The sequence below is a fragment of the Bidens hawaiensis genome, unplaced genomic scaffold (assembly GCF_021521415.1).
Source record: "Bidens hawaiensis isolate Kalapana, Puna unplaced genomic scaffold, B.hawaiensis_p1.1 tig00002236_1, whole genome shotgun sequence".
Taxonomy (NCBI): Eukaryota; Viridiplantae; Streptophyta; class Magnoliopsida; order Asterales; family Asteraceae; genus Bidens; species Bidens hawaiensis.
Window position 1 is genome coordinate 1,943,248 of NW_027491119.1, and position 71,573 is coordinate 2,014,820.

The 71,573-nt window shown below is 36.8% G+C and overlaps 6 protein-coding genes across 6 annotated transcripts; 5 read left to right on the forward strand and 1 right to left on the reverse strand.

The window, feature by feature from the left end:
- The first annotated feature begins 18,604 nt into the window (after window positions 1-18,604).
- Window positions 18,605-19,664, forward strand: LOC143612179 (GATA transcription factor 4-like). Its single transcript, XM_077086223.1, has 2 exons — window positions 18,605-18,892; window positions 19,081-19,664. The coding sequence occupies exons 1-2, from the start codon at window positions 18,632-18,634 to the stop codon at window positions 19,621-19,623; spliced, it is 804 nt and encodes a 267-aa protein (XP_076942338.1). The 5' UTR covers window positions 18,605-18,631; the 3' UTR covers window positions 19,624-19,664.
- Window positions 19,665-26,557: 6,893 nt separating this feature from the next.
- Window positions 26,558-39,460, forward strand: LOC143612873 (uncharacterized). Its single transcript, XM_077086747.1, has 48 exons — window positions 26,558-26,681; window positions 28,280-28,577; window positions 28,664-28,892; window positions 28,972-29,311; window positions 29,402-29,515; window positions 29,601-29,729; window positions 29,814-30,005; window positions 30,099-30,293; window positions 30,396-30,533; window positions 30,656-30,772; window positions 30,841-31,094; window positions 31,177-31,280; window positions 31,362-31,456; window positions 31,553-31,789; window positions 31,843-32,052; window positions 32,140-32,221; window positions 32,308-32,375; window positions 32,542-32,687; window positions 32,786-32,894; window positions 32,983-33,129; window positions 33,219-33,266; window positions 33,359-33,487; window positions 33,566-33,802; window positions 33,882-34,013; window positions 34,092-34,171; window positions 34,247-34,352; window positions 34,441-34,536; window positions 34,616-34,774; window positions 34,850-35,023; window positions 35,099-35,313; window positions 35,415-35,547; window positions 35,626-35,751; window positions 35,842-35,886; window positions 35,958-36,035; window positions 36,131-36,247; window positions 36,347-36,473; window positions 36,552-36,652; window positions 36,735-37,073; window positions 37,152-37,271; window positions 37,376-37,423; window positions 37,511-37,657; window positions 37,737-37,798; window positions 37,881-38,034; window positions 38,111-38,302; window positions 38,375-38,479; window positions 38,567-38,701; window positions 38,783-39,121; window positions 39,201-39,460. The coding sequence occupies exons 1-48, from the start codon at window positions 26,583-26,585 to the stop codon at window positions 39,348-39,350; spliced, it is 7,197 nt and encodes a 2,398-aa protein (XP_076942862.1). The 5' UTR covers window positions 26,558-26,582; the 3' UTR covers window positions 39,351-39,460.
- Window positions 39,461-42,607: 3,147 nt separating this feature from the next.
- On the forward strand, window positions 42,608-45,127 carry LOC143612188 (F-box protein At5g07670-like). Its single transcript, XM_077086229.1, has 2 exons — window positions 42,608-43,709; window positions 44,512-45,127. The coding sequence occupies exons 1-2, from the start codon at window positions 42,628-42,630 to the stop codon at window positions 44,774-44,776; spliced, it is 1,347 nt and encodes a 448-aa protein (XP_076942344.1). The 5' UTR covers window positions 42,608-42,627; the 3' UTR covers window positions 44,777-45,127.
- A 7,365-nt stretch (window positions 45,128-52,492) lies between these two features.
- On the forward strand, window positions 52,493-55,487 carry LOC143612196 (transcription factor UNE10-like). The gene is made up of 6 exons (XM_077086238.1): window positions 52,493-52,585; window positions 53,161-53,749; window positions 54,383-54,472; window positions 54,566-54,631; window positions 54,749-55,105; window positions 55,397-55,487. Exons 1-6 carry the CDS (start codon window positions 52,524-52,526, stop codon window positions 55,481-55,483), a joined length of 1,251 nt encoding a protein of 416 aa, XP_076942353.1. The 5' UTR covers window positions 52,493-52,523; the 3' UTR covers window positions 55,484-55,487.
- Window positions 55,488-59,270: 3,783 nt separating this feature from the next.
- Window positions 59,271-60,141, forward strand: LOC143612205 (cyclin-U2-1-like). Its single transcript, XM_077086247.1, has 2 exons — window positions 59,271-59,662; window positions 59,872-60,141. Exons 1-2 carry the CDS (start codon window positions 59,283-59,285, stop codon window positions 60,134-60,136), a joined length of 645 nt encoding a protein of 214 aa, XP_076942362.1. The 5' UTR covers window positions 59,271-59,282; the 3' UTR covers window positions 60,137-60,141.
- A 6,934-nt stretch (window positions 60,142-67,075) lies between these two features.
- Window positions 67,076-67,586, reverse strand: LOC143611055 (uncharacterized). Its single transcript, XM_077085370.1, has 2 exons — window positions 67,467-67,586; window positions 67,076-67,369 (listed from the first exon to the last, which is right to left on the reverse strand). Exons 1-2 carry the CDS (start codon window positions 67,584-67,586, stop codon window positions 67,076-67,078), a joined length of 414 nt encoding a protein of 137 aa, XP_076941485.1.
- Between the last annotated feature and the right edge of the window lie 3,987 nt (window positions 67,587-71,573).

Below are 71,573 nucleotides of genomic sequence, written 5' to 3' on the forward strand. Positions count from 1 at the left end.
TCATTGGTATCGGTAGTGATAAATTTTGGTTGTTCATACCGACATACGAAATTGAAAAATAATTATCTGTATTGACGGTTTGGATCTTCATCGAACAAAATAGTGATGGATCTTGACATCCAATAGGACCACCAAGAACCCTAATAAAAACATGGAGCCATGTTACTAGTAGGTACGTGCTCCATTTTCTTTTGATCGTACTAAAAGACATATAGTTATTAGAATCAACATGTTTTTCTAATGCATTTGAAAAATATCCATGTCGGTCAAAACACATATCCATAAAAACTGTTGAGGGTTTACTTAATTAGTTAACGTTATACTATATGTAAAACATGAATTTTCGAATATTTACTTCGCACGAAGAAAACTTGTACGTTCGACATTCATTTCAACTAAAGAACGAGTGATAATGGAGTCTGTATGTGTGGACGGGAAGAATCCGTGCTTTTCTTCACACTTTTTTTAACAGCTCCTAATCTATTCATAATTTCGCCTAACCTGCCTACCGCATGATTTGAGCCTTTGATCTCCAAAGGAGGAAACACATAGCTATTACACACCCAAATACCATTTAGACGAATTCCCGTTCCGGTGAGTGTTCAAAACAAAAAAGTAATTAATTACCAAATGATAAATAAATCGAGTTTATTTCAAACATATTATTGGTTTATTTTATAATATATTTACTTGTATTTAGAAGATAAATAAAATGAGTTTGTAATAATAATGCTCTTTCACATAAAGGTTGTATGAGAGGAATTTATCTGTTTAGTGGATTACAAAATTATTTACCAAGTTCTTCTGAAATTGTAATTGAAGATACATTTGAGTTTTATAGATTTTAGCTTATGTCAGACTTATGAGCTTGCTCAAAATTAGTCCTACATTTTTGTTGGATTTCATATTTTGTTGTTCTTTCGATGTTCACCAGCTTTTAAGCTCAACCATTGGTGAGCCCAGTAAGGTGATAGGATGGGCCCGCACAAGCCCAATCTAGGTAACTCATTACTCATTTACTTTGTAGTTATATATATATATATTAAAAACCAAAATGCCAACCACTCACAATTAATACTTACTATTAATCATATGAACTTTGTTAATAATATTTTTTAAACTCTTAATACTTAAAATGTTAAAAACTTAAAACAAATAAATTACACACATTAACCGATATCGACCGAGTTTCGGTTGTGTCTCCGTCGCAACACGTGAGTTAACTGTTTATCAAGCATACACTCACATATGTATATCTTTTTGGATGTCCTCTTCACTTTTTGAATTTCGTTTTCGTTTACTATACCAGTAACGTAAGAACCATAACGATACCGTAATAAATCAAACCGATGACGTGACAAACCGATCAACCTGATACTGACTGAGTTCACATTACGTCCTCACCGCTGAAGGGACAAGCAACTAATTTAATGATAAACCAACCTTGCTAAAATGGTGTATAATAAATTAATGATAGTCATGTATTATTATTATTATTATTATTATTATCACATGACACTCATCTATTAACCCTAAGATAAGAATATGATTCTGTTAGTGGGATTGGATGGAATATATAAAGGTGTTGATTATTTTGCATGTGACGATGAATTTGGTGGTGGTGAAGAATACATAACTAAAGGTGAATTGTTTGTATAAAGGAGGTTAAGTGAGTAGATCATCATCATCATCATCATAATCATCCACATTCACATCCTCCCTTGCTTGACCCTCTCCACCGGAAAATCCCACCACCCAAATTAATACCTAAGCGTAACGATCTTTTTGCAGACACCGTGATGATGTGCTCCCTATATCTGTACATAGGTGATGGCAGAACCGATGAAAATGGTTTAAGGTAAGCATATATTATAATAGTATTTTAATGCACCCTTTCTTAAATATTGTTTTAACGTATTTAAATAAGATGATTTAGAAGGTTTTATGCATTAAAAATACTATTTTAATAATTATGTTTACTTTAAATGCATCCTCATCTGTTCTGTCATCCCTAGATTCATGATTATGGATTCCTGAAGATGGTTTGCTGCTCTAAAATTTGGTTGAGGTTTGTGTTCATCCTTTAAATTGTTATTGTCTTACTTTAATTGGTATCTATATTATATGGATGTGTTTATGTAAATGATATAAATGATGTGTTTTCAGCTTGCACTTTGTGTTGCCAAATTTATCTTCAATTCTGTTGTTGGATCACTTTGGAATGGAGTTATGATTCATATCATGTAGGCCTTTTCAGAAAAAAAAAATATAAAAAAAATAAAAAAAAAAATAATAAAAAAAATAAATAATAATAATAATAATAATAATAAGTGGTCACTCTGGTAAAAGGAAGCCTAAATTTGGATTGTTCTGTTTACAGTATACATGTATATACCATGGTTATTATTAATTAATGGATTTTTTTTAGAGATGGTTTTAAGTGTATGAAAAGCGTTACAGAACTAAATGTCGAACTTTCTGTCAAAGAGCGAAACATGCTTTTAGCTGGATGCAATACGAATTTAGTATGTGTCCTTTTGCATAACTGTTACTGATTGAAATCCAGTTTAGACTTTTGTCCCGTTAAGATGATCGGCTCTGCTATTGAATAGATCTACATTTTCTCAACACACTTATACATTTTAATCTGTTATGTGTTTGATGTTATTTAAATATATATAAATGTATTTGAGTTTTATATGTGCGTTGTTAAACTAGCATAATTAAAGCCAAGTAACATGAGAAGAATGTAATCATGTATACATATAAAGTCATTATTTTCATTAATCAATATATACAAATATACAATAAATAATGTACTTAAGAGAGAAACTTAACCAATATACATACATCTATAACACCCGCCAGGATAACATGATAAACTATACGATATACACACACATATACATCTATTGAGTTATTGTAGAAAGGATACGAAGGCACTAGATGCGACACATGGCGCATGGGAGATCATGTGTAATCTCATCCATGTCATGATTACACATGAAGTTCAATAATCAAGCAACATATATGAAGAAACACTAAGTGAACCCTGGACAGATTATAGATAATCTGGGGGTTAAGTAATGTTTCCCACGGATGAGATCTAGCTGAGAAGGTTGTTCTTCAGGAGACCTGCAAAACAGACACCGTAAGCTCGTCACTGAGAAGGGGGGGGTTCCTCCTTGTGACCACCCTCCGGCGTGAGAATCAGACTAGATTGCTCTGAATATAAGAGTATATTAAGAGATTGCTAGATAAGATTGAGATATTAGATGATGTCCTCACCATTCCAAGGTGTTGGAGTATTTATAGCCGAAGGTAGGTTTCCAAGCAGGTACAGCCGGCTGAATAGTATTCCTGTTCTACCAACAGTGGACGTACGCACAGGCCATGCTGGTTGGTGGATAGGTTACGGCCAACAGTAATAGGGTCGGCTGTATACTGTTCCTTTACTGCCGGCTACGCACTGTTCCACCAACTGTAGGCTGCGCACGTCCCCTCGTAAGGGTTGGTGAGTAGGCAGCGGCTAATAGTGACAAACAGTACTAGAGGGTGCTCCTCCTCGTATTGTTGTCGGTGAGCTGTCACCCTGTGATTAGTTCATGGGCTGCTCTGGTCAAACTGTCTGTTCCGCCCATACCTTAGTAGGTATAGTACGAAAGACCTTCCAGAAGCATACGGACTGGCTCATTTAGGCGGGAATGTTCCCGCCTTGCTCATTCCTTCATGTGACAACTGAAGTAACGAATGCCTTGTGCGTGTAGCCTTGCTGTTAGTGCGGGTAGCCTTCCCTGATGGCTTGTATCCGCAGCTGCGGGAACAGGCGGGGTACTTCACCATTGGGAGGCTTTCCCTGCGGGTACAGCTGGCGTACTGCGCGTAAGGTTCTTTGAGCATGGTGGGTCCTGCTGGAGCAGTTGGTCATCGCGCAGACGTCCCTGTTCAAGGTGAGTCTTGCGGATCCAACTGGGCTCTGCTGGGACCTACCTCTTCAAGTCCCCCCAGTCCAATGTTCTTCTCATGAATTATTAATAAGTGAGGTGAACTTTTGGACTTAGCAAGGGGTTTTGAAAAGGGTTTAGTTTTTCGGTTTTCCGTGGTGATTCATCCCACGGTTTTCCTGATGTCACGCAGAAATTCCCGACTTTTCTGCTTGATCTTTGGGTGTGAAGCGGGTAGGTTTGTAACCTCCTCGCGCGTCGGGAGCGTTGAGTCCCAATTGTGTGGATTCTCCATGAGGTTTTGGTGGTTTTCGACATAGTGATCATTTATGTTAAAACCACCAATTCCAACTTGGAGTTTCAAACAATATAGTTCTCGACGTTCCCGTCGTGCGGGAATGTTATTCACGTTTCCGCAAGCGTGGCCCAGAAGATCCTTCTTGGTTTGAATTCCCTGCAGAGTGCTAAGTACGTGAAGGGTTTTGCCTTGACACTGTACCCGCACTCGTCTTACGGTTACTTTACTTCCAAGGTATTCCTGGCGTCAATTCCCTGCGGGTGCTAAATATGTGAAGGGTTCTGCCTTGACACTGTACCCGCATCCCTCTGATGGTTACTTGCTTGCCAAGTTATTCTTGGCTTCAATTCCCTGCGGGTGCTAGGTATGTGAAGGGTTTTGCCTTAACACTGTACCCGCATCCGTCTTACGGTTACTTGGTTGCCAAGGTAAGGGGTATTTTCCCGCTCACTTTTGAATCTTTTGAATTTTGAATTTTTGAAATTCGAAGAGTTGGTGGAAAGATAGGAACAGTCCAAACATCTGAAACGTCGTGCGACGGTTTCTTCTGACTGTGTCAGGACGTGCAGGAAGTTATGGCGACGTGACAGTACATGGTCATTCCAGACGCTTTTTCAGGCGCGTGGGCGCGATTTTTCGGGCGCGTGGCCGCGAAATTAATGGTGCGTCCTGTCAACAGCTGTTGCCAGCTTGCTTTTTGCCACGTGTCATAGTTTCATTGCACCTTCGTTTTCTCTCTCTTCCGCATTAATTTCATCGCATTAATTGCGATTAGTATATAAAGGGGGAGAGGGTTATTTGTAATCCACACTTTCACTCTTCTTCATCTTCTTTGCGATTTCCGGCGAATACTTATCCTTTTCAGGCAAGCATTCTCCCGAAATCGTTTTCTTCCTTTACCAGATGTCTCGTGATATCGATTCTACAGCTGACGACAGGAGTACTGCTGGTGAGTGCCAGTGTGCTCTTCCTGGCGATCTGTACCGGTATGTTGTCAGGAAGTTCATGCTCGAGTCTCTCGAGCCTGAGTTTCCTGAACCCCATCAGACCGTGTACGATGCCCCCCGAGGTAAGATCGGGGTTTATGCAGCATTCTTTGTCTATGGGAATCTTAGGTTCCCATTGACAAAGTTTGTTTACCGTGTCCTCGAGAGGCATGGTGTTCATTTGACCGAGTTGCACCCCATGGCGATCGCCAAGATTCGCCATTTTGAGTGGGTGTGCCGGATACTGGGCGTTGAGCCCTATGTTGACCGCCTGATGACCTTCTACACTTGGAGGTGCATCCAGGGGTGGTACACGTTGACGACCCGGATTAAGGGTTTAAAAATCTGTGCGACCGAGCGCAGTCTTCGCGCGTGGAAGAGGGAGTTTTTCTTCATATCCGCCCGCGCCATCCCCATTGCTATGAAATTCAAGAATGGGCAGGCACTTCCCAGCCTTCACGCCTCCAGCTACCAGGAGGCGGAATGGTTTGCCAAGATATCTCAGGTCCAATCTCCGGTTTACCGGTTTGCGGAGTCCGGGATGGTGATGCTGGGGATGAGCCGGGTGTGGAAGGAGGCTGATGCGCGCAAGATTCCGATCGTCCTCGAATACGGTTCGAACTCTGTTCCTTACGGTATGCCTTTCTCCCTTTTGTTGATTTTGAATTTCTTCTAACTTTTTTCCTGTTTATTTCAGAGGGGAACGACCTGCAGTCGCTCCTGAACCCGCGGGAGGCTGACGGTCCCGCACGGATGGGTACTCGCGCTCTTGATGAGAACGAGTTGCCCATCCTCGAACAAACGGCGGATCGGTTCGTGGAGGTCTATCCGCTAGGCCATGAGATCCTCAGTGCCCGTCGGCCAGGTAAGGCGCTCTTCGCCCCTCGACCTCTCAATGCTGAAACCTCTGCTGGAATTCCTCTAATCGTATGTTCTGATGAGGAATCCGCAGATGGTCCTCCGTTGGTGCGGAAGAAGAAGGCTGCCGGCGGGAAGGGAAAGGAGAAGGTGGCCTCCACTGCCGATCCGGTGGCTCTGTCTGACTCGGAGACTGAGAGCGAAGAGGTGGCGGGGAATCCCGGTGGTGGTAAGACCACAGCTCCGGAGGTTGCGACTGTCACCTCCGGAGAGCCAAAGAAGACGTCGGTGACCGGCGCAAAGAGGCCGGCTCCATCGGGTCCGTCCCCACCTCTCCGTCCCTTTAGGCTCAAGAAAACCCGTAAGTACAACTTTTAGCTTTTATCTTCATAGCTTTCTGTTTTAACACTTTTCTTCTTTACGCAGGCGTGGATGTTGGCGCATTCCAGGGTGAAGCGCCTAGTAGTACCTCTCCGCCAATGACGGTAGGCTTGGTCAGCCTACCTGAGGCGTCGACCCAGGCGCCTGCGCCTGCTTCCGCTGGATCAGTTGCTCACTCCTTTGAGCCGACTGTTCCAGCTGAGATGACGTCACCGCCGGCTGTGAGTGCGATTTTTACAGCATCCTTCACAGAGCCGGCGGTTACGATTGCTGCGGATTCTGCGGCAGCGACCGCGGTGGCGACCACGGCGGCTGCAACCATGCCCCCACCATCGGCAACGACGGCCGGTCCATCAGGTACGCGTGGGGCTTCTCGCATCTCTCCGCCACCTTCCCATCTGCCTGACCTCTTGGATGGATTTCCATTGGGTTCAGGTGATGGGTTCGGCGGCTATCGGCCTGTAATTGACCCTACAGGTGCGTAGGGTTCTTTTGGCCCATTTTTCTACATATTTTTTATCATCTTTTCCTAACTGCTTTTTGTTTTTTGCAGTGTCGGATTCCAATGAAGTGTATGTTCCACGATGGAACATCCGCCGAGGAACAACCCTTCGTACCCCTGTGGAGTGCGTGGAATGGGCTCGCCACGCTGCTCCCCATGGTGCGTTGGGGGAAGCCATGGCTAGCTACCAGGAGGGTAGGCTAACCAACGAGCTTCTGGTTCTCCAGGCCCGGATGCAGCCGCGCGTCGAGCTGCTTTGTCGTGAAAACGATAAGTTGAAAGCAGCTCGCGCCAAGGAAGTATCTCAAGCGCGGGCTCTTCGGGAGGAGAACCAACAGCTGTCCGCAGCTGCTGCGGAGAAGGAGAAGGCCTTCAAGGCCCTCGAGGTTGAGGTTCAAGCGCGACTCGAGGCCCGCTCCAAGGCTGCCCAAGCTGTTAATGAACAACTTCGGCTGGCTAAGGAGACTGCGAGGAACGCAACCGAGAGGGCCACCAAGGCTGAAGCCGTTGCTGAGCCTTTACGCGTGGAGAATGAGGAGCTCAAGGCCAAATTAGAGGCTCTCCAACGTGCTCATGATGCCTTGGCGATGGAAGATGCCAAGAAGCTCCAGGAGATCTTGGACCAGAGGGGCGTGCTTGACCATACCGAGCGGAAGCTTAAGGGCGTCGAAGAGGCTGCCGCAAAGGAAGTGCTACTTGCCAACCTTAACAAAAGCGAAGCCGAACGCGCCTGCACCCAAGCTCAAGCCGCCCTTCAAGAAGCTCTGGTTGCCAAGGAATGGCTTCTTCGAGAAGCGTTGTCTCAGGTAAGTCTATCTTCATGTCTTCACGCTTTTCTTTGTAAATAGGGTGTTGACACTTGTATATTTTCTTATGTAGGTTGTGCATCGGGTCTTCTCAGAGACATCTTACGACGATGCTATGAGCGCAGCCCTCAACGCTTCTCACGAGGATGGGGAACGGGTCGGCTTCCTGCTTGGTCTAGGGTTTGTTGAGAAAGGCGTCCCGCCATCCAACTTCCCTTTGTACAATGTAGATACTGAAGCCATATATGACCAAGCAGTAAATCAATACGCCGCCTTCCCGCATCCGGTGGTGGAGAAGGTGAATGAAATTGCTGCTGCTGATGATGGGCTACCTATCCTTAAGGCTTTCCTTGAACAGCCACGCTCTACTGACGGCGCTGGTCCAAGTGGAAGTGGCCCTGAAGCCTGATCCTGAAGATCCCTTCCCGCCGCTAGGATAGATATAGTTTGTATATATTTACATTCTTGTAGGCGGGTAGTTACCCGGCCATTCTTGTAACGAATATTTTTGAAATGTAAATCTCTGTGCGGCTAAGACCGCTTGTTTCATTGGATTCCTTGCTTTATAAACGTTATATGACTTACATACTTTAGTTTAAATTAGCAATTTTCCAAGTGTTTAGAATAAGTTAACCTTTGAACGTGGTAGATAGGTGTGAAGTTTTGCTTCCTCTTTCGTGATTGTGCGGGTATGACCGTCACTTGCACTTAGTAGGATGGCTAAACTTTACCCATATCTGACCTGCGTGTAGGTTTTCCTCATCTTTGAGGATAAGTTAACCTTTGAACGTGGTAGATAATAGGTGTGAAGTTTTGCTTCCTCTTTCGTGATTGTGCGGGTATGACCGTCACTTGCACTAAGTAGGATGGCTAAACTTTACCCATATCTGACCTGCGTGTAGGTTTTCCTCATCTTTGAGGATAAGTTAACCTTTGAACGTGGTAGATAATAGGTGTGAAGTTTTGCTTCCTCTTTCGTGATTGTGCGGGTATGACCGTCACTTGCACTTAGTAGGATGGCTAAACTTTACCCATATCTGACCTGCGTGTAGGTTTTCCTTATCCTTTTTTTTTTTTTTTTTTTTTTTTTTTAGGATAACCTTTGAACGTGGTAGATGATAGGTTGAAGTTTTGCTTCCTTGTTCGTGATTGTGCGGGTAAGACCGTCACTTGCACTTACAAGGATGGCTAAACTTTACTTACATCTGACCTGCGTGTAGGTTTCCCTTATTTTTAACGTTGTGTTTATGCGGGTTTTTCCGCCTTCCACACGTAACGACTTACTTCTTCCCCCATTTATGCGGTGAATACCAGCACCAGTGGGAAGTTCATAAGTATAAAGGTAAACACATTATGAAAGGAGAATCATTTCCATTAGAAGTGGCTCTAGGCCTTTTCTTTACAAGTTTTGGAATTGATCTACATATAACATTTGCGTAATTGAGCTCCATTCCATGTTCTTGGGATGGGAGTGCCATCGAGCCTTTCGAGCCGGTATGCGCCCTTTCCCAGGACTTCTTTGATAATGTATGGCCCTTCCCAGACCGGGGCCAGCTTTCCCGGGCGCTCTTGGTTTGAAGCCTCGTTGTTACGCAGTATGTAGTCTCCTATATTGAAGTTGCAGAGTTTTACCCGCGTGTTGTAGTATTTTTGCATTTGTCGTTTGTAGTTCTCTTCACGCACTGCGGCTAAGTCTCTGCGTTCCTCGGTTAGCATAAGATCCAACCGTCTTTCCGCATCATTGTCTTCTGGCTGAATCAAGACCCTTGGTGAGGGTAGACCAATTTCGACCGGGACCATGGCTTCAGTGCCATAAGTGAGGCTGAACGGGGTTTCTCCCGTACTGGCCTTCTTCAGCGTTCTGTTTGCCCAAAGGACGTGCGGAAGCTCGTCCACCCAGCCGGATCTGTGTTCCAATAGTCTCTTCTTGATGCCTTCGACGATGCTCTTATTTGCTCTTTCCACCTCACCATTACCTTGCGGGTGTGCCACTGAGGTAAAGGTGTGGGTGATTTGAAGTTCTTTTAGCCACTGTTGTAGCTTCTTGTCAGCAAAGTTGGTGCCGTTATCGCTCACCAAATTCTGTGGAAGTCCAAAACGACAAATAATAAATTCCCAAATAAATTTTTTGATATGTTTCGCTGTTGTTTGGGCTAAAGGTTTTGCTTCTATCCACTTGGTGAAGTAGTCGATGGCTACCACTAGGAACTGAACATTTCCTGCTGCTGTAGGAAATGGGCCTGTCACATCGATGGCCCACTTCTGGAATGGCCATGAAGAAGTGACTGGAACAAGTTCATTCTTCGGGCGGTGCGTATTGGGTGCGTAAAGCTGGCAAGACCTGCATTTTCTGATGTATGCCAGTGCATCCGTATGCATCCCCGGCCAAAAGTATCCCGCGTTGTTTAGCTTGGCTACAACAGCGCGGGGACCTGCGTGTACTCCACAGATGCCCTCGTGTACTTCCCTTAGGAGGTAGTCAGCATCTTGGTTGTCCACGCATCTTAAGAGTGGGCCAAGAAAGTTACGTCTGTAAAGGATGTCATTGACGAGTTGATAATTCAGTGCCTTACAGCGTAGTTTTCTTGCCTTTGTTTTGGACTCCGGTAGTGTACCTGTCGCAAGGTATTTTATTATTGGTGTCATCCACGTTTCTGTGCCGGTTTGGATGACACAAATTTCCTTGTGCGGGACCGAAGGTGTCTCGAGGAGTTCAATGCGGATATCCTTTCCTAGGTGGGTAAAGGCTAATGAAGCAAGCTTGCTTAACGCATCCGCAGATTTGTTTTCACTTCGCTTGACGTGTATGACTTTGCAGTCATTGAAATCGCGCATAAGGGATTTTGCTTGTGCGAGGTACAGGGCCATTGTGTCGTTCACGGCCGTGTACGTCCCGTTGATTTGATTGGCTACTAACATGGAATCCACGTGGGCTTCCAAGTTTTTCACTCCCATCTTACGCGCAATTCTCAGCCCAGCCAGGAATGCCTCATACTCGGCTTCGTTATTCGTACTTGGAAAATCCAATCGAATAGCGTAGGTGTATTCTTGGCCCGCTGGGTTGGTTAGCTTTAGCCCTGCGCCTGAACCCTCGTTATTGGCTGCCCCATCAGTGTAGAGTCGCCAGACATCATTGATGTCTTGTGCTGGAGAGGGTTGAGCCTCTTCCTGGCACTCTTTTTCCCGCGATGCAGGCACTTCTGCAATAAAGTCGGCCAGAACCTGGCCCTTTATGGCTGGTCTTGGCTTATACTTTATCGCGTATTCTCCCAACTCAATTGCCCATTTGGCTAGGCGTCCCGATAACTCGGGTTTGCCTAGAACGTTTGCAAGTTTGAAGTTGGAGAGTATGGTGATTGGGTGACCCTGGAAATATCGTCTTAACCTGCGTGAGGCGTGTAAAAGTGCTAAGACTAATTTTTCGAGGGTAGAGTACCGGGTTTCTACGTCTGTTAGGATACGGCTGACATAATAGATTGGCATCTGGATGCCTTTTCGCTCTACTAGCAGGATTGCCCCGGTTGCTCTATCAGTTGCGGAAAGGTATAGGATTAACTCCTCTCCCGCTTCTGGTGCTGTGAGTGTTGGGAGTTCGATCAAGCGTGACCGAATCTCCTGAAAAGCTGCTTCCGCTTCTGGTGTCCAGCGGAAGTGCGTTTTTTTCAAACAGTTTCTCAACGTTGACACGAAGGGGAACGACTTATCCGCGTGGTTTGCCAAAAAGCGATTAAGTGCCACTAGTCGTCCGTTCAGTGTCTGAGCCTGTTTGATGGTAGTAGGTGATTCCATTTTGATAATGGCTTCGACCTTTTCAGGGTTCGCTCTGAAGCCATCTTTAGTGACGATGACCCCCAAGAACTTCCCTTCTTCCGCTCCAAAGGCACACTTGCTCGGGTTGAGCTTCATGTTTATCTTCCTGAGCGTGTTGAAAGTTTCTTCGATGTCTTTCAACATCGCTTTTGGGTCAGGGCTTTTGATGACCAAGTCATCCATGTAAACTTCCAAGTTCCTCCCAATTTGGGAATGAAACTCTTTGTCCATCAGGCGTTGGTATGTGGACCCGGCATTCTTAAGTCCGAATGGCATCATTTGATAACAAAATGTGCTATCGGGCGTCCGAAAAGCGGTTTTGTCCTGATCATCAACGGCCATATGGATTTGATGGTACCCCTTATACGCGTCCAGGAAGCATTTAAGGCGGAATGGTGCCAACGAATCCACCTTAAGATCAATTTCAGGTAACGGATAACAATCTTTGGGGCATGCTTTGTTCAAATCTTTGAAATCTATGCACATGCGCCATTTTTTGTCATTCTTCGGTACCATTACGGGATTTGCAACCCAAGTTTGATATCTACTAACGCGTAAGATGCATGCGTCAAGAAGTTCCTTGACTTGGGTTCTACACGCGTTAGTTTGTTCTGGCCCCATTACTCTGCGCTTTTGTACGATCGGTGTGACAGCCGGATCGCATTTGAGCTTATGCTCTGCCTTACTCCGGGGTACACCAGTCATGTCAGCTGGTGTCCACGCGAAGATGTCGGCGTTCCTTTGTAATAAGCGCTTAAGTAAGGTGCGAGTGGGATCAACAATTGTTGGGCCAATGGTAACGGCCTGGTCAGGGTACTTGCCATTGAAGGCCCATCTTTCTGGTTCGGTGATGGTTGGTTTAGCCATCTTTGGTTTGGGTTTAGATGAGACAGATGCGATGCATACCTGGGGAATGCCGGTGATCATCGCTACACCCTCAGCTGTTGGCCATCCCATCATGCCGTGGACTGAGGATACCACGGCGTTGAATCTTGCCATCCCGTCTCTCCCGAAGAGAATGTCGTACGTGTGGTGTGGCTTCCTCATCACGACAAAGTCTACATCCTCTGTGCGGGAGTGTTTTCCATCTGTAAGAGTGACGGGGAAAGATAGGATACCCAGGGAGGTGCTTGTGCTGCCATCAAACCCTTCCATCGAGGCGCAGATCGTCTCCAGGCGCTCCTTGTCTTCGTCATCTAGCTTGTCGAAGAACTGCCTGTACATCACCGTTGACGAGGCGCCGTTGTCAGCAAGAGTGCGAGAAGTGATGTAGTGCCCCAGCTGGCTTTTTATGACGATTGGGCCTTCTTTGCTAGGTCCTCCTGGCACTCGCGGGAAGCGCACCTCAGCTTCCTTCCATGCGCATGGTTCTGGCGTTCGCCTTTTTCTTCCTCTGATGTTGCCATGAACCATGTTGATGCTGATGTCGACGGGCTTTCGTCCGTTGCCCCGGTACCGGTTGTCGTTCCGTCCTCCCTTCTTGATTGATGCCACCAGGTGTGCCAATCTTCCATCCTTGACGAATGCTTCAACAATGTCTTTCAAGGATGTACACTCTTCCGTACCATGACCTTTTGTCCCGTGGAAGTCACAGGATTTGCTCTGATCCGCATTAGGTCGGTGCCGGATCGCTGGAGCTTTTGGCCACGGTAGCTTTTCAGTGGCAAATATCTCCGTGACGCTTTTGGTGAGTGGCGTCCACCGGTACTTTTGGCTTGAAGGGTGTGTGTGACTTCTTCCGCCAACAAGAGGGCGAGAGCTGGATGAGGTGTCAAAGTTTACCCTTGACTGCCAGATACCTAGCTTCCTTTTTTTGTTCTGCCGGGCGATCCGGACATTGTTCTCTCTTGTCCTCTGCGTGTAGAGGTGTGTACTCTGGGGAAGATCCCTTCCCAGTTGCTTTTCCGTCTCGGCAAAGCGCTTTGCCGCCGTCATGATGACATCCCATGTTGATGGCATGCCATCCTTACCCGTCAATGTGCGGATAAGTTCTGGGTATTCGGCGCCTTGGATGAAAGCGGCGCGAACCAGATCTTCACTTATGTTGCCGAGACTTAGCTTTTTGGAGTTGAAGCGGGTGATGAAGTCTAGTAAAGATTCATCCTCCTCTCTCACGCAGTTGAGGATCGTCCACTGTTCTTCAGTGTACTTCCTCTGTTGGCTGAAGTGCTGGCTGAACTTGTTCTAATAATGGGGTGCGTTAACGTACAATAATTGCTTAACTTGCATTAGGTACGTGAAATGCGTTCAATGTTAAAAAGCCAAAAACGTTCAAGCCAAATTCCCAACCCTAAAATGCTCAAGGTTAAAACCCGTCACTCAAAGTCAAAAATTGATCGATTGAAGCTTTAAATTGATGATAATTGAAAAGATTAGTTGATCAATTATATTCAACAATTTCAATTTCAATTCTTATCAAAAAAACTAAACAAACCTGTGAACAAAAGGGAGCGACGTTCTGCGTTTTTCCGACGAGTTCGTTGTCTACGCCGATGATGATGACGAAGAGTGTTGATGGCGCCGGCAAGCAGTAGAGGTGGAGATGGATTGAGCGAAGATCGTTTCCCGCTGACGGTTCACACAGAGGATCGTTGAGCAGAGGAGGTGATTTAGGGTTTCTTAAAATGAAGGATGAAGAAAATCTCGTACCTATGTACAATAAATGATTAATTTATCGGATCCTTTATCTACTAATAATTATGAAACAAGTATTTTGTACTGGATTTTTTAGTGAATTTTTGTGTTACACTTTGAAAAAAAAAAAAACAAATCAAAACAGTGAGAGTTTGTGTTAGGACAAAACGGCCCTGTAATCATAAAAATTAAGAGTGTCACTTGTCATCTATGCAATTGTGTTACAAATTTTGGAAAATAATTAATATTTATTAGTATGTGTTACTAATAAATAAATAAATAAATTAGTAACGTGTCCAAAAAGTAAAGACGAATGCGATATCGATACTCTAAAGTGTGTAGTTGAGAGCTTGAACATTTGAGAGCCACCTTAGTATTTTTGGTAGTTGGACCAGGTCTTGAGACAGATGTCAGTATGAATGGTGAGTCGTCCCGACAAGTGTCGACACCATGGGAGTTTCATAACAAGTGTCAAGTGTGTGTGAGATCTACCGCCATGTGTCGTGTGCATATGATGAGTCAGCGGTTAGGTGTCAACTCATGGTGATGTGTGCTCCACAAGCTGCCATGTGTCATGCTGACTCATCTCGTGTATTGCTATATATATAGAAAGGTGGTGATCAGATTTAGATGCAACCATAACCACAACATATTCATGCAAAGCACATATGGCATGCTAATGTCAACACACCAAACTCAGTAGTCGCAACCAAAGCTCTAACTAGTTCGTGATCTCGACTCACGTTACAAATATGGTTCGGGTGCTAGGGTAATCCCGGCAGTACATACTGCTTCGGCTGTTGTACCCTGGGAAACAGACAGGCTCGTGGAGGTGGCCTGAAATCTATTTTAAGGGACCTCTGTTTAACATAAATCCTCAGCCACAACCGGGAACCACAGTTTGTTCAGTTTTGCAGCTAGAAAGGTGTACACGTTTTCGGGTGATCAAGACGGGTTCACCAAGGGAAGAGGTGTACAAGAAGACATGACTCGGAGGTGATGCTCGGATCTCGGTGAACACGAGCTAGACGATGTGAGCTTGGTTCCAGTGCGGTTTCAACACAATGATCAACTCGGCTCCGGTCGAGTTTCAACTCGTCAAAGAATTCGGCGTCGAGCACAAGTTAAGGACTTCGGTATGAATCAAGACATGCATATATGTTATATTTGTTGTTATTCTCGTTTAAATTTGTATACGGTATATGTACTACAATTTCCCACTTTTGTATAAAGAGATTATTTATTTATTTTATTGATATTGTTTAATAAAATCGTGACCCATGTCCTACAAATTGTTAATTAACATATGCAATTGTTAATTAACATAATAAAATGATAAATAATATTTTGTGTAGCATTTGTTTTAAGTAGTAAGTATTTAGAATTATTAGTTTGTTGATTAGCAAACAAACTGGAGCAGTCATTACCAATTTTTGGTTTAAAACCATCCACATAACATAATACAAGTACACTGAACCAAACATGGTCCATGACACAGGAACCAGTACTAAATACACAAAGGTACCCTTTGACTTTTGGAGTCAATAATGCTAGTCTGCAAATTGAAATTGTAACGAATTCTATATGTTTTGTGCAGTAGATGCTAAATGATCACCTTTTCTTGTAAATTATAGATTTGAACATAATCCGTATTTAAGCACAACGTTTACGCTAGAACTCATCTACATTATCTATATATGTTAGACACAGCCAGGCAGATTAATCAAGTACTATATCTACATACCTAACAATTAATATGTTGGATGATGGATTTCGGGTTAACGGGTTAACATGTTGAGATACTTGAAGTTACATAAGCCTACATAAGCCTTTACACTTTATAAGCCAATTGTCTTTTCCCGATCACAACCGCTTAGAGTTTATACATAAAATATAAGAAATAAATAAGCCTAATTAACATTTCTTAATATCAAATTTTGAGTCTTGTAAAATAAAAATATTACAATGTTTGCTACTAGACATACAGGTTATGAAACAAATGAGTGTGGGTTCACCAATTACTAGGTATGCACAAAGGAATTTGGAGTTATGGTAACGAGGAACATGAAGTCATTGAATTTGGAGTCAACCAATGCATGTGTGCCCATAAGTTTGAACAAATCTGTTTAATGGTCCATATAAATAACTTATGGGTAAAGACATGAGGTGACTTTAATTTCATGTAATAATCTTACTAAGTTAGATGTATTGTATTTGCATTTCACTAGTCAAACTAAAACAAATTATTTTAAATAATGTTTTAGGCAGAGATGCACAAAACCGGTTCTTTTTACAAACCGAACCTTTTTATAAACCGAACCAGTTTAGTTTTTGCATATTCAAAACCGGTTCGGTTTAGAGACCGGCTTAAGCATAGAAGTAATCAAACTGATCCAGACCCGTTTGGGTGGGTTAAAACTGGTTTAAGACAGAAAAAATGGTTTGATTGTGAAATACCCAAACCGCTATACGAACAACCGAACAATTCATATTATCATATAATTTTAGCTTTTATACACATATTTCATGTATTTTATATCTTATATTGCATCTCATGCACTTATACCTCATTTCATTTAATTATATCTTTATTACCTGGAAAGTATAACTTCATTTCGTGTATATCTAAGTAAAAGTTTTAGCTTTAACCAAAGTTAACCGAATCAAAACCCTAAGAATTAATTGAATTAATTGAACTGATCAATTTAATTGCGACTAATAACCAAACCGAACCGTGCAAACGCTAACTGTGCTACTCACATCATTGTAACTAGTGAAGAGAGAATTAATATATTGGGATTAGTGATAATTAAAAAAATATAATATGTAAGAAATAAAAGCTGTAATTAACGAGTGAGCACATGAGGGTGCACGTGACTTGTTTGTATGCTCATTGGGATCATCACTTCCTATCTTTCACTCATCACGTGATTCACTAGTGTCGGTCACGTGATTCAACTTTTGTTTATTATCTTAAAACGAAAACGATGTCACTCACGTCCTAGGTTTGCTTACATGTTCACATAATCAAATTCAACACCGTCCTCGTGTATTAAAAATTGAACACGTTAATGATATCATATGTGATGGTCTTTGTAATATTTTTAATTATATTTGTTCATAATAAACACTTAGGTTAAACATTTGAGTGTAATTTAGACATTTAGTTTTTGATCGGTTTCGAACGTTTTGGCCAATAAAGAGACTCTTGTCAAGAGTTTTGGTTTGGTTATACAATACACTCATGTTCATCACAGCGCAATAAACGTGACGAAAGTGTGTCAAGGGTCAACTACATCCGTATATAATATATATATATATATATATACATCGTTATATATCTAATAATAAAGTTCAAATAGATTTCTGGCGCCCCACAAATATGTTTATAGCTGATTGCTTTGATTCAAACAAGTTTTGTTCTAAACATGTAGTGTAAATGATTTTCTATAATTCTATTTCCTTTAAAACAATATATATTTGCCTACAAACGTTTATATTAAACATTTTCTTTCGTAGATCTTATGGTTGCTTTTCTAAAACATTAATGTTTACTTAAACAGAATCATATCCATATTACACATTAGACGGTTTTGTTGGCATGGCGTTAGACATTACAATTCATGGGTGTTCGTTTTCCATAGGAAGGACTATGTTCTTAGTATAAGATTTGCATGAGTTTAGTACAGTGCCAAACTCAGCTAACGTGTATTACACTATTAATCTTGATTGTTTTGGAACGTATTTATATAGCATTTCAAACTAGGCAACCAGGTGACCGGTGGGTGCGACACGGGCGGTCAAGGGTGGTAGATGCGACGAAAATGTGTGGCCAATGATTCTATTTACTTTGGTTGAATTCATTCATTACCTTAAATTAAGAACCTAAGTCTTCAATTCCAACTCCAAAATATATATAGCATTACCCAATGGAATTCAAATCTTAATTTTATTAAATTTTACTAATAAAACACATCAGTATATGTTAATATAAAAAAGTATGTTAATATACATAAGAATATGATCCTAGATTTTAGATAATCCAATATACCTAAAGTTACATAAAAGAAACATTAAACACAATTATGTTCTCTTTAGTACTAAAAGTGAAACCAAATGGTTTGAACTTTAAAGTAAAAGATAATAAAAAAAAGAAAGATACCTCATTTCACTAAAAGAAATAAAAGTTGCAATATTATGGAAGCTAGAAAGAAGATGATCCCTCACATTGCATGGTCACTCTACCCATGTTCCACTGCTCCCTTGTCCCCAACTTCTTCCCAATACCTACTTACTATATCAACACACCCAACCTATCTTTCACTTCATCCTCTTCCTCCTTCTCATCCTCTTCCGTCGTCGTTAGCCGTCACCAAAGGTGATTGTTTGGTGACGCCATCACGTACGGAGAGATGGATATTTATGGAATGTCGTTTCCTGGTCAGGATTTCTCTGATGTGGATGAGCTGCTTGACTTTTCTAATGACCAAAATGACCTCATATGCACCTCAGCCACTGATATGGCTTATCAGCATCACAACATTACCTCATCGTCCACGCATTACCAGTATGGAGGTAGTAGTAGTAGTAGTGGTAATACTACTAATGATAACTGTATCATTACCAACTACCACAACCACATGACAGACTTCACCGATGGTCTGTGCGTTCCTGTAAGTACTTTGTACTTGATTTTACTGATACTCATACTTTACCTGACACTTTATTTTTGCATTTTAAGTTGGAAACATATAATAAAGTATAACAAGTTATGCTGCTATATCTTTTTGGAGAATAAAACTAAGTTTTTTGAAAATTACATTTATAGATCTTGAGTCATAATATTACTGTTGCATTGCAGAGTAATGACGTGGCAGAGCTGGAATGGCTATCAAACTTTGTTCACAATTCGTTCAGCGATTTTCCACCGAATAACATTATCGGAACGATAAACTACCGTCCGGAGACTACATCGTTTCACAGCCGATCCAGAACTAAGAGAACCCGAATGCCTACAAACAACACTAGTTGGACGACAGCTGCGTCAATGACGTCATACACATCGCCGACGTCTTCATCCTCTAATACAAAGTCAGAGGTTGAAGTAGTTAGGCGATGCACCCACTGCGCGTCTGAGAAGACGCCACAGTGGAGAACCGGCCCATTAGGGCCGAAAACGTTGTGTAACGCATGTGGCGTTAGGTACAAGTCAGGAAGACTTGTCCCGGAGTATAGACCTGCAGCGAGTCCAACGTTTGTGCTGACTCAGCACTCGAACTCTCACCGCAAAGTAATGGAGCTACGCCGGCAAAAAGAGGTCATGATTGGACAACAACAACAGCCACCGGCGTCAGAATACCAAATGTACGGCCACCATAATCGTAACAACTATGAAGTGTGTTGATATCAACAGTTAGAAAATAGTTTTGAGACATTTGGGGTTCATTTCTGTAGGTGATGACTTCTGAAGGATGATCATCTATTTTTGTTGATTAATATTAAATAAATTAATGTGACATGATTTTTTTTCCTAATTTTTTATTTTTAATTTTGGTTACTTAAATGTTCAACTACTAGAAGTGATGACGCCCACGTGATAGGGCCGGTAAGCACGTGCATCCGTATGTGTGATAGTAACACCCACCTTTCTTACCGGTTCATGAACGTTTCTTTATTTTTATTATTATTATTATTATTATTAGTTTTAGTGCCTCTATTACACACGAGATAATTTAAATTATAAAATTATAAGTAAAATAAATAATTACATAGTTTATATGAAAAAAAATGTATTGCATTTATACTTGTATCTATACAATGTGTACATAAATTGATTTTATTTATATCACAAAATGGTTTTTTTAAATAAACTTAATAAAAAAATGTCCGTGTAAAATCGTCCCCGAGAATGCTTTTTTCTATTGAAAAATTCATTCTCAGTGTCATATATGTATAATTGAAAGAATTTTGGTTATGAACCAATTTCGAAAATAAGACTTCTCATACGATAGTAGTTCTAACCACTCAGCCTAAATACAAAAGAGAGGTTACCTTTATTGATATATTTATCAATTTACCACCTATCAAAAGAAAGTAGGATATTAAATTGTAACAATAGATGTTCTTCAAAAACTATGTTTTTCTGAGCTACACCATAAAAAAGATTTTGATAAGTTTCAGAGGGCTTATCGACTTTATCATAATGACAACATAAAAAACAACATGTTAACCCATTCAATTTTGTGAATATTTTGTTTCATTTGAGCATAGTTTTGCATGACATGCTTCCCATACAACGTTCTGATCACCATTGAAGGAAAAATCAATGTTGACATAAATATTTAAAATTTGATAAAAGTTAGAAGCATTGATAGGCATGGGGGTGACATGTCGAAAGTGTTCGTAATCTTTTCTTAAGTTTTAATAGTTGAGGGAAAAATAGTCAATTTGTCAAATCCCGAACCTTTTGATTATTTCAAAAAATGCCCTTAAAAATAAACTTGAAACCCGAATCATGTTTAAAATTCTAACTTTCACACTTTTGACATTTTAAAGTCAACACTTTGAACCCATAACAAATTTAACGATAAATCTATTTTGCATTCTCAAACTTTTAAAAATACTCAAAATTTTCATTTTTGACCCGTAACAAAATTTGACCTAAATGTAGTTAACTCGTACCAAACAATCTATTTACCAACTTTTGACCCATAAAATCAAATTTAACTTCCATAAAAACCCAAAACAATTTTCATTTGAGAAACATGATTTGTTATTGATTTTTGGAATTCACCAAGTATTTTGAAATATATAGTAAAATAATAGGTTAATATTTATATTTATAAAAATATATAGATATTATATAAATATAGTGTAAAAGGAAAGTGAATAATTATTTATTTATTACATATATTAGGGTATATTAGTTTTGGAGGGAAAAAATTGTAAGAATTAACCAAAACATGAAAAGTGTCTCTATTTATTTTACTTTATTAGAATAGGTAGATGATTATTATTATTATTATTATTATTATTATTATTATTATTATTACTGAATTGAATTTAACAATTTATATTATTATATCAATTAAAGGACCGCCTCTGACGAGAAAACAAGTAGTATATGTGGCAAATTGGGTGAATCGGGTTGAGTAACGGTTCAAAAAGACGAGTTTCAACAATAGCCCGCATATTATTTCTCTGTATAATTTCAGATCGTACTTACAAAACAATAATCATATATCGAATATACGCATTTATGAATTCATGACATTAATATTTTATCTTTAAAACTTCCATTAAGATATGGGAGATTGGAGTATAAGGAGAATGGGAAGGATAGGATATCATCGTCATATTACAAATCAGATTTAATGATACGGGTAAATAGATTTTTTTTAATAATTTAAGTGACTATATTTTAATATTAAATTATTTTTTCTTTTCTAAATATTTTTCCTATTTGACTAACAAAAAAATAGTAATGCACAAGAATGACATATTTTTCAATATACATGTTTTTTTTTTAATTAACAGAATGTGAAAGAGGTTCTTACTTCTTCCTCTTAGCTTCTGAAAAGTCAATCTCAACTTAATAGTTAATAGTATCGGCCCAGATTTGTTAGACCAAATAAAAATTTTGGGCCAGATCTAATGGACCCAAAAATGTTCTTGGAGTTGGAAGGCTCAAGACCTCCAAATAGAGTTGTACAAAGCCAGTATTTATAGAAAGTATTTCTATAAACCATAACCATATAGGAACATGTTTCTGGCTGGTCAACAAAAGTTAAGAACCGGGTCGAATAAGAACCGGTTCCGTGTATAGTCAAGTATTTGACAGGGTTTTTATCGGGTTCTGGGTTGGGTCGGGTTTTGTCTGAGTATTGCTGGAATTGTTTCCGGGTCCGAGGAGAACCCCAAAATCCGGTCCTTACTCACCGAACGGGTGGGGTTGGATCCTGTTTCTGGTAGGAACAATTGGGTTGGGTCCGGAAACCCTTTTTTTTTTTGCACCTCTACCTCCAAACAATCTTTTTTGGTTCTACCTTGCAACAATGCAACCTATGGATATAATTATGAGCGCATTCAAATACCAAATACCATTTGAGTCTATGGATCCACCAATTGATCACTTACACCTCCAAATAAAATGAGAATGACAATCGGTGTTGGGTTGCTGTCAATGTCAGTCGCCAGTTAGGGTACCCAGAGGAGACCAAGATCGGTTGGTTGGTGAAAGTTGTGTAACGAGCTATCCACTCGACTATAAGAACTAGATGTTGGTAGCTCATTAGGCGGATGAGGTGTGTCCAAAAAGGTTGTTCATGGTTTAAAAACCAAATATTTGGCAAATGCAAGCGTGTTTGCAACGGTTTTCTTAAGGTTTTATTTCATTAATATACGTACTCATTTTAGGAAACACATAGAAGATCATGCTAAAAGATAGCGTGTGTGTAGGTCGGTCTTGGCTCAAAATTAAGAATCGGCCATGATCTAACCATCAAGGGACCTATAACGAGTTTGTATGTCGCTTATTCTGCATTTCTTCTCTATACATATGTCCATCCAGGGGCGGATCCATGTTGCAAATGGGTGGTTCCAATTAGTTTCGAAATAATAGTGTATTGATATATAGAATATATTATAGGAACCACCTTATAAATTAGGAAGAAACCACCTTATTCAAACTACAAGCGTTAGACTACAAGTGCTAGACTAGCTGTGATCGTGAAAAGTGATGATAGTTAATTATAATAACCTTTTGATATTTACAAATTAGTGAGCACAAAGCTCTGGTATCAATTACGCAAACATCTTTTTCGGACATAATCACCTTCTGATTTGGATGTATATGTGAGCAGAAGGTTACAAACTGAAATGCTCTCAGTTATTATTATTATTTACAAAGGATCATTCATGTTCACAGTGTGTAAGCTATAAAATGTAGTGAAAATTAATAAGTGTTCTTTAGTTTGAGATAAGGGTATAGCTGTCATTTTTAATTAATTGTATTACATTCATTCATCTTCTCTTGCATGCCTACCAAACAATACAGAATAATGATTCATTTCATTCTCTTAGGGTAATCAAACATGAAAATAGAATGGTGATGATTCATTGCATTCCTTTGCCCATTCCATTCCATCGTTCATTCTATTCCGTCGTCTATTCCATTAAATCATACCAAACATACCTTTCCCTTAGTGTTTTATAAAACACACACCTACACAGCGGCTGTCTCTCTCCCTTCCTCGTACTCACCCTTGCTACTCTTCTAGAATCCTATCACTATAAAAGTAAGTTTAGATTCATTTGTTAAGTGTTTAATTGTTCTTGATGTTGTTAATTGTTAAGTTATTTGTTAAATTTTAGTTTTAATTTGTTAGTTTGTTAGTTTTTTATAGTTTGTAACTTTGCCCGAACCATTGAACCGACCTGAACCTCGAACCGACCAGGAATTTTTTATACCCGATTCTATGAAGCATATAAAAAGTAGGCACCACCTGAAAAAAATTTCTGGATCCGCCACTGTGTCCATCTACGGTCGTTGTATGATTTATCACTAGGCATTTTCTTTATTATAAAAATGTAGAATAGTTTATTATAATAGTAGGAAGGACATCTTGGTGTATTGGTACCAAGTACTAACTCGTTAACATTATTTGCACTTGAAGTTACAAACTCGATTAAATGTACTCAATCTATATGTAATATTTATACTATATCTTCACCAACAACATCATGCTATATTCCCGTCATGATATCCAGGTTCTTGATACATAAATTATAGGACCCGTAATCTTGAAAGCAGATATTTCTGGGTCTTTATTCGGAGTTAGCACAATTTCGTCAGCCGTGAACAATCACCCACCAATTATTATATTGATAGCCACCATTGAAAGCCTAAATACATGTTAGTATCCTTTCTTTGTACGTAGGTGTTCTACATGCGTAAAAATGACCGAAAATGCCAACCCGAGAACACTCAACCAGCTAGTTTTACACTTTAATTTTTTTTAAAGTTCAATTTTGTATATCTGCTGCTGATTGATTGTTCTCGGGTTATATATATATATATATATATATATATATATATTACATAAATCACTCAAATTCTTTGGAAAACAACTGACTAAACATGAAACCATGTTGAGTTGATTAGATCACCTTCATGACACAATACATGTAAGCTATACATGTGCTATGAATACTCATATGTGATATGTTTACATCATACATTTCTCAAACCATCACCAAATATACCCAAAAGATCAAACAAATAAAGAAAACTAGTCCATAAAAATATTTGGCATAAGAATATAAGATATATATGATCATTGCTTGGTCCAACCATTTATGGACTGTTTCAAAGTCTGATCAAACAACAGAATAACTATTGTAGATAGACGCACATTTATTATGGTCTGATAATGGCCATAAAAGCTATCCATAAGTGAAGTAATGATCATAAAAGCTATCCATAAGGGTTCAAGATATGGGCTAAAATGAACTTTCCTCTCATTTGTTATTATGGTTTCATACATATTCATGTGAAAAAATAACAAAACAGTGGCATCTAACTAGGCAACAAGTTGCGTCACTACCCCGTTTATAGGGTTATAAATTTCTTGAAAAGGAATTTTTGTCTTGGTGACAACTATTTTCCTATTGTTGCATATTTCCACCCTTTATGCTCTTTCAAGGAAAACAAATTAGCGGCCACAACAAGTAAAGAAGATCCTTATCGTTGGAGGAAATACGACTAGTTTTGGGATTGCTACCTTAATAAAGATTGGCTACAACCTTTTGGACCCGATAATTGGAATGTATACAACGATCGATGGTCCCAATCCAACAGACTATAGTGTTGAAATAAAGAGCTCTTGGGGCACCTCTTGGGGACGCAATGCATATGCTTGTGGTGTGCATGATGGCTTCTTAGATGTTGTAGAACCAATTATTGATATATGGAGTCTTGAACTATAAATTGTAAATTTGTTTTTATTTTCTCATAGTCTTTGTGAATGCTAGTGTTTCAGCATGTGAAAAGAATATACAGAGCCTATTTTACTGCAAGAATAACGATACTTACAACTTCTTCATATAACAATACTGTGACTTAGATTATATATTCTCACAACCACTAGCACCTCGAGAGCCTGCACCGATTGCCGTTATTTCCCTGACGTCAACTAGAGTGGCAACGATGGCAAGTGGAGTGGTGGTAGCGGTGGCAGGTGGAGTGATAGCAGCAATGGCAGCGGGGTAGGTCGTGGGGGACATTGGCAAAGTTACATTGGTGGTGACGGGTTCAACCGACTTCATTCCTTTTCGCGTTTTGTATAGAACGTATAACATGACGATTTCATACACATTAAAAGTTTACCTAGTAATTGATCTTTTTTTAACTTGTTTATAAAACTTTTAACTATATAAAAAATATAAAAAAAAGTAATTATTCAAGTTGAAACAATCAAACCATTATACAATACATAGTTATCACTACTTGAAAGTAAATTCTTAAATCAAATCTAGTTTACCATTGAAAAGACAACACAAAGCTCGGAAACTCTTCACGGTCTTCTAACGACTCCTTGTAATCTCAAAATTAAATTGCTAACGACAATTATATAGTCTCGGACCAGTTATAATATCATCATCATCATCATCATCGTACTCAGTATATCCCACCAATAGCAAAGCTATGGTAGGGTCTGAGGAGGGTAAGATGTAGACAGCCTTACCTCTACCCCATGGGGATAGAGAGGCTGCTTCCGGTGAGACCCCCGGCTCGATAGTAGTTTTGCATCAAGCCTTGGACATATTACATAAGGCACATAACACTCAATCATCGGGACGCCGGTTGATTGGTGCATGTACCCTTGTCTTTCGGCTATCAACGCCACCACATGATGCCTGATTAACCTTCCATCACTTTTAACGTTATTTTTACAAAATTAGTAAAATAACGTCAAAATTAGTGCAATTTTACTTTTGCCCACCCGAGGGTTCACACATATATATATTATATGCGCGCACCGCAAGCAGGGCACGGACCAGTTATAATATAATTAACAAATTCCAAACACGATATGTCTAAATATAATCTCAATAAAGCCACGAAAGCCGCAACACAACCCGCGCAAATCCGTTACAGATAAGTTTAAACGACGTATTACTTATTTATCAAGCCCGAATCCAATCTATAATAATATAATAATAAATATTATTATCATTATTATTATTATTATTATTATTATCTTCTTCTTCTTCTACTCGTATAAAATCCCCAAATTTCCCTCGCTCTGTTTTATTTCGAAACCTAGTTCTGCAAGCAATCAATCGATTAACTGATTTCTCACAATGATTCCATTGGCGCAACGATTCTCGACTGAAATCCGGCTGTTGCTCGAGAGCCTCAACGAATCCAATTCCGATTCCGTTTTTCGCGAACTCACTCAGGTTAATTACGCACCTTATGTTATTAGATTCAATTGTTTTTGTATCTGTTTGTGTTCTGTTGATCGATCTAGCTGATAGCTCAAATCCTAGGTGTTTAATTAGCTGACGTGATTGTAATTGGAATTGATATCGGTATCTATCATCAAACCCTAGGTGTTTAATTAGCTCACGTTTAATGAGGCATGTATTTGCTCCACGAATACTGTTATTTGATCAGAAGAACAATAATACATTAAAGCTATGCAGTCGATATCGATGATATCGGTGCTATTGAGGTTATTGGACCGGTCAAAATGTCGATCAGAGATCGGTACATATAATATCGCGATATCGACCTTGACGATATATCGCTGATTTTCTCGATATTAGTTTTTTTACGTCCTAATTGTCAATTTTTAGTGTTTAATGTTAGTGATTTAAGTGTTAATTGGTTCCTACTTTAAAGCTATGCAGTTGATATCGATGCTGTTGCAGTTATCGGACCTCTAGCATAATATCAGTACAGATATTGCGATATTGACCGGTGTTTGACCGATATATCACCGATTTTCTTGATGTCAGTTTTTTAAGTCTTAGTTGTCAATTTTTAGTGTTTAATGCTAGTGATTTAAGTTTTAATCAGTTCCTTCTTTAAAGCTATGCAGTTGATATCGATGCTATAGCGGTTATTGGACCTCTAGCATAATGTCGGTACAGATATTGCGATATTGACCGGTGTTTGATCGATATAGCACCGATAATCCATGTCAGTTTTTAAAGTCTTAATTGCCAATTTTTAGTGTTTAATGCTAGTGTTTTAAGTTTTGATCAGTTCATACTTTGTTTTTAAAGCTATGCAGTTGATATCGATGCTATAGTGGTTATCGGACCTCTAGCATAATATCGGTACCGATATCGCGATATTGGCTGGTGTTTGACCGATATATCACCGATTTTCTCGATATCAGTTTTAAGCTTTAGTTGCCAATTTTTAGTGTTTTAGTGTTTTAAGTTTTAATTAGTTCCTACTTGCTACAGTTGTTAGTGTTTTGTAAGTTGCAAAAGATTAATTTGTTAATGGTGGGAGTTAGGAGAGTATACTGAATTGTTAGTGTTAAATTGCTATATATATAAGTTGTGCATGATATTAAAATTACCGGTATTCCACCGTGACAACCTATTTATGATATTTTTCTGCATTAAAGATTAGCTAAAAGTTCATACTTGTTAGTTAATGCCTCATTTAGAGTAGAGGGGTGCCCGTGTTATGTGGCAGGGAATACAACACACTAACACAGACACTGGTGAAGTATTATATAGGTTTGAAGGTTTAATAAGTATTCATAAAATTAAGTAATAACTACAAAGTTGAAGTTGTAGTTAGACTAATTTATGGTATTTATAATCAATATTATTCAGTTACGTTTTTTTTGTATTTAATCACATAAATGGCATGTGTGTGTAGAAGATAATTAAGATAGTCAAATTCATAGAAGACAATTGTGCTTCTTTAAACTCTTAAATATAGAGTAAAAATGTATTATATTATATTAGTATAGATGATGTAACTGTACACATTTAAGGGGTTATCCTTGTTGACATTGTGGCATTTTGAGCAGTTTGTTGACTATGGAACTGAGGGAAACATTCTGCTTTTGGAGACCTGCTTGCACCACTTTAATGTGCTTGAAAAAGACTTGAAAAGTACTCTTCTGGAGCCTGTACTTGCTTCAATTTTTAGAAAGTTGTTGGAAAAGCCGCAGTTTAGTACTGTATTCTCAATGTCAGTAAGGCCAGAAGTAATCACTGAGGAATTTCTGGATAATTTTTCTGCTGCTCTACAATTATCGGCATATGAGAAACTTGGATTTGGTCTTGCTTTGACGGATTCAGAGAATAATGACATCAGAATGGCTGGTAAGCTTTTTTTATGGTTCTGTAATCTGTACCTTTCTCAATGTTTTATGTTTATGGCCATATGATAATTATATTGCTGTTTGCAGGAAGAAATTTTTGTATGAGGCAGATTGAGGAATTATGTGCTACCAATGTCTCTTTGAAGACTGCTGACTTTGTTCAGGATGTATTGCTGTTTCTTAATAAGTCTGAAGTCCTTTCTAAACATGTGGACTCGTTTATGCAGTTGTTATCTCTGGTTCAGTTTGATGAGGATTCAGAGTTTATTTTAGCTCCTTTTCTATCAGAAGAACTACAAGACTCTAAGCTATTGAGGTGGTATATTATTTTTGTTGTTTATTCTATTGTAAATAATTCATTTCTTATTTATCATTTTATTATTTGAAAATTTCAGGAATTTGGATTTTCTGAATGAAGGCAATGAGAATGAATTTGATGCTATCCTAGCAGAAATGGAGAGGGAGATGAACATGGCTGATATGCTGAAAGAATTGGGTTATAAGTGCACACTAGACGTGTCACTATGCAAAGATTTGTTATCTTCTTTCTCACCTCTAACCGAAGTAACTGTCGCTAGGATACTCGGGACAGTTATCCGATCTGATGCCAGCTTTCAGGACCATGAAAATGCGTTTTACACATTTTATTCTGCTCTTGGTAGAGGGAATCTGTCTGATATGTCCTCGCCGAACTTTTGGAACACTGATGTCCTTATTGAATCAATTAAGCAGCTTGTTAGTTCCAGTATTTTAGTTTCTGTTTTTAATCAATTTGGCTGATGTATTTCACGCATATACTAATACTAATATGAAAAAAAATTGCAGGCTCCTGGAATCAACTGGACCACTGTGGCTGAAAACCTTGATCATGAAGGTTTTTATGTTCCAGATGAGGCAGCATTTTCACTACTGATTTCTTGTTACAAATATGCATCACAGGTTTTTATCTTTGTTTCCTGTAGTTTCTTATCCATCTAATATAGACTTATAGAGTTGAAGTTTATTTTTACTGACGACATTGTAGGATCTGTTTCCATTGGCTGCTGTTTGTGGCAATGTTTGGAGAAACACTGAAGGACAACTGTCTTTTCTCAAGTATGCTGTTTCTGCGCCACCTGAACTATTCACGTTTGCACACTGCAAAAGACAATTGGTACTGACATTTGTGTGTGTCCATGATTATTACATATATTATGAATGATGGATCCAAATATTTACATTTTATGTTTTCTTGAAGGCAAATGTTGACGCAGTCTATAGTCAGAAGTTGCAATCTGGTCATGAAAATCATGCATGGCTATGCCTTGACCTTTTGGAGGTCCTGTGCCAGCTAGCAGAGAGAGGCCTTGCGAAATCTGTTCGATCGCTGCTTGAATATCCTCTTGAACAATTCTCTGAAGTGTTGCTATTCGGAATGGCCCATGTTAATGTATTGTCCTTTCACATTTGTTGAGTAGTTTATTATATATCTGCTTCTCTATTAGTTTTTTTGGTTGATTTTACACAGCTTCAAAATATGCAGACACCATATAATTTCCTTCAACATGAGGTTTCTTTGGCTGTTGTTCATGTGATGCTAAAGGACGCGTCTGCTGGTGGCATTTTGCTTAATCTTTGGCGTGTTAACCCACCCTATTTGTTGAGAGCTTTAAATGATGCAATAAACATTGATCCAGATAACATCATAAGGGTCTTGGATTTGTGCCAGGAGTTAAAGGTTAAAATCTAGTTTTAATCTATTCTTTTCTTTTTTTTCTTCTTTCTAACTTCTGATTTTGAATTCAACCATTTATAAATATCATTTTTTTTTCTGTTACAGATTACATCTCCTGTATTGGATATGGTACCTATGTTTTTTGGTATCAGGCTGGCTGCTTTGGCTTCTAGGAAAGATCTTGTAGATCTGGAGAAGTGGCTGAGCTCAAATCTAAGTACTTACAAAGACACTTTCTTTGAGGTAAATGATACTTTCATCATCATACTGTCATGCATTGTTAGTTGAGATTTGAGATAATACTGTCATGCATTGTTAGTTGAGATTTTAGATTATATTGATGTATAAATTTGTTACCTTTGTAGGAGTGTCTTCGATTCTTGAAGGAGGTGGAATATAATGCTCAGGAATCCTCAAATCGATTACATAATTCCGGAAACATCTGGAGTTTGTATATGGAGACAACTCCCGTGTTCACAAAGGTTTTGTAGTTTTTTCAAATTTCATTATTCTTACATATTGCTAAAGTTTTTGTTCTGTTTTGCTTTAGGTTCTTCAAGCACATACAGACTTGCTCTCATCTAACCAACTTTCTAAGGAAATGGAAAGATTAAATTTGAAGCTTACAAACAACAATTCAAGGATGAGGAACAATGGTGGTCCTGATTCATCAACATCTGAAGTATATGCAGATGATATAGAGACAGAGGCCAACTCTTATTTCCATCAAATGTTTTCTGCTCAGTTGTCGGTTGATGCAATGATTCAAATGCTAGCCCGATTCAAGGATTCTTCTGAAAGAAGGTTCACCTTGTTTCATTTTACATCTGTATATTGTCAATACCATTTGCTATCTCTTTTTATTAAATTGTAATTAATCTCTCAGAGAACAATCCATATTTGAGTGCATGATCGCGAATCTGTTTGAAGAATACAAGTTTTTCATTAAATACCCTGACAGACAACTTAGAATCGCTGCTGCTCTCTTTGGTAAGTTAGTATTTGATATATCAAGTTGATATAACGAATATTGTTGTCTTTTTGGTATCTTTCTAAACTTGAAAATTGCAGGTTTGCTTATTAAGAATCAACTGGTGACACACTTGACACTTGGTATTGCCTTACGAGCTGTGTTGGATGCCTTGCGTAAGCCTGCGGATTCCAAAGTTAGTATTAATTTCTGGTGATAAGTGATGATTTTTCTATGCTTTAAACTACAAAAACATTTTTTTTTAAATAATGTTGAAAAATGTTGTATGCAGATGTTTGGTTTTGGTACAAAGGCTTTGGAGAAGTTTCTGGACCGTCTGATTGAATGGCCACAGTACTGTCAGCACATCTTACAAATATCACATCTACGTGGGACCCATCCCGAGCTTGTTGCTTTCATTGAAAGGGCTCTTGCTAGAAACTCATCAGGTCATCCAGATCCAGATGCGGCAGCCTACAATCCTGCTGCTGACCAACATCAACAACCCAATGTTGAGGTATATGTTTATGTTCACACCAAATAATGAGTTATGAAGTTTTTACAAATTTGTTTTTCTTGTAGGTGTCGGGTTCATCTTTCCCGTTAATAGGATCTGGTGGTACACAACTTGGCTCACAAATATCTTCTCCAATTCAGCTTCAGCAGAGGAACCAGAGTTATTTAGATGAAAGAAATAGAGCCTCTTTAGCTTCCTCCTATATGAAGTCTAACTTAACTACCACAGGACAAGCTTCAGTTGCTCCACCGAATGATCCTGTTAATATTCCTAAGGTAACCACCACGCTGTAATTTTATCTATACAAGATGGTTGTTTCACTCGGTTTTCTTTTATGATCATTTTTTGATGGTTAAATGCAGCCACATAGTGTAGTTAGTTCTTCAGCAGCATTGGCTTCAACTCCTGCTTTTACTCGTCCTTCTCGAGCTGTTACTTCTGCAAGTAAGCTTTCAACTTTTCTCAAATCTTTTATCGTCACATTCATGTAGGTCTTTTTGTGGTGTATTGACATATGGTATGTAATTCAGGGTTTGGTTCTGCGCTAAATATTGAAACACTTGTTGCTGCTGCTGAACGTAGAGAAACTCCTATCGAGGTATTGCTTATATTAAGATGAATTTAAATGGTCAATTTGCAAGAGCGTTTTTCCCTTTATAAACAATTTTGTAAAAGATAGGGTTGACTTGTGACAAGTACATTTATTTTTTCTGTATCATCTTGGTTTATGTACATATCTAATAGATTATGAATTTTCCATACAGGCCCCACCATCTGAAATTCAGGATAAGATTTCTTTTATTATTAATAATTTATCAGCTGCCAACATTGAAGCTAAAGCAAAAGATTTCACAGAAGTTTTAAAAGAACAGTACTATGCTTGGTTTGCTCAGTACATGGTCATGAAAAGGTGAGAATCTACATCACTAACTGAGTCCATCTTTTGGTGATAAGTTTGGTAAATCTGTGAAAACATTCAAACTAAAGTTAAACTGATCTTGTTGACAGAGCGAGTATAGAACCAAATTTTCATGACTTGTACTTGAAGTTTCTTGAGAAAGCCAACTCAAAACGTCTGAACAAAGAGATTGTTCAAGCCACCTATGAGAATTGCAAGGTCTAATTTACTACATTATTATCTGGTGGTTGTCATTGCTTTATTCCACATTTGTTGTGTTCCTAAATATTATATGGTAATGCAACAGGTTCTTCTAGGGTCTGAACTTATAAAATCTAGTTCAGAAGAACGTTCGTTGCTGAAGAATCTTGGAGGTTGGTTGGGAAAGATCACTATCGGTAGAAACCATGTTTTGCGTGCTAATCAGATTGATCCAACGGCTTTAGTTATTGAGGTTCCTATACAAAAACTTTCATGTTTAATCCTCACTAATGCCTTCATTGTTTTAAGTGTATCTGACTAAGTATACTTCTAATATTTTAGGCATATGAAAAGGGTTTGATGATTGCAGTGATTCCATTTACCTCCAAGGTACACGTTGATTGTTTATACTTTATGGTTATCTTTTTGTTTCCCCTGATTAAATGATGGTGAGATATTAAATTATTTTTTTGATGATGTAGATTTTAGAGTCATGTTCAAACAGCCTAGCATATCAACTGCCTAATCCTTGGACCATGGGAGTTCTTGCATTACTTGCTGAAATCTATGCAATGCCTAATCTCAAAATGAATCTCAAGTTTGAAATTGAGGTATGTAGACACACATATGTATGTATTTATGTGTGCTTTGTATGCAAACTTTATTCTCTATTTGTTGTGGTGTTTCAGGTATTGTTCAAGAATCTAAATGTGGACTTGAAGGAAGTAAATCCATCATCTCATCTTATTGACAAAGTGAGGGAAATTGAAGGAAACCCTGATTTTTCTACCAAGGATGTCGGGACAGCTCAGCAACCAATGGCCGGAGAAGTGAAATCTAATATATTATCTATAAATCAAGTCGAGTTACCAGTTGAAGTTGGTAGTTCTACTCATTCCGGTGGTCATTCACGCATATTATCCCAGGTTATAATTTTTTTGTAGTCTTTATATGTTTCTCAAAACACATTAAAACTTTTTATCTATCTTATATTTTGATGTGTAGTATGCTGCTCCTCACCATCTCCCTCCTGTTACTTTAAGTGAAGATGAAAAGATGGCAGCTTTAGGCTTATCTGATAAGCTTCCATCTGCTCAAGGGCTTTTACAAGCACAATTGCCCTTTTCAGTTGGTCAGGTTTGTATATGTCTTACAATCTATTTCTTATATATTTGTCTTGTATAATCTCCACCTAAATGCTGGTTGTCTTTGCAGCTACCATTGTCAAGTATGGATCAAGAAGTTATTATCAACCCTAAACTCCAAGCTCTCGGTTTGCATGTGCCCTTCCAGCGGTAATATAATCATATCTAATAAATAGAACTATTTACAGAAGCAAACTAGAAGTTCATTATTTGTTTTTTTAACAGTGTGCTTGGATATACGATGGAACTGGCTATCAAAGAAATAGTTTCTAGCATTGTTCAGCGTAGTGTGTCAATAGCAACTCAAACAACAAAAGAACTAGTCTTAAAGGTAACCTTGCACTGGCCCATTCTTACTGTGTGTTAATGTTATTAAATTCATACTTCAAATATGTTTACACTTTTGCATACAATGGCAGGACTATGCAATGGAGTCAGATGAGAGTCGTATACATAGTGCAGCTCACCTGATGGTTGCAAGTTTAGCTGGAAGTCTAGCTCATGTCACATGCAAGGTTAGATTTGTCTTATCACACTGTTTTAATTATCTTACTCTGTGGTTGATACTGACCTTGATCTTATTTCTGTTATCAGGAACCACTTCGTGGTTCAATATCAAGTCAGCTAAGAAACAATCTTCAGGCTCTGAATTTGAATGTTGCAACTGAACTGCTTGAACATGCGGTTCAGCTTGTTACTAATGATAACCTCGACTTGGGCTGTGCGCTAATCGAACAGGCTGCTACTGAAAAGGTTAGATTTGTGATATATCTAATTACAGTCTTCATTTTAGCGTACTTATTGATATATGTATTTTGTTGCATACAGGCTGTACAAACAATAGATAGTGAACTTGCACCTCAACTTTCAATAAGAAGAAAGCACAGAGAAGGACCCTATTATGATACAAGCCTGTATACACAAGGTCATGTAGGTGTGCTACCAGAAGCCCTGCGCCCTAAACCCGGCAGATTATCCCATTCTCAACAACGGGTTTACGAGGTACCATCTATTTCCATCATTGATTTATCATTCAGTATAAGGTTGATATTAATTATATGTCGTTTTTTGGCGCAGGACTTTGTTCGGTTACCGTGGCAGAATCAGTCTAACCAGAATTCTAATGCTGTACCACTTGGCCCGTCAGGTCCACCCAGTGGTGCTCTACACCGGGGTTACGGGTCAGGTTCTGTTTCGGGTCAGATGAACCTTGATATCTTCTCATCTGGTATCAATGTAGCACAGTCGTTGGATGCTGAAGATATGGAGCCTACTTCAGTAAAACTTCTTAGGTATGATTTGTTGATGGACTTGAAGGTTTCCCTTTTATATACTCACGTTGTATTGACATTTTTAATTTATATATATGTTTTTTTTTATTTTTTTATTTTAGTGGTTCATCGGTACATTGCTCAATGGGTGTTGGTATGGGTTTGCACAACTTTGAGAATGAAGCGGCTCTGTCTTCGTTTTCTTCAGTATCAGCTCCTGAACCACACATTCCAGAAGCTTCTAGTGTCCCCAAAGTCAGTATTTTGTTAATAATATCAGGAGTTTAAGATTTTGAGTTTGTATTGGTTAATGTGGTTTTTAATAATTGATAGGACCCGAGTGTATTTGCACAGCCTTTGCCTTCACCTTCACCTTTAGCTTCAGATCGCATTATAAGTACATCCACTGCATTGACTACTAAAGATGCAGTTGATAAGTATCAGTTCATCTCAGAGGAGGTTAACTTCTTGTTCTCTGTAGTCTTGTTTACTTTAATAATATTCTTAATAGATTTTACCACTGACCAAATCTATCAAATTTTCTTTCAGTTGGAATCTTTGGTAGCAAAGGAAGCGAAAGAAGCTGAAATTCAGGTAATGTTTCTTCTCAATCACCGTTAAAGATATTATATATCTAATACATATGAATTTGAAATTGTTTTTAGGCAATTGTTGGGGAGGTACCCGGGGTGATCCTTAGATGTATTAGTCGGGACGAGGCTGCATTGGCTGTGGCTCAGAAGGTAGTTATAGTGTTACATTCATTACCGCTATTTTAAAGCATACTTTTGTTAGCTAACCGATCTTAACATTGCATTGAATTGAACCTTTGCCATAGGTCTTTCAAGGTTTATATGAAAACGCAGCAAACACCTCTCATGTCGGTGCTCACCTTGCCATGTTAGCTGCCATTCGTGATGTCAGCAAGCTTGTGTTTAATCAACTAACTAGTTGGGTATGTTTTGTTCTTTTTCTTCATTCATTTGCTACAATGGTTTATATTTCAGTGGATTTCTAATTTCTTTACTAATTTGCTCCCAATGTGTTCTCGCAGGTAATATATTCTGATGATGAAAGGAAATTTAACAAGGATATTACCGTTGGCTTAGTTCGCAGAGAGTTGCTGAACCTTGCTGATTACAATAATCACTTGGCCAAGCTTCTTGATGCCGGGAAAAACAGTATGTGTAATTGTGTAAACTATATTATAATTTCTTTAGCATCCAGAAAAAGAAAACTAATGTTTATATGATAAGCAGAGGTGGCAACTGAATTTGCAATATCTCTCATCCAAACACTGGTGGCTAGTGACGCGAGAGTAATATCTGAACTTCATAGTGTTGTTGATGTATTAGCTAAGGTATGATATAACTCTTATATACTTTAAGTTCATCGTTACTTGATCAAATAATGTGTTCTGATAGAAACAAAATCACATGCAGCTTGCAACAACGCCTGATGCTCCCGAGGCGCTTCAACAACTTGTTGAAGTTGCTAGGAACCCTGCAGCCGGGAAGGATGATTTGAACAGACAACAAAAAGACAAAAAAGCGGCTAATCATGTTGTAGCAAGCAAGGATGAAACCAGTGTTCTGGAATCTTCTGAACCAGATCCTGCTGCTTTCCAAGAACAGGTTTCTCTGCTATTTGCTGAATGGTACAAGATATATGAACTCCCTGGTGTGAATGATCAGTTAACTGCTCGTTTTGTTCTTCAACTTCAACAAAATGGTCTTTTGAAAGCCGATGATACATCAGACCGCTTCTTTCGACGTCTTCTGGTATTTATTAAAATCTTAGGTTATTTTTAATTACACTTTTAAGGAAGCTTTGTGTTTTATCTTTTAAAATTTTACCAGTATATTGCTGTATCACACTGTATATCTTCTGAGGGTGCTGTCCAATCTCATCAGCAGACACAGGCATTATCTTTTCTAGCCATTGATATGTATGCATCACTAGTCTTTTCAATACTGAAGGTAGGGCCCACTGTTTGACATTTTGAACTTTCTATTTGTATGTGTTTATTTTTATTTATTTATTTTTTGCCTTGACACATCTTTTCACTATTTTGTATGGTTAGTTCTCTGCTACTGAACATGGATCAAGCAAGATGTCTCTTCTGTTAAAGGTTTGAAAATTTATTTATTTATTTATTTTTGAGATTTTAAGAGGCATATGATTTCTATAAAATATTAATCTAAATTCTGTGATGCAGGTGCTAACGGTGACGGTGAGATTCGTTCAAAAGGATGCCGAAGAGAAGAAAACGTCATTTAACCCTAGGCCTTACTTTAGGTTATTCATTGATTGGCTGCTTGACCTTAACACCCTTGATCCCGTCTTTGAAGGTGCAAACTTTCAGGTAATTACATCTCTATGCAGCTTATTTACGCTTTAATTATCACCTATGTCACTTCATTAATTTCCTTGTGCTGTTACAGGTTTTAACAGCTCTAGCAACTTCCTTTCATGCCCTACAGCCTCTGAAAGTTCCCGCATTCAGGTTAGTAACTGTTTTTTTGGATTATTATTTTAACGACTTCATTTTATATGATTTACATGTGATATAACACGTTCTTTTTCAGCTTTGTATGGCTCGAGCTAGTAAGCCACCAAAGCTTCATGCCAAAACTATTAAGTGGAAACGGTCAAAAGGGGTGGCCATATTTTCAACGTTTGCTGGTTGACTTGTTCCAGTTTATGGAGCCTTTTTTGAGGAATGCTGAACTTGGCGAGCCGGTTCGCATCTTATTTCTCTAAATACTTCTTATTTCACTAATCCTAAATGACTTTATCATCTTATTATTATTTGCAGGTTCGTTTTCTGTACAAAGGCACATTGAGAGTGCTTTTAGTGCTACTTCACGATTTCCCCGAGTTCCTTTGTGATTATCATTTCAGTTTCTGTGATATTATTCCTCCAAGCTGCATTCAAATGCGAAATATTGTACTTAGCGCGTTTCCACGCAACATGAGGCTACCCGACCCTTCAACTCCCAACTTGAAGGTTTGACTTTGATATATTGACCCGGTATATATAAAACATGATCCAGTTTAAGTAATTTTTTTTTTGTTTCAGATTGATCTGTTAGCCGAAATCAGTCAATCACCTCAAATTCTGTCAGAGGTTGATGCTGCATTAAAAGCCAAGCAGATGAAAAATGACGTGGATGAGTATCTCAAGGTACAGTTTTATTTGTAAAAATAGTATTGAATGTAAACGCGCTCGTTTATTACTGGAATAATAATATTAATATTATCTTCTATACAGACGAGGCCACAAGGGACTTCATTTCTTTCGGAGTTGAAGCAAAAACTGCTTCTTTCACCAAGTGAAGCTGCACGGGCGGGAACACGTTACAACATGCCTTTGATGAACTCTCTCGTTCTTTATGTTGGAATGCAGGTGCGTTTATCTATCTGTGTATCTAACCAACTGACTGACTGACCGTTTAACTAATTAACTAACTCTTAATAATGGTTTCAGGCGATCTTGCAGTTGCAGGCGAGAACACCACATGGACAATCAATGGCGAGTAATGCATCACTCGCCATATTCTTGGTTGGTGCTGCTTTGGATATTTTCCAAACATTGATAATGGAGTTGGAGACCGAAGGGCGTTACCTCTTTCTAAACGCGGTTGCTAACCAACTGCGTTATCCCAACAACCACACACATTACTTTTCGTTCATCCTTCTTTACTTGTTTTCCGAGTCAAACCAGGAAGCTATTCAAGAACAGATAACCAGAGTTCTATTGGAGCGGTTGATTGTTAACCGACCACACCCGTGGGGCCTACTAATCACTTTCATTGAGCTTATCAAGGTAATTAATGATTCAGGTTTTATATACGTCAGATTGATAAATGTTGATTAATTGTTGTGTTTATGAATTGATTGAGCAGAATCCGAGGTATAATTTCTGGAGCAGATCTTTCACAAGGTGCGCTCCTGAGATTGAGAAACTGTTTGAATCGGTTTCAAGATCGTGTGGTGGGCCGAAGCCTGTGGATGATGGTGTGGTCGCCGGAGGGATATCTGATACCATGCACTAGCAGCACTGGGATTTTTTTTGGCAAATTATTAATTAGGTTCTAGACATTTTTGATAGATATTTGTGTACTTATTTTGATGGATGAATATTATTCGTTCTTCGTTTCATATTGTTTTTCTTTAAGTTTGGCGATGCATGAATTATGGTCGCCCGTGGTCTTGGTACATTTGGATTTGTTTAAGTTGGCAACTGTTAGAAGTAGACGTGCACAAAATAACCGGTTCCGGAACCGAACCGGTGGAACCGACCCGGAACCGGTTCTAACCCATACCCGGAACCGGTTCCTGACCGGGTATAGGATTTCTCCTCGGAGCCGGTTCCGGAACCGGTGGAAAAAACCTGGAGGAACCGGTCAAAAACCCGAAAAAAACCCGGAGGAACCGGTCAAAACCCGACCCAGAACTGGTCAAAACCCGGTCAAATACCCGACTATACCCGGAACCGAACCGGGTTTGACTTTTGTTGACCATACCCGGAACCGGTTGTTCCTGGTTTTTTAAATACCCGATTTGTGCACCTCTAGTTAGAAGTGTCTTGTATTGACTTATTGTAAAGCTTCAGTGATTCACTCTGATTGCTTATGAAATTTGAATTGATCAAAATGAATGTGCGCTTATTAATCTAACCATGCCCCCTTTTCACGAATTGTTGCATTTATTGGAGTGATCCACAAATGTCCGAAAATTTATTTTGTTGCCTATTTCTATCCCGATGAGCTGAACCGAATGTCTCTATTTTTTTTTTAATGAGCCCCCTTGAAAGCTTGATGCAATTAAACGATTTTTTGTTCTAATTGTCCAAGCGATGTATCCTTGTCTAGTTTTGGCCATTGAATAAATGAAACTTTAACGAGTAACTAATAGAATTCCAAGGTTTCTTTTCTTTCGGTTATTCTTTTGCCACTTTTCTAGTATATTAGTAACGAAACTGATTTTTTGAATTATAGACTTGTCACTATAACAAGCCCGTTTTAACATATAACACATTTAGCATGCCATTATGCGTTTCTTTATTCCAATTCTCGTCTCTAAAAATGATCTTTTTTTGTTGCCAAACCAGTGTTATAGCCTAACGGCCATTCTAAGAACCCACATTAGCGGGTTTAAAAAGTTTCAAAAAAGTTTTGACATAGTTTTTATTTGCGAGGCATGAGAAAATGACATGTACTTCTCCGAGTAAGACCACTCTTGGTCTTGTACCGTGGAAATCGATTCCAACAAGCTAACATTCTTACTTTGTATTTTGAACAATTACCGCATTCAAACAATTCGTGATGAATTTTGTAAAGTGTAAACCTTTTCGAGTTTGATGCTATGGTTGTTGGCAACACCGGGTACCAGAACTTAAAAAGAACTTTACTAATATAATCTAAAACATAAATCATAAAGTATGATAAAACTGAATCCGTCACGATTAAACCGACCAAAGATACAAAGTAACTACATGATTAGCTAAAGATCGAGTTTATAGTATGTAAATTCAAGAATTACAAAACATTCTTACGCTTCTTTACGAACAAAGTAAAGCTTACCCATGACATGAAGAACAACAAAGGGAATGAAGCCAATGCTCATAACAAGAACAACATTTGGAGAGAGATAAAGCTTGAGTCTCCACTGAAGACACCTAGCATTCTTGCCGTTGACCACAAGTGGGGAATCTAAATTACAGAAATGTGTTTATCAAAATATCGTGATAGGCACATCATTAGGGTTGTTCACGAGTCGAGCCCAAGTCGAGCCAGGGTGGTTTCGAGCTCAAACTCGAAATTAAACGAGTCAACTTAGCTAGGCTCTAGCTCGATTTCGAAGTTAAACGAGCTTAAGATCAAACCAACGAGTCGAGCCATAACTCGAGCCGAGCCTGGGTCAATTTTGGCTCAGTTATAAAATGATCCAAATCAACCCAATATGTTATAAATCAATTTTTTATAGTTAGTTTTATTCAAGCTAGCCACGAGCCCGAGACCGAGCCTCGAGCTTTTTGAACAGACCTACACATCATGCGCACAAATCATTCTATGTCACGTGGTAAATAGCCAATATTTAGTGCATAGTGAAAGAAATAAGCAGTTAGAAGACCAAATTGCTCCCAACAGTAATTATGTTAACTAGAGAAATATATATAACTAGGTTAGAGTATCAAATTCGAAAAATTTAAAGATTATAGACCAATCACGTATTTTACAATAAATGAATGATGGAGTTAATTCATGAACCCAAGTTATGGGTTGGCAAGGTAGGGCCGACTTGAGCTAATGGATCGACCTTATTATTTAATTAATTATCGTAGTCACAGATAATTTTCTATTTTTTATTAGATAGAGAGAGATATCATTATTTAATAAATAATTAAATAACAGTTTGTATTCGTTTCTAGTTATAATCGGGTCTCCATATAACCCCAAAAGATTCCTGTTAGGGCTATCGGAGATTTGATCAATTTTTGAGTTATTTTCTTAATTAATATAGTTAGTGAATTACGTCAAATATTCTCAGTGTGTTTGATTAATCAATTACCAATTCACTTAAATTCGTGTTTAATTAATCAATTGCCAATTTACCTACGTGATTTAATTCACAAGATTATATTCACCAGTTCAATTTATATAGGGGAATTCTAGAGACATCCACACATTTTTGTTAAAAATCAACTAATATAGGACTATACGGGGTGTATAGGGTCCCATATACCCCCCTATAGTCATATACTTCCGTATAGAGCCCCGTATAATCCTTGGTATAGCCTAGATGTCCCTAATAGAACCCTCTATATACCTGATTACCTCCTATTATCATGACTCAAATCATCAAACCCTATAATCCTAACATTACTTTTAGTAAGATCTTACTTTTCCCAAAAATGACAAAACAAGTGAGAATAACTTATTTAACAACCTTTTTTTTAATAGCACTTGTTTAACAACCTAGTAGTAACATAAATATAAACCTAAGTAAAGACAAATCAATAATGTAGTTTAGAAAGAAAATTTGTGTGTCCCACAAATCTAATCCATCCACAACAAAACCTACACCCACACACACACACACACAAACACAAACACAAACACAAACATATACATACAAAAAATAATAATAATAACAACAAAGCAAGACAAATTTCAATTTCAGACACCTTTGACACTTTACAAAACACCTTCAAGTTCATTACAATTCATTTCAAGCCCTAACCCTAAATCCCCAAATCCACCAATTCCAAATTAACACCTTAATCACCATTAACCCACCAATTCACCACCACAATGTAATCACACCACCATGAGACTCAATTCCCCCAATTCACCCAATTCCGAAACCCTAACCCTAACCCTAGGTTCAAATTCTCCCAATTCATCACCTCAAGATTATACCATTTTGCTTTCTGATCAAATTCTGACTCGCATACTCTCCAATTTCACAAAACCACAGCTAATTTCAAGCTCCTTGGTGTGTAAACGGTGGCTACGAATTAGCGGCGGGTTAGTGACGACATTGAGGTTATTAGATTGGGAGTTTTTGGTTTCGGGTCGGTTATGTTTTCGGTTTCCGAATCTTATTGATGTTGATGTTGTTCAAGCTTGTGTTTTGTCGCCCCGGAATTCGGGTATTAGTTTGAGTAATAAGTTTATTTCGGTTCATGTTAATTCGTTCGTTTCGGAGGATGATAATGTGTGTGTTTGGAGACCCGAGTTTTTAGATACCCGTTTGATCGATAGGGGGATACGGGTTTTGTCTTGTGGGTGTGCTAATTTACGAAAGCTTGTGCTTTTCGGTGCGAGTGAGGATGGGCTGGCGTCGGTTGCGAACGAGTGTTTAGCGTTGCAGGAACTGGAGTTATGCGTTTGTACGGATGTGGATTTGAAAGCGCTTGCGGGGTTTAGGAATTTACAGATTTTGAAACTTGTGGGTGCGGTTAACGGGTTGTACGATGAGTCGGTGGTGTCGGATATCGGGTTGACGATTTTGGCGCAGGTGTGTCCGAGGTTGTTGAAGCTTGAACTTGTCGGGTGTGAAGGGAGTTATGATGGGATTAAAGCGATTGGTCAGTGTTGTCAGATGATGGAAGAGTTGACTTTTGTTGACCATAAGTTGGAAGGCGGGTGGTTAGCTGCATTGTCGTATTGTACGAATTTGAAGACTTTGAGGTTTCAGTCTTGCAAATTTATTGATTCGAATCCCGGGCCTAATGAGCATTTGGGGGTTTGTCCTACGCTTGAAGAGTTGTATTTGGAACGGTGTCAGTTGAGAGATAAGCAGGGGTTGGCAGCGTTGTTTTTGGTGTGTGAAGCGGTTCGGGAGTTGGTTTTTGAAGATTGTTGGGGGTTGGATAATAATTCATTCGGTGCTGCGAGTATTTGTAGGTATGATTATGTTCTTATTCTTTTCAATAAAAACCAAGCGTCCGGTTCGGTTTGGTTTGATTTTTAAGTAATTTAGTAAAAATGAATCCGGACAAAAACCGACGGTTTGGTTTTATGTATTTGTGAAAACCAAACTTTCGGTTCGGTTTTGGTTTCACGTGTAATATAACTGAAAAAACCGAACCGAACCGAACCGAACATGTGTGTTTCTAATTTTTAGTAATCTATAAGAATTTAATTAATAGTGTAACCCAAGTATTATTGGCTAAATGTATAATATTCAGTTAATTAATAATTAACAAGAAGATTTAGGCCCGAAATTCGTTATTTTTGGCCAATATATTTTCGGCCCAAAATTTTTAAGCTGAAATGGCAAAACTGAAACTGACCTAACCTAAGCTGAAAAACCAAAATCGAACGGCTTTTGAAAACTTAAAACTCGAAATTTGGTTTGGCTTGAGCCCAAAACCGACCCATGCATGCCCCTACTGAATATAATTCATTGATTTTTTTTCATTAATTTATTTAATTTATAAGTTTGATTTTTCTTTAATAACTTGAAATATTTAACCTTTTTAGAATATCTAAGCACATAGTTTTGTTTGATCTATTTGTAGACATTAATTTTTATTATGAGACAGAAAAGTATTAATCTTGTTAGTCAAAGAATGTGATTTATTGAAGTTTATGTTTAAATATGCAAGTGAAAATCTATTGAATGCTGCATATATCTAAAAGGACATAATTTGTAAGGATTAAATTATTAACACTCGTTTTCCTTTGTTTTTTGACGTTTTTTTAGGCGAGTGGTGTCGTTGTCTTTAGAAGGATGTTCATTACTTACAATGGATGGTTTTGACCCTGTGGTTCTTTCATGGAAAGAACTCAAAAGACTTAGTGTAGTTTCATGTAACAACATTAAAGACAGTGCAATGTCGGCTGAATTAGCGACTCTTTTTTCTGTCCTTAAAGAGTTAAAATGGCGGCCCGATTCGAGGTCTATTTTGTCGTCAGGTTTTGAAGGCACCGGAGTGTGGCAAAAAGGTGGAAGAAACTTCAAGATCTGATCTTTTTTTTTTTTTTTAATATTTTTGAGTTATTAATAGGTCACAACACATAGTATGCTTGTTCTACATTAGTTGTCTTAGGATTTAGAGAACAAGTGTATTACATTTTGTTACTTTACCTTCCACTTAGAATTCAAACCTTGACTACTTTTTTTGTTATGATTTACCGGTTGTAAGTTTAGATCCGATACTGGTTTATGCTCGATGAATCGCTGCAGGCGTATTTATAGGTCTCAGCAATGTTTAGTGTTGCAGATATTAGTGCCTGTTTTTGTTTAGTTACATCATGTATTTCTTGTTGGGCTTGTAGGCCTTTTGTTTAGGCTCGTTTTATTAGTTGAAGTCAAAAAAGGAAACTATGCAGAATGGGCGAATGGCCGGTTTTAGTTTTCTTGTTTAATAACTTACAAACCATAGTTTTGTCTCTTTATATTTCACGTTATTTAATTGTAACCATTGTCACTTAATAAAGAATGCCTTGTTACCCTTGGAATCGTTGGTGTAGGTTAGTTTAGACTGAACCAAGTTAAATTCTTGTGTTCTTGTTTATTGCTTTCATTTGTGTTCGATTCATGTGTATGTGCAGATCTTTTCTTAATACTTACATTATGTTGGATGGAATGATGCTACTACTTGTCAACTCACCATAATTTTTTTTTTAACTTGAAATAATGAAGCTGCAGAACTGGAAGCTTTAAGCAAGGATATCGGCGACTTCAACTTCTCAGATTCGAATGACCATTGTCGTCGAGGATTTTTTTGGTTTAGTCCTTGAGGAAGATAATGTTAGGGATGCATTTGGGAAACCAGGATATTAGTTGTAAGAATGATTAGAAACAGTGTTGCAAAAATCCCGACTATGCACTGATTAATTCCTGATTAATCGCTAGTCCCCACTTCATTGATTAATTTTGGGCTAGTCGGCTAATTAATCGGCCAACGGTCAAATGCGGACAAAATCAGCAGTTTTCGAAGAGATTCTGACCAAAATTAGCAGTTTCCGGCAAGATTCTAACTAATTTCCGACCAAAATATGTTTGTGTACATATAAAATTGAAAATTATATATAAATTTTTGTGCGTGTATATATAAAACTGAAAAATATATATTAAAGTCCGATCCGATTAATCTCGATTAATCGCTAGTCCCCACTCCACCGCCCGACTACCGATTTTTACAACATTGATTAGAAATAGGCTCCTCCGTTGTAATTTCTTCTATGACTAAACCTTTTTGCGCTTCAAATGAAAAGGAGGTCAATCATCTCTTCTTCGCGTGCGTGTTCTTGTTTACCGTTTGGAGTTGGTTATGCGCATGGAGCGCTCTTTCCCTCTCGCAATAGTTCGAATTTCATTCACATGGTTAAGACTTCTTTGGGTACATAAAAAGTGACAAGCTTAAGATGAGTTTAATTAATTCTGCTCAGTCGTCGATTTGGAAAGCCCGAAACTCTTTACTTTTTCAGGAGGGAGACTCGATCGTGTTAGCTAATTTTTCTCGATTGGAGTGATATTGTTCCATGACTTGTTTTTGTACCTTATAACTTTTGTATCTCGTCTAGCGTCTTGCTAGTTCCTTTATTGTCACCGTTCTAAAAGACATAAATATGTTCTAGATCATTGATACGAATGTTTAGGACTACTTTAATTATGTGTCGACTGAGCTATTCATTTCATTCTAAAATTTTATTAAGATCTATATAAATATAACAATGAGGTGTTTCAAAAAAAAACATATTTTGTTATTTATTTTTGTAAATATAAAAGGTCTCAAAAATTAAACTTGCCAATTATTGAAAATCTTAATACTTAAAAAATAAATAAATAAATATTGAATGAGATAATGAGTAACTTCAAATTTTTTAACCATGAGAACTTAATACTAGAAAACTCATCGGACCTCGTTAATATCGTGTTAACCAATGAAACGCCGTAGACCACTATTTATGTTGCACATATACTCTTTTAGAGTTCACGATAGACATCAGTTTAAGCAAAACCGAATCCAAGATATTTGCTAGAGGGGAATCAGATATTTACCACCACGCCACCCTTAAATATTACGAGTAGTAACTTACGAGGGCTCAAATCAAATACTTATCAACGGGGCATGTGACATTTTTCTATAAACCCGAATCCAACTTAAAGTGTGCTTGTGTATTTGAAGCGAGGTTGAGTACCGAATATAAATTTACATATTTTCGAGCAATTTACGTCACACTTGAGTCGATTTCATATTTTCGAGCCTAAACTTTATCATCATCATTAGGGGATCGTCGTGTTATACGTTTGATCATATATCAACCACGAAATTGGAATAAACTAAGATTCTAAAACTAGAGAACTATATTCTGTTATATTACTTTTAAAGTTGTACTAAATGAGAAGATATGAAACGATCATAGAGCATATTAATAATAAGACAGAATAAAATGATATATGTATAGGCTTTAAAAAAAATCTAGTTATAGATAAGATGGTCCAAATACTTATAGATGAAGAATAACTTGTTTAAAAGAATATTGTGTTGTTAACAATCATTTTTGACATGAAATTCTTTGAGCATAATAGCATTTTATGGTTCAAATGCTAGCAAAGTAAAATTTTTATTTTATTTTATATTTTAGAGTGATATTTTGACAAAAGATAATAATTGTGTCACAAGGAAATCTAATAATTTGCTTTGTCCGTTTGTGTTTGGTCGCAAACAAAATCCATCGAAAATAGGTGTTTGTTTCTTGTATATATGATTACTATTTATATATGTTTAAAATAGAAAAACAATAAAGTTACAAATTAACTAAAATATAATACATTATTGTTAGGTCATGTGATCTAGTTATGTCTATAGACTTAATAGTGAAAATGTGGTCATGTAAACGACATTAGGCATAAAGATTTTCATTTCTTTTAAACGTATATTATGGTTAGTGATAGTGAATGGTCAATTAAATTATTATTTTAATCTACTAACTATTTTAAACTATTTGCATAACTTTTATTATATTTTATTACAGATTTTTTAACAACTAATAGTAATTATTCTTAAGCAATTACTTGTCATCCGAAATGCCGATATATATCTGTGTCAAAATTGTTTATGAGCGACCAACATCACTATCGTTGCACACTTTCACCACCGACACATCCAGCTACCACTAGCGCCGTCACTGCCACCACCACCACCACATATGCATTCATTTTTCTCGACTTATCCTAGTTACCAAACAATACGAGATTCATTTCATTCTTACATGGTAACCAAAATACACGATAAAATTGTAATAATTCATTTCATTCCTTGTCCATCTCATCACTCATTTATTTAATTCTCTCGTTCATCATACCATAACATAACATATTCTAATTTTTTTATTATGATTTTTCCCAAAATGTCCCTTTTTTTAGAGAGATTCCATATATGTCCCTCGTCGTCGTCTCGAATTGTCCTTGTAATAATTCATTTCATTCCTTGTCTTTCATCATACCATAACAAAAACATATTCTAATTTTTTTATTATGATTTTTCAAGGGAAAATTCCCAAAATGTCCCTTTTTTAGAGAGATTCTATATATGTCCCTCGTCGTCGTCTCGAATTGTCGCCGCCTTTACGTTAGAAGTTCGAGACAACATGTTTCTTAACTCGTGGTAGCCCCGCCATATTAGCTCAAAATACGTCGTCTTTCCCACCATGTTATCTCAAAACTCATCGCCTACCCGCTGTGTTAGCTTAAAAATTAAATCTAATAAATCTTGTAATTTAAAAAATTATATCTAAACAAAGTACGCATAAAATGATTTTGATGGTATGCATGAGTTTTCTAAATCATATTATTATTATTATTATCCAAAATAAAATTTAAAATATTCAAATATTTTTTTATTAGTTTTGGATCCGTGTTTTTAGTAAAGATAAGGTAGAATTTTTTTTAGCTAACACAACAGAAAGACGACGAGTTTTAAACTAACATGGAGGGGAGACGATGAATTTTGAGCTAATATGACGGGATGCGACGGGTTATGAGCTAATATGGTGGGGGAGGCGGCGAGTTAAGAAACATATCGTCTCAAATTTCTAGCGTAGAGACGACAATGCGTTAGTAAAAACACAAATAAAGAATTTAAATTTTAGAGGCACATGTTTAGAATTTTTCTTTAAAAATCGGCCATTTTAAGAATTTTTAATTTTTTAAGGGTGGTAATAATTAATGATTTGATATTCTCTTTTTCATATGACTACTTCAGTGTCACAATATGAGTGGTGAACCATGATGCATGGGGATCCAAGCCTTGTGACCGGTGGCTAAGGTGGTACGTGGTGGAGGCTCCTCCCTACGTGGCTAAACATGGCTCATACAGGTTCCTCCACGTGTACACGTTTAATCATTGACACCAACCTTTGCATCCATCCAAAATTGTCTCATTTTCCCATATATGATTTCTTTTTCTTTCATAAATCATAATGCATGTTCGAGTTTATGTTCCCGAATAATAGTGCATACGATGACGCTATACAAATTTTGTATATACTTTGTTAGATATTTGCTCCAATTTGTATATAGTATCTATTTTACATATATGAAGCAAAAAAAAAAAAAAAATTAAAATATAAAAGTCATTGAAAATCAATCATGAAAGTAGCGATGAGGTCAGATTAAAATACTGAAATTGAAATGAGTAAAAACATAAATTGAACAGCATAGCGATTATATGGTGACTACGGTACCGGTTTATAGCTGGTTGTGAAAAATACTGAAACTGGAAAGTATAAAAGTGAATATCGGTACAGCTACCGATGTACGGTTGGTATACAGGAACGGAACTGGTCCATGTATAAAAGATAGTGAAACCAAAAAATGGTAAAAAATACAAACCGAAATACTTTATCGGTTATGGTGATAGCTATTAGTTTGAAACTAGTAGTGAAGAGTATAGAAAAAATTATCGAAAGCAAGTCGTAGCAAAACTGAAACCATAAAAAAAATATCAGTAATAGTACATACTTTATTTTAAATGCAATTATTTATTTATTGATTTATTTATTTTTAGACGACAAACAAATGCCTCTTAATGTCTACTTCTGAAACTCATATATAAACTTTGTATGATTTGAACACACATCAATTTATTAATTTAACAAGGATAAATAGTTGGTGTACTAGGCCAAGAGAAATCTACTCTTGAAATCCAATTTATAATTAGAAAATATAACATAGAGAGTGAATTGATTATGCTACCTTAATCTGATATTTGATAATCAAATGTTAAGTATTTAATAATTCTGTCTGAATAATCATCAAAAGTTCAAAACAACAAGAAAAGAAAAACACTTTTAAAGAAAAATATATAAATTGTAATGCATAGAACTAATTAAAGTTGCTTCTATTTACATGATAGGTGAATTAATAGTTAATAATAGTATAACATACGAATCACCATTGGGCATTTGGTTTCACATGATACACAAATATCTTTCATTGTGATGATGTGGGTTTTTCATTTGTTTATCGACAACAATTGAATTTGGACACCCACACTTTTAAGGAGGAACCATATTCATATAGATATTTTTAAATAGTAAGTTAAAATATACATTTAGAATTTAGGCATACATTATTCTTTCAAGGATTAATTATATATTCTTTAGTGATACATAATATATATAACACCCAATTAATTTCAGGGTCAGGTTATTCTATAAAGGGAGACAAAAATGAGAAGGATGAGAAGGATTTATAGTCACACAAAAAAACCCTTCAAAAAAAATTAAAAATAAATAAATAAAAAAATCATAACTCAAAATTTAATAAAAAAACAAGAAAAGTAAAAACACAAAAATGTTTCCACCGTCTTCCTCGTTCTTAAAAAAAACTTGAAAAAGACACAATGTTGAGTGAAAAAGACCATTGTGTGTTTTTGTTTATCATTGTGTTTTGTGTTTGTTTTCGTCATTGATTGTGTCTTTTTTCCTTGACATTGTGTCTTTTTTCTTGATATTATCTTATATTAGGCAACATTGTGTTATATTTTGTTCGGCATTGTGTTATATTTTGCGATGTATTGTGTCTTTTTTAGTTATAATTGTGTCTTTTGTTCATTTTCGTCATTGTATCTTTTGTCTTTATATTGTGTTTTTTCGTAGTTTTTTTTAAGAACGAAAATGATTAGGGAAACATGTTGTTTTTTAAATTTTTTTATTTTTTATTTATATTTTGAGTTATGATTTTTTTTATTAATTTTTTAGAATTTTTTTTGAGGGGTTTTTTATGTGTCCACAAATCCTTCTTACCCTTCTCATTTTTGTCTTCCTTTGTATTTTAACTTTTCCCTCCCTTAATTTCATACCAATTTGTCTTGTCATTTTAGCCTTTGCCACATTTTAGTAAAAAGTGCTTGAATTAGAGAGTTGAGACGACCAATACCGACACCATCATCATCTTTTGATCGAGTTATCAAACTCACAACGCAGCCAATCTTCTTATTACCGTTGTCCACTTCGCAACGAAACCTCCTTCTTATAGACTTATGGCTTCAATAACTTTCACCGACCCTTTGTAAAGAGCAAAACAATAAAGCGAGTATTCCCAAGCACCGACATAACTTATATAAGTGAATACATTTGGCATTCCAATTACTCAATTAAGAGTCTTAACATAAGTGAACATAATCTTGTGGTATTTGCTAATTCTACTTTGACTATCGTTTTAAGTAGCTAGGGATTTTTTTTACAGATTCGTATCGCCCCACAACTAGAATGGCTAGATGGTTCAAAGTTGGGGGCTCTAAGAAAAACGGTGGGGGAAAGCATCTTCTCAATGACATATTGGTGGGTGTTATGGAATTCTAGGAATGAGGCTATATTTCGAGCTGACGATCCACAGAAAAAAGCTTGTTTTGTAGCCAATTATTCATTATTCTTATCTTTGGATTCATAATAGGAATATCAAACTAATATTGTTGGACTTAATTGGATCGAGCAACACGAACAACACCGATATTTTGTGAGAACTCCTCACGACTCTTTCAATATTATTAAGAACTAAAACCACATAAAATACAATAACCTTAAACCATCTATTTATACTAAAACCTTAACTTGCTCACTAAAAAACCTAATTAGACTGAAAATAGGAAACCAAATAAATTAATAAAAATAATTAATCCCTATTCCTAATTAATAAACTAAACCGACTCCAACTTTTTAAACTTTAAACATTTATCAAGATTAATCTTTCAAATATTGACGGGACCGAATGAATAAAAAATCTGCTTTTATATATGTAACTCCTCAGTTGAGTTAGTTTTAAGTTTTCATTTTGTATACATGTTAATGTTAATCTTGTTCCTCAAAAAGTAAGCATGTCATCACAACTTTTAACAAGGAAAACCTTTTTGTTTCGAGTTTAAAAATAATAATAAAATACTAGTAAAAAACAACTTTTGGTTGGATAAGGTATAATAAATGTTCCCAAGAGATTATAAATCTTAAGTGGCCCAACCCAAATTTGTCATCTCAACTCTAGTCCATATATATACACATGCAAACTACACCACAAATCACAAGTTCCAACGTTATTCCATCCTCTTTGTTCATATATATGCACCATACATATATATTGTGTGGGACCCGACCCGATCTGACCCGATCTGACCCGACCCGATACACTACTTCTCACTCTACATATATACAATAAACTTGTGTACACCAAAACTTGTATCATAAGAATTGCTTGTTAGGTTTCAAGAAATGACGCAACGTGTACCGAATTGGGATCTGGAAGACGGTAACCCGAATCATCACATTTACAAGTAATTAATCTTTTCTTTTTTATCTCGTGTCATTTATGTATAGTCCAGTGTTTTATGTGTAGGTTATATGTATTTATACGTTAATAATATTGATAGTTTAAGATTTATAATGTTTGATTCATGGTTTGAAAAATGAGGTTTAATAGTTTGGTTCAGAATTTTGAATTTTGAACTTGAAGCTGGTCGTGTAAACCTACTACACATGTATCACTGTTCATCAAATGTCTTTATCTATTTTTAAAAGTTTTTGATTTTTTATACACGGTTAAAATCATCAAAATGTATCGTTGTAACTGGTTTAAACGATTTGGTCGATCTGAGTAATCTAGCCGGTTTGATTTCTGTAATAAATATAACGGTTTTAAGTTTCTTCCACAAGTTTTATCCTCTTAGACATAACACACTTTATTTGATTTGTAAACACAACAATTCATAATAAACATTTATTTCTCTTCCTACGTCTCTTTTCATATTTTTATTATCATGGCTTGTTTTACAACACGTTATCAATAAAATAAAACGTTTAACGCAATCTTTGCATTTTTTATACAATTTATTTTTAATTTAATTTACAGATTAGATTACGAAGTAGCGGAGTTGACATGGGAAAATGGTCAACTCGCACTGCACGAACTCGGTTCCCGGCGTGTGCCATCCAAACCCCAACCGATGTCCTCATGGGACCCACCACGCGCCGCGGAGACACTCGAGGCTGTAGTCAACCAAGCAACAGTCCAGTCCTACTGCAAAACCGATACTCCGGTAACCGACGAGGAGCTAGTCCCGTGGATGCACCACCTCCACGACACCACCGTCGCAGCCGGTAACTTAAACGAATCCGCTCATATGGCTTCCGACGCGCTTGTGCCGAGCTCCAACAAGGCAATTAAACGCACACGTGATGTGGTTTGTTCCACACGCGCCAGTTCATGTAGTGGTAACCCACCGTTTGTGGATCCTAGGGTGGCGCGTGGTGGTGGAAATACAACAGGTAAGGATATGAGCGTGAGCGAGACTTTTGTAATGCGTGATACATATGACCGTGATCACGGTGGTCGGGGCTTGACGTCTACGTCAACGGGGTCGCCGGAAAATACTAGCTCCGGCCGGGACTACTCGAACTCAACGTATCCTGACCACACTACGGGTCATCGAAGAACCCAGGTAACTTTAAGGGTGTCAATCGTGTCAAGTTGATAGGTTAACGGGTTACTGGTTGACGAGTTGACCCAATCCGTGTCATTATTCGTTACAAAGATTTCAACCATAACACGCAAACATATAAATCCGGGTCGACCCGAGCATGACCATTTTAACCTATTTATCCAAAACTTAAAAGGTTTTGTTTTTTAAACAAAACTGATATAATTTAGAGTTCGTGTTTTTTAAAACTATTAAAAATACTGAAAATTGATTAGAAACTGCATGTTTACTTTTCGAAAATATGAAAACAGAAAAACCAAAACTAAAAATATAGTTATAAAAGTTTTCTTTAAATACTTAAATGGGTTAACATATTGACCCGTTTTCATATTGGGTATTACCCGAGCCCTTTTTAAATTCTAAACCCAACTTGTTTTTCAAACAACTCGTATAAGTCAAACTAAAACTTGTTTTTTTAGTCCAATTCCCAGTCATGTTTCGGGTGTCAACAATTGCTACCAATAGCCTCAAGGCAAATACGATTGTGAGATAACGTGGAATATTATTATTTTTCCCTTTAACACGTGTTGAGTAATATAAGGTTTTAGCGTGTTTTATAATTGATTTTTTTCAATTATTATTATTTAATAATAGAGGGAGACAAAAGTTGTAAATGAAAAGGCAAAATCTTCAATCTTAAACAAACGGAGAAGGACGGCGGCCGTACATAATCAATCCGAACGGGTAAACAATATCCTCATATTATTAATAATGTTATTCATATGTAACATTTATACCATTTCTCACATATGTAATTTTGCATTATAAATTTATTAGAAAAGAAGAGACAAGATTAATCAGAAATTAAAGACGTTACAAAAGTTGGTTCCAAACTCAAGCAAGGTACACTTAACTTGTGTATAAGTAGGGAACTAGGATAACTCGGTAATATTTTTGTACGTAATACAAAAAAGAGTTACATGAAGTATGAATGTTGAATTGTGATATTTGACTTTTTAGACGGATAAAGCGTCAATGCTAGATGAAGTAATAGAGCATATAAAACAATTACAAGTACAAGTTAACTCAGTGAATATGATGAACATGCCACCGATGATGATGTCCTTAATGATGCAACAACAACTGCAACTACAAAAATCTATGATGAACCCTATGGGTATCGGAATTGGAATGGGAATGGGTATGGGAATGATGGGAGGCATGGATATGAATACCATCGGTCCATCCAACATTCCAACTCTCTTTCACCCGTCCGCTTTCATGCAAATGCCTTCTTGGAACAACCAAGCGGACCAAGTCAGCAGCAATTCTATGGCCGGAGGTGCCATGCCAGCTTTTCTCACATCGCGACCTCAGGTAATCCTAGATTAGTATATATTATAAGTAATTTAACTTCAAAATAAAGGTCTTCCTAGACTAGTAACATGTTATAGCTTCTTATCTCATAATAGGGAAAACTTTGTTGGATAAATGTGTCATATAACATAAGTGTTAGGAGTTCAAGTCCCGTGGTATATAAAAATGTGTGGATTTAGGAGTAGGATTACAGAAAGTATGTGAATTCATCATCTAAAAAAATTTGTTATTAGGAGTTTGTTGCTTCGATAACTGGTACATGACGCATCAAAATTTGTACATGTCTTGCAGCCAATGAACATGGATTCTTATAGTAGGATGGCAGCTTTGTATCAACATATGCAAAATCAACCATGTGGCCCGTTTCAAGAGAACTGACATGGTGTTAAGAAATAAAATTGATTTATACATCATAATGCTTAGATATATAAAAATAAAACAATTTTGTTGGTGTATAAATCAATTCTCTCTTTTAATAACTATATATAGCTTGTATATACGTATCCGGAGGTGATCTATAGTTCTATACACCTCCAAAGTATGTGTGGTGTGTGATATATTTTGGTGATGTACAATTAATAATCTCCTTTCAACTTTGTAGCATTCATGTGCTTGGTCATTTTGAGATGGTTTCGTAAACACGCGAAGTTTACCTTTGATGTACTGATACTCGTCATATCTTTGGGTCTGGTTGTAACTTGTTAATATATAGTTTGTTTAACGAAGCTAATTAGAAAAATGCTAAGAAAATAATTAAGTTGTTTGACTGATTAAGAAGCTGTCTTCTAATGTGAAGGAACAAAAATAACTTTTGGTGATCATGTCTTGTAGGGAGGAGATAGAATTAGTATCGGATTGCGTCAAATTTATAGCTCTAAGCCCTAATAGATTCTCTGCTGGGAAACCTTAATATGGCTCGTGTCATATGGTATTAGGGCTTGCTCTCTCACAGTTAAAATGCCTCCTCTCTTCGTCTCCGACTCTCCTCCCTCTCTTCTACCGTTCCGCTACACGGTATCACATCCTAAATGGGACTAACTGCCTTCATCAAGGATGCTTTAGCGACACAAGTTTTCTACTTTATTAATGATTACAAGAAGTAATCCTCTTAAGTTGTTAGTCTTTATAGCAACCTACTTTCTTTATCCGTGTGTTGCAATTTCTCGTCATTATTATCACATAACGGTGCGTTGCATCAAATTATACACTGATAGCCTCACAAGTGTGATCAAGGGTACATATACGGTGTCGGAGACTTGTTAGCAAGGGTATTGATGCATGCAGAGTTGATCCAAGAGTTAATGGACTAATAAATCATAACTGGATCGACTTGCTAGAAGTAGACGGGTTAGAGAAGAACCAAGCTTAAAAATGGCTAGCATGTTAAACGTGTTCAACACCAAATCAAATTGAAGGCTCCTGGTATCTTGGAGAAGTTTTAATATAATAATTAGTTCATTATTATCAAATAAGTTAATCTTATCTCTTTGCTTTGAATTTGAAAGTCCTTGTTGAGTTAGTATAGGATTGGTCATGCATGGATTCTATATAAGCCCTACTTTGTATCAGCTTTATTAAGTTTTTCTCATTGATCGCTTTTCTTAATAAAAGTTTGTATTTTTGATTCACTTGCATAAATTTAACAGAGTATTACATTATGTTTCAAGTTACAAGACTCATTGGTAATGGACGGAAATGCTTCTTGTTTGTATCATGTGACAAACTGCCATTGACCCTAATTTTCGGACACGAAATCCATCATCCAGAGCCACTAATCAAAATGAGTTTTTCCAGATTTTAGCAATTTAAAGTTATTTGTCTTTTCATTGTAAAAACACTTAGTTTTTGATATTTATTTTATACGACTATTATGGAGTTAACTCTTAGGGGGTATTTGAGATTCCTTATTTTACCTCCTTATAACTTATAACTTATAGGTTATAATTCATAAGGTATTTGAGAAAGTTAAATTTTCTAAGTGTATAAGTCATAAGGAGGTAAAATAAGAAATCCCAAACACCCCTTGATTCAATTTTCAATTTGGAATTTACCCTATAAAAAGGGCTGATGTAATTTATTACGTATATGCTTTTTATCCTTAAAAGTGGGCTTGAAGAAAGTCTTTGTAGTGTGCGTTGAGGCTTTCTCACGTAACGTAGTCACGTATCAAATGGGCTTTGGGTTCAGATGGGCCGTGAAATAGGCCTCGAGTTGCATATCTATCGTCCATGTATCTAAAGCGGTACAAATCCGGTTTTAAATAGAGGTGTACAAAACCGGTTTTAAACCCAAATCGAACCGGTTAGGTCAATGGCTGGTCAAAACGGTTGAGTTAAACCGGTTCGGTTTATAAACCAGTCTAGACACAACATAGGCCGGCTTGGTCACATCGGTTCAGTTCGGTTTATAAACCGGTTTAACCGGTTTTAGCCAGTTTTAAACCGGTTTTCCTCAAACCGGTTCGGTTTTAAAACCGATTTGGTAGATCTTAAGGGGAACGGTCCTGAAACTGGCGGTTTGGGTGAAACCGGTTTTTTTGTACACCTCTAGTTTTAAACCCAAACCGAACTGGTTTGGTCGATGGCTGGTCAAACCATTAACCGAACTGGTTTGGTCAATGGCTTGTCAAACCATTTCAGTTTATAAACCGGTTTAGAAGCAAGATAGATTGGCCTGGTCCAAGTCGGTTTGGTCCGGTTCAGAACCGGTTTAACCAGTTTTAAACCGGTTTTCTTCAAAACGGTTCAGTTTTAAAACCGGTTTGTTAGATCTTAAGGGGAACCGGTCCTGGAACTAGTGGTTTGGGTGAAACCGGTTTTTTTGTCAAACCGGTTCGGTTCGATTTTCATAGTCCCAAACCAGTTTTTTTTTTTACACCTCTACATGTATCCCCACCATCGGGTTGAATACGAATACATCAGGTCATCAGTAATATGAGAATCCTCTTTCTTTCTTGTTTTTAATGTTCGGAAGATCACTTCGGCATCAAATAGTAACATTGGATGCTTGCAAAAATTGGTCCATCTAGTGTATTTCTAATTTCTCGACTGTTAGAATCAAATAACAGCAACTCAATCCTGTTGCTATAGTTTTTTAAGGTTTACGGGTCAAATTATTGAGCATGCCAACTATATTCGTTAGCATGCTTGTAACTAAAACATATACTTAATGTTACAAGTGTCAATCGTGTCAAGTTGGTGACTTGAGGGGTTGCGGTTTGACGAGTTTAATTGATTAACCAAAACACGGCTAATATTTTTATTTTTGTAAAAAACATTAAGCCTGGCCCGCACAAACTTAAAATCGTGTAACCCCAACACAACTCATTTAACTCATCTGAACATGTCAAACATATTAGAGGCTAATACTCAAGTTGTAAGCATGCTAATCAGGTTGGCGGGTTGTAAAAAATATGTTAACTATTTAGCGGGTTGACATGTCAACTATACAGGCTGGCAGATCAACACAAAGCATGTAACTAAACCAATTATACAACTGAAGCACGTCTCGTTTGACTAAACATGTCAATCTCAATACAACCCAATTTTTTAACAAGCTAGATATATCAGTCCAAACCAAAAGTATTTTACGCCGTGTTAGAAATTACCACCCGTGCTTATAGTAGTTCATTAAGATGCAAAAAAAAGTGAAATGAAGAGTGATGATTACCAATTCAAAGGTAAATTAAGCCAAATAAATCTCCGGTTATGAATATTTCAAATTTTGACCTAACATTGTAACATATGGCTTCATAAAACACATAATCATATAATAACTATTTATTCTTTTTATATGTTTCTCAACACCTTTTAATAAGTAAAGCATGTAAACCAAAATCAATAATGTAAATCCACATTAATTAAAACCTAGTAAACTACAACCAAACCTTGTCACATAAAAGACAAACTCATATTTTAGGGTTGTTCTAAAATAATGACATAAACAGCTGGTATGTCTGTACTTTACCATGTAAAGTACACAAAATTTTATAAACCTCAAATCTCCCTCCTTCCTTCTACCTTCCATTTGTCAAGTTCTTCCCCCTTCACAACTCTCAACCAACTCTTTAGGCATATAAATCAACATTAATCTCATTATTCCAATTCAAACATATTCACACATCAAAACACACTTTCTAATCCACACAATTACTTACCAAGTTATCATAATATCATCAATGGCCATATCTCCAAGAAAGCTTAGAAATGATGTGTATTCATATTCGTACCAAGACGACTCAAACCGTCCTTTGGTCATATCGGTTCTTGCATCGTTGATCGAAAGAACTTTGATTAGAAATGAAAGAATTGGTGGAAAGTGCACCATGCCAAAGAAAGTTAGGGTTTTTGATTGCCATGAAAGACCGGACATGACGATACAATCATATCTCGAAAGGATTTTTAAGTACACGAAAGCTGGACCGTCGGTGTACGTGGTGGCGTATGTGTATATCGATAGGTTTTGTCGATCGCAACGGGAGTTTAGAATAACTGGAAGGAATGTTCATAGGCTTCTTATTACAACTATTATGGTGGCTTCTAAATATGTTGAAGACATGTAAGTTTTTGGTTTTTAATTATTAGCTAGCTAGGTTTATTTTATTTTTCTAAGTTTTATTAAAAACCATTTGAAGTTATTATATATTATTAGCAATTAACAAAACATAACCATGTTCAAAAATTACTAGGTAAACATCTTGGATGACCATCGTCGTTCAAATCTAAAATAAAATTATTGTTCTAAAATGTGTCTATATATGATTGCAGGAATTATAGGAATTCATATTTTGCAAAAGTTGGTGGGATAACAACAAAAGAAATGAACAATTTGGAGCTTGATTTTCTAATGTTGATGAATTTTAAAACGCATGTGAATTTGAGTGTTTTTGAGAGCCATTGTTGTCATTTAGAGAGAGAGGTGAGCATAGGAGGTGGTTACCATATTGAGAAGACTTTAAGATGTGCAGAAGAAATTAAGTCCAGACAAAAAGAACAAAGAGGATTTGATAGAGTAACCCGAATTACTTTGTAATTGAATTAATTTTTTTATTATATTATGATGTAGAGTATATATATAACATATATGCATAAAAACAGCTAGCAAGAAAATGTTGAGTATATCTTTATTTATTTGTATTTTTTTAAACTTTAGTTTACTTGGAATTTATTATGAAATCGGTGTTTTCGAATCTATGAATTTTCTTGGCATGATAAGACTAATTTAGGGATGTGCGCGGGACGTTTTAGGTTGACAGGTTGAATGGCTCACAACCAATGTTTTTATTTATGTCGAAAACATTAACATTAATTTGAATTGAAAACTGAAATATATAATGCAAATATTATACGAATGTGTGTAAGCAAAAATGTCCCGAGAAGATGTATGTTAATCCATTTATGTAGTATCATTAATTGTTTTTTTTTAAGGTTTTGGATTTCTAACATGACACAAAATCTAAAATAAAATTCACTTGCTTGAATTTTGGGTTTAAATGTATAATAGGATGCAAATCTATATATTTAGCTAACGTTAGATCAAACTCGGGTTAACCAAGCAGGCTGGCCTCTTTACTTTTACAAACTTTTTGTTTTGTTTTTTATTTTGGAAAATCATATTTAGGCCGACACCCCAAGACTATCGATGTTATATGAAACAGATTGTTGGGCTATCAAGAAGTGAGCATATGCGCGTAAGCTGAAAGTAGCATAGATAAGAATGCTAAGGTGGATGTGTGAACACACAATGTTATACCGAATAAGAAATGATGTTTTGCAGGAAAGATTAGCATATGACTAACATGTCTGATAAGTTAAGGAAGGAGAGATTGAGATGGTTTGGACATGTGAATAGAAGACAGATGACGACTACTGTTGGATTCATAGAAAACAGTAGTGTAAAGAGGAGGAGGGGTAGAGGCTGACCCAAATCGACTTAGGATGAGAGGATTATATATGATTTGTTAGATATGCACCTCTCAAAGGACATGGTTGGAGATACTTGGAGGCGTAAATATAAGGTTAACGACTTTTAGGTTGAATGTAGAGTATTTGGTAAGAAATAACATTATTAATTATTAACAACACTATTTTATCTATCTATTCATTTTTATGACTATTATTATTATTATTATTATCATTACTACTACCTATTTATTTATTTCTTATTTGTTTTTATTATTGTCTGGAGGTTGAACTTCGTATTTGTTTTATATAACCGGTCTCACACAATATTTTCGGAGCTGGGAGTCCCTCTAGAAGCAGCCTTTCTATTATTTGAAATAAATGTATGATTTGCCTATATCCCGTATTCCCACCCTACTAATAATGCTATTAGTAGGATTATATTTTTATCGGATACGATTGTTGTTGTTTGTATATTTAGGCCAAATAGTTATAAAACAAAAGATATACATAGTTGGATAACTTATAAACAATAATGCTAATACTATAATAATAAAGTAATAATAAATAAATAAACTTAATCGTTATTCTTAAATTAAGTTATATTATGCAATATACCTTCCTCCATATTGAATAATTGTGTCGGTTTTGCGAGGAAAGTGGGATATGTTTAACAAAAGCAAGATTAGGTGGGGTACAGAAAGAGAACGAGGGCCGGCTGAGTTGTATTCGTAACTCATAGGTCAATCCAATCAACACAAAGATTAATAAATGTACTTTTAGCGACAATTCACTGATGACTGAAAACTGATTCGTTAATAACTAAACAAAACTGACAGTTTAATTAAATGAATAGGATTAATCGACCTTTTGTTTATTATAGTTAATGTGTTTTCACTAATCGACTTTAACTAAAAACGGAACCGAATCTTGTATGTTTGTATTTTTCAAATTTAATATTTTTAATTCTATTTTATACCTCTGTTTCCAGTTTCAAAAGCTTAAATTTATGTTGCAACTGTTTATAACATAGTTGGCATAAACAAGCTTGCAATCGTCGTATTTCGGCTTTGAAACTTTATAATTGAGTTTGAAACACAATAATTAAATCATTTTTAACTGGAACAAAGGGGAAGGAAATAAATAAATGGTTTGGACACTTAACCAAAGTTAACCGAAACAAACCCATAACTAACTGTTAACTGATCATTCGGTTATGGTTAAGCCCCCATAACCAACCCGAATTTGTTATGAATTCAAAGTAAATGATTTGAAATGTTTGATTTATGTTTATGCTTAGCATCTTATTAAAACCCCTCTTACTTATATTTTGTAATTTTGTAACTATGTGTTTTAGCCGACCAATGAAGAAGCTATGATCTTAATTTGATTCCCTTAATCTATAATTTAAATGTAATTGTCTTTAAATCATGTCCGTGTCCCATATCTTGTACTTCTTCCCTTCTCCTTCTTGAGTAACATGTTATGTTCTAAGGATACTTTGATTAGTTTCAACATATAGAATTCACATGTGCTCACCAACAAACAAAAATTTCTTTCTTTAATATGAATTTAAAATTTTTTTTATTCAAACATAATTGGTTATGCATGATAATTGCTAAGTTTTTATTATATCGAAACAAAAGGCAAGCAGACAACAAGCTGTGTCGTTATCATTTTTTGAATTGCAAAACCCAATCTTTTAAAAACACATTTGCTGATCTTGTAGTCATAAGTGCCAAAAGTGTCAAAAGCAAAAGGAATAAATGCACGTTGGTTGTCAAGACACGCCTTCTCATGTTGAGTCACCTTGCCTGGAGCAGCTTAATCGACTGTGAAACCACTATTCCTTAAGCCCACCAGATGGAAAACACCTGTTAAATCCACACACGCATGTTTTCCTCATATCAATCAGCTTTAGATAATTTCAACTTTAATTTGTTGGTCGGAAACATTCCGAACTAACGAAATGTTACCCCAAACTAACGAGACTCTACTCTTTTATTATTATATTGTTGATGTGACATTTTTCTTTAATGATTCATGAGATAAAATAAAAACAAAAAATCATGGACCGCACCCACCACTTTATCTTTCTTCTCCAAAAAAAACCCGCTAACATCCATTACTGCCACCGTCACCACCACCCACTGCAACCGACCACCGTATGCAACCACCACACCATCTTCATGTGGCAAACATGCCCATTCAAATTAAGAAAACTACCTACTAACTATACTAACTCCACAAACCCATTGCTAGTTACTCAAATAACTCAAAATGTGCTAAACAAGATAGCAAAGAAAATGGTGGTTAACATGTGCATAGTTGCTGCCATGTGGACGTGGAAGCTATACACGTCACACTTTGGTCGCTAATATAGGGTGCATTTAACTATTTAAGTGCTTTACGCCTAACCCATTGTGCAATGTGCACCATGTTACAAGCTGCCAAGCTTTCTTTTTTTTACTAGCATTAAGGTTACATTAATTTTTGTGAAAGGTTTATTTACTTTTAGGCCAATTTCTCCAAATCTTATTATATTACATTAACATATATGACAAATATACTTCATTTGTTTAAATAAATTACTTAATTTGGGGAGAGAAGATGAATTAAATATTAATTCAATCATGATTAGCTACGTGTAGTGCTTATCTTGGTGAGGAATTGCCTTTTTCTTCATATTTATATGGAATGTGGATAGGAGGTAGGAAGAACAACTATAATATTGTAATCTTTTACTTCTTTACATAAAATACCAAATTTATTGGAACTTTATTTTAGAAAAATAAGTGTGGCTTGATTTCGTGCACTAAAGATAAAGTGGCAGAATAGGAAAAGTGTTTCGGTTATTTGTCTTATGTAAAACACATTTACATTTGAGCTTTTAGGATCAAATAAAATTTATTTTTAACATCAAAATAGTGAAAACCAATTTGTTGCTATTATTAGGTTTGCTTTTATAATTGCTTGCTGTTATTTTTTGTTCGTGTATGCTAATTTTTTATTATTAGACGTTATAAGTATTTGTTGATTTACATTTCGTTATTATTATTAGGTTTTTTTTCTTATGCAATTATAAGTATTTGTTATTATTTTGGTGCTGATTTTGATTCTTTTGTTGTTATTGTTAAGTTTTTTTCTTTGTTATTATAAAACATTGCTTATGCAGATTGATATTATAGTTAATATTGTTTTCTACATTCTCATTCGTCCTCATATTAAAATTATTTGGTACATGAATCTTCTCCTACATTTAAGATACTTGTTTAGATGTATTGTATAGTTTTCACAACTCTTAATATATTATTTGGTTATCAAAAGAATGTCACCCAATGTACGTGTCTCTCATGGACAACTATCTTTTGTTTGATATAAGAAAAGGTAGCAAATTTGAATGTAAAATAGACAAATAGATTTTACTAAGCCAAAGTATATGTCCTATAATAATCAATACCGGCAACGGAGCAATTATAACTTTCACTTTCTTTGATAATGACAACCCACTCGAGCATAAAAGTAACTACGTCTTCTCCTAACTTTCATTTATGTCGTTTCAAAACACTTTATAACATTCCGATTGAGTAAAAAGTCAATCAGTTGTTTGTTGTAGCACACGAGGTTATTTTTTTTATTAAAGTGAGATTGTTCTTAACAATAAACTTGAAAATTAAGAGTATGTTAATTTATTATGATATCAATATATAATTAAACTATTTAAAAACCCAATGAAGTTCTGTGATAGTTTGATACTGTTTTGACAATTATTGGCTTTATTAAACCGTACTGTTTGCTTAGAAGTTAGAATGATATCGTTAGGCCCAAATAAGTTTTTCAACTATTTGTCATTGGAATAGCAATCCTATTTCTTATAATATGTTAACATCGCTAAGAAGTTACACTAAAACTAAATATTAGATGTGCCTTCGTAATGAGAGGCACATTGTGATATATGATAAATTTATCAAAATGTTTTTTAACTTGACATCACCGGTATTCTTTGACGCAATATTACAAAATATAGTTGGTCGAGGTGTTTTCACACCGGTCGTTGATTATCGAAATTGCTTCACGCGTTGCCATATGTAGTAAATTTGTCTAATTGTGTTTTACAATTTACTGTTTGAAAGATCGGTGGGGGGGGGGGGTACGCACAATTGTGGACCCTTTATAAGCATGTGTTATGGTGTTTGTCCTTTATATTAGGGAGTGTTTGGGATTTGCTTATTTAGTCTAAAAGGACTTTTATAACTTATGACTTTTGAAAATGAGTTTTCTCAAAAGTCACCAAATTCCTGACTTTTCAAAATCAACTTTTTTATACTAAATGAAAAGTTAAAACCTAAAGTCCTTTTTACTTATCCAAACACATTTTTCAATTCTCCTTTCTGCAAAAGTTAAAAAGTTAAAAGGAGGGGAAAATAAGCAATCCCAAACACCCCCTTAGTAAATCAAGGATCTAAATTTAGCATGCGTTGTTATATTTTTAACGGTAAACTTACCCCCCCCCCCCTTTATTTTGTCTATACAATTCAATTCTCATATTGTGTCACATTGACAATTAATCAATAGAATACAATCCAAATTGAAGTATTTTTGTAGGAATAAGTTGACATTTGAAGCTTTAACAATAAACATAAATGGAAGAAAGTATATGTGGACCAACTTCTATTCTTGAAGAATATCATGGCTTCTAAAGGCCTATATCTTGCAAGTAAAGACTAACTACATCCATGTGTAGTGGCTAGTATGGCCTAGAATTTGTGCTTCACTCATGAATCCATTATAAGCGATTAATTAAAAAACATAAACATAAATTAGTACGAAAATTAGTACAACTGTTCGAGCAATTTTAATGGATGGTCTTACGATGAAGTCACGTTAGTCCTACTAATGAATTGCACGAATGTGGACAATCCTGCTCTTATAGTCTCTGTCCATGGATGTTCAGTAGGATTTCTCACTCAATTGCTCCTCCATATGATCAGGCGCCAACGCCCACATTGGTCACATATGACAAAAAACAAAAACGTTGGGATGCTCTTGGTAAACATTAGAACAACTATTTATTTTTTCTCTTTCTTCTACGTCTATTAAGAGATGGGTGTTATTATTTTATTTTTCTCTTTTTAGATTTTCATTTAATTTTGCCATTTGTCTAATCTCTTTATTTGAATGACTTTTAAGTTGATAAATTAAAGTTTGAATTATGTGAAGAGAAGTAAAGTAGAACTGAATAGTTGACCGAACAATTACTTGAAAAGTTGAAAAGTTTGATTTTTCGCCTTTACTTCTTTTCACAATAAAGTTTTGACACCAATAAACTTCATAAATCATAAGTCAAAAGCGGAAGGCCCAAAAGTGAACTATTAACTAATTATAAGTGTGTTATCATTCATTAATTTGTAAGGTGCTAGTCACATATTATATGGTTGATACTTTGTGATGATTATTAATTTGTAACCCAAGTCATAAAACTAAACAAATTTAAAATTTAAAATTTAAAATTTAAAATATTAGTCACATATATATATATTTATATATATTTAAAAAAACTAAACAAATTTAAAATTTAAAATATTCTACCTTAAAAGGTATAGATATACATTCTATTTGAAGACAAGGAAACCTAGTTAACTTGGCTGTCCAACAAGAGTAAGAAGAGAAACTAAGTCGTTAGATCATGATTGAAGCATGTGAAAGAGCATATCTGACTGGCATCACCTGATCGCACTTGACAAGACACTTACACGATGTGTAAACCTCCATCTCGACAGATACAACAGCAAGTTTGGTGATTACTGGTTACAGTTTCAAGCTTTTGTTACTCATTAATAGGTAAAAGAACGATTAACAGAATAACAGAAGAGAATTAACCAACTTTTTCCTAACTTCTCATTAACCAATCTGGTAGTTTAAGTACAAACCATTCACGACTGCTAACTACCTATCTGTTACAATATTTCTACATAAGTCCTCTAACTTCTGACTATTACATTTTAAGTCCCTGTAACTCTAGCATGTAACAATACATCTTCCTTATGAAATCCTTGACCCAAGGATTGCTTCACAACTGGAAATCAGGGAATCTGCATTGAAATTCATCTCTATATTCCCAAGTGGCATCAGAGATTGGTAAATCTTTCCACTGCACAAGAACTTGACCAGCAGCACTATTCCTTCTCTTGATAACTCTGCTGTCTAAAACTTTTAAGGGCCGTAGGGAAAACCTCGAAGCAATAGTAGGTATCATAGAGGTTTGAGTTGAAGGACCACTAGCTTTTTTCAAAAGTGAAACATGAAACACTGGATGAACCTGAGCCTCTTTTGGTAAATCCAGCCTATAAGCCACCGCTCCTACCTTCCCAATTACCAAGTAGGGTCCAAAATATTTAGGGGATAATTTGTTATACCCAGAAAAATGAAGTCTGCACATAAGGCTGCAGTTTCACATATACCCATTTTCCAATTTCAAAGCTCCTTTCACTTCGCTTCTTATCTGCATATTGTTTCATTCTGTTTTGAGCTTTGTGCAGAGATTCCTTTAATAACTTCACCATTCCCTCTCTGTCACACATCATTCATCTACTTCTGCTACATTAGAGTCTCTATGAATGTAGGGTACATGTAGTGGTGGTGCATAACCATATAAGGCCTGAAAGGGTGTAGTCTGAATGGTGGTATGGAAATTAGTGTTGTACTAAAACTCTGCTAGGGACAACCATCTGTCCCAAGATGTAGGCTTTTGTAGGACCATATATCTAAGGTAAACCTCCACACATCTGTTTACCACCTCTGTCTGGCCATCCGTTTGTGGATGGTATGCAGTTGACATGTTCACTGAGATTCCTTGAATTCTAGTGAATTCCTTCCAAAAAGCACTCAGAAATATGGTGTCTCTATCTGATACAATTGTAGAGGGCCACCCATGCAACTTGTAAACATTGTCTACAAAAGCTTGTGCTACAGTACTAGCAGTGTATGGATGAGCCAAAGCTATGAAATGAGAATACTTAGTAAGTCTATCAACAACCACAAAAATTACCTCTTTGCCCCTGGACTTGGGTAGTCCTGTTATAAAATCCATACTAATGTCTGAAAACACAAAAGTTGGTACAGGTAATGGCTGTAGTAATCTGGGATAAGCCACTGTTTCTGACTTCACTTGTTGGCAGATACTGCACTTTCTAATGAACTCTCTTACCTCTTTTGATTGACCTTTCCAATAAAACATACTTTTTAACCTCTTGTGGGTTGCATGTACACCAGAATGTCCCCCTATAGCAGTTGAATGGCATTCTTTAATGATGTCCTGCTTCAAATTTAAATCTTCGCCAACCACTAATCTATGCTTCCTTCTAAGAAGTTCACCTTGCCATGTAAATTGGTTTGATGAATGACCCTGTTGCAAATCTATGATTTGTTTTTTAATAGCAGGATCATCTTCCCAAGACTTCTTAATTCTTTCCGAAACCATGGGTTGGAAGGACATAAGTGTTAAGCTAAACAAGGATACTCCTTGTAATCTGGACAGAGCATACCCCATTACTCCTTGTAATCTGGACAGAGCATCAGTAGCTACATTTTCACATCCCTTCTTGTACTGAATCTCAAAGTCATACCCCATTAATTTTACTAACCAATAATGTTTCAAAGGAGTAGTTACCTTTTGGTCAATCAAATGTTTTAAACTTTTTTGATCTGTTTTGATAATGAAGTGGTCTATAATAAGGAAATAATGCCAATGCTTAGTAGCTAAAATAATGGCCAATAGCTCCTTTTCATAGACATACAAGGTCTGTTGAGGACATAAGGCTCTGCTGATAAAAGCCAAGGGATGCTTTCCTTGCATTAATACAGCCCCAATGCCTTTATTTGATGCATCAGTCTCAACCACAAAAGGCTGGTTCAAATCAGGAAGTGCCAAAACATGTGCAGAACTTAGAGCTGCCTTAAGTTGTTCAAAAGAATTATGAGCTTCCATTGACCACCCAAACCCATCCTTCTTCAACAACTCATTTAATGGCTTAGCAATAACTCCAAAGTTCCTGATGAACCTTCTGTAATACCCGGCTAGTCCCAAAAAACCCCTCAATTGCTTAACATTCACAGGGGTTGGCCATTGCACTACTGCTTCTATCTTAGATGGGTCAGTAGAAACCCCTTCCTTGGTAATACCATGACCCAAATATTCCACAGATTGACCACCAAAAGTACATTTGGACTGTTTTGCAAACAACTGATTGTGTCTTAAAGTATCTAAGACTGTTTTTAGATGAGACAAATGTTGCTGCATATTCTTGCTATAAACAAGAATATCATCAAAAAACACCAACACACGTTTCCTCAACAAGTCTTTGAATGTCTGATTCATTAGAGATTGGAATGTAGCTGGAGCATTTGTTAGTCCGAAGGGCATAACCAAAAATTCAAACAGCCCTTGGTGTGTTCTGAAAGCCGTTTTTGAAATATCAGGCTCAAACATCCTAATCTGGTGATAACCAAATCTCAGATCCAATTTAGAAAACACAGTGGCCCCTCCTAATTCTTCTAACAACTCATCAATTAAGGGAATAAGAAACCTATTTTTGATGGTTGCATCATTTAGCTGTCTATAATCCACACACATTCTCCACGTAGCATCTTTTTTCTTGACAAGAACCACCGGTGAAGCAAAAGAACTATTACTGTTTCTCACAACTCCAGAGTCTAACAATTCTTGAGTCATTTTTTCAATGACATTCTTTTGCACAGACTGATATATATAGGGCTTCAAATTAATAGGCTTGGTTTCATTTTACAAGACAATTTTGTGTCACAATGCCTATTTGGTGGTAAGGATTTTGGAACAGCAAAAACATCTGCATATGAGGACAACAAGTCTTGCAAAGCCTGATCTTCAATAGTGTTTTTAACTTTAGAACCCGACACCTCATTGTAGGCCTGTGGAATCAGTTGTAGACCATACATTTGGGATTGTATGGCCTTTGTAGGAGATTTTAAGATACTAGTCATTTTTTCCACATAACACAAACTAACCTTGTTAGTTTCAGTCCCTTTCAACTTATAAGGAACACCCTCTACCAGAAATTCCATGGTCATATTACCAAAATTCCAAGTAATATCTCCTAATGGTGTAAGCCATTGAATACCTAACACCAAATCATAACTTTCTAAGGGAATCACTAAAACATCAGCACTGAACCATGTTCCTTGCATCATCCACTTAAAATCTCTACACATACTCATACAAGTCAACTGATTACCATTAGCAACAGTTACCTTCATAGACTTCATTTCTTGAGTACAAATATTGAGTTTAGTAGCCAACTTCTGATCAATGAAATTATGAGTTGATCCAGAATCAACTAAAATATGCAGAGTTCTTGTTCCCATAGACCCAGTAATTTTCATTGTAGAGTAAGAGGGAATACCAGTTAAAGCATGAATATAAATCCTAGGTTCTTCTACCTCTTGTACTTGATCTTCATCTGAGTCTTCATCATCAGCCAATTCAATCACAAAAAGTTGTCTGTTTGGACATTTATGACCAGGAGAAAATCTTTCGGTACACCAAAAACATTCACCCCTTGCCCTTTTTGCTTCTAATTCTTTTGTAGTGAGTTTTCTAGAGGTTAACGGTTTCTGAGTAGGAGTAGGTAATAATGGAAGTTTAGTAGCATTAGTAGGCCCTGCAATCTTAGGATTATTGGTAGTAATAGGGTTAGGATTGAGATAATTGGGAGTGGTTTTCTTGGTATAAGAAGTATTGAACAGGGTATGGTGAGCAATATCTTACTGTTTAGCCACTGCATATGCTTCTCTTAAGGTTCTAGGCTTAAACATCTTAACCATACACTTCAATTCGGGTTTTAAACCCCCCACAAACAAGCTCACAGCATATTCTTCACATATGACAACTTTATTCGATAAAGCATCAAAAGCTAAACAATAATCTTTGAGTGATCCGGTTTGATATAATACCTTGAGTTCTTCCATGGCATCCTCTAGAAGAGATTCGGAAAATCTTGTAGTTATTGCACCCACATATGATTCCCAAGGTAAGGTGTCTATTGACCATAAGATCTCATATAAGCCTGGTGCCATTGAAGAGCAGGACCTTCCAAATTGACCACTGCAATCCTCAATTTCAATTGATTAGGAGTGCGATCCATTTCGAAGAAATGATCACATTTATACAACCAGCCTTCAACATCTTCACCTTCAAATTTAGGGAAATCAATACGGCCATAATGACTTAGTCTCTGATCACCCCCAAATTGAGATCCTGATGATGATGATGCAGCACCACCGGTAGGATGTTGATTACGGAGTTGTTCTTGAATTGGAGCGAGCATACGTGCCATCATCTTCTCCATATTCGTTTGTAAATCCGCCATTGCTGCTTGCGAATTTGTTTCCATACGCAAGATCATGCGTTCATGCTCTTTCAGAGTCTTATCGACCTCCTGTTGACGAGTATTAATGTTGGCAGTCATTGCTGAAGTGAATTAGGAATGAACGAAATTAGGGTTTAGATTTGAATGGAATTGAGGAAAATTGAT

Excerpts from the sequence above, each read along its gene's own strand:
- LOC143612179 (XM_077086223.1), top strand. The coding sequence starts at position 18,632 with ATGGATATTTATGGAATGTCGTTTCCTGGTCAGGATTTCTCTGATGTG. Across the intron at positions 18,893-19,080 it reads CCGATGGTCTGTGCGTTCCT|AGTAATGACGTGGCAGAGCT; the intron begins GTAAGTACTTTG and ends GTTGCATTGCAG.
- LOC143612873 (XM_077086747.1), top strand. The coding sequence starts at position 26,583 with ATGATTCCATTGGCGCAACGATTCTCGACTGAAATCCGGCTGTTGCTC. Across the intron at positions 33,130-33,218 it reads CAACGGCTTTAGTTATTGAG|GCATATGAAAAGGGTTTGAT; the intron begins GTTCCTATACAA and ends CTAATATTTTAG. Across the intron at positions 36,474-36,551 it reads TCTTGATGCCGGGAAAAACA|AGGTGGCAACTGAATTTGCA; the intron begins GTATGTGTAATT and ends TATGATAAGCAG.
- LOC143612188 (XM_077086229.1), top strand. The coding sequence starts at position 42,628 with ATGAGACTCAATTCCCCCAATTCACCCAATTCCGAAACCCTAACCCTA. Across the intron at positions 43,710-44,511 it reads GGTGCTGCGAGTATTTGTAG|GCGAGTGGTGTCGTTGTCTT; the intron begins GTATGATTATGT and ends ACGTTTTTTTAG.
- LOC143612196 (XM_077086238.1), top strand. The coding sequence starts at position 52,524 with ATGACGCAACGTGTACCGAATTGGGATCTGGAAGACGGTAACCCGAAT. Across the intron at positions 53,750-54,382 it reads CGGGTCATCGAAGAACCCAG|AGGGAGACAAAAGTTGTAAA; the intron begins GTAACTTTAAGG and ends ATTTAATAATAG. Across the intron at positions 54,632-54,748 it reads TGGTTCCAAACTCAAGCAAG|ACGGATAAAGCGTCAATGCT; the intron begins GTACACTTAACT and ends TTGACTTTTTAG.
- LOC143612205 (XM_077086247.1), top strand. The coding sequence starts at position 59,283 with ATGGCCATATCTCCAAGAAAGCTTAGAAATGATGTGTATTCATATTCG. Across the intron at positions 59,663-59,871 it reads TCTAAATATGTTGAAGACAT|GAATTATAGGAATTCATATT; the intron begins GTAAGTTTTTGG and ends ATATGATTGCAG.
- LOC143611055 (XM_077085370.1), bottom strand. The coding sequence starts at position 67,586 with ATGTGTGACAGAGAGGGAATGGTGAAGTTATTAAAGGAATCTCTGCAC. Across the intron at positions 67,370-67,466 it reads GCTTTGAAATTGGAAAATGG|GTAGGAGCGGTGGCTTATAG; the intron begins GTATATGTGAAA and ends GTAATTGGGAAG.